At 39.9% G+C, this 72089-nt stretch overlaps 1 protein-coding gene across 1 annotated transcript; it reads right to left on the reverse strand.

The window, feature by feature from the left end:
• Positions 1–4348: 4348 nt before the first annotated feature.
• ATP10B (ATPase phospholipid transporting 10B (putative)) lies at positions 4349–53427 on the reverse strand. Its single transcript, XM_077186457.1, has 22 exons — positions 53140–53427; positions 51590–51784; positions 38680–38884; positions 36329–36414; positions 33627–33733; positions 29948–30079; positions 27415–27542; positions 26061–26313; positions 24903–25138; positions 21864–22043; positions 20724–21315; positions 20103–20209; positions 19322–19448; positions 17649–17833; positions 15241–15553; positions 14027–14103; positions 13354–13479; positions 12035–12235; positions 11365–11445; positions 11153–11257; positions 10521–10708; positions 4349–7910 (listed from the first exon to the last, which is right to left on the reverse strand). The coding sequence occupies exons 1-22, from the start codon at positions 53412–53414 to the stop codon at positions 7424–7426; spliced, it is 4386 nt and encodes a 1461-aa protein (XP_077042572.1). The 5' UTR covers positions 53415–53427; the 3' UTR covers positions 4349–7423.
• Between the last annotated feature and the right edge of the window lie 18662 nt (positions 53428–72089).

Raw genomic sequence — 72089 nt, forward strand, 5'->3', positions numbered from 1 at the left:
AGTATGAGAATCAAACAGTATTATATGTAACAAATAGAACATATTTTAGGACATACTTTCAGTGAAATAGTTTTCAGATTTTGATGTTTGTGGTCATTATCATGAAGGTTAAAAATGATAGAAATAATATCAGGCAATAGGTGCTGAAACTCCTACAATCAAAGAGCAACAAAGTGAATATGAAACTTTAATGTATTGGCATTTATATGCACCAATTATTCTAATATTTGACTAACTCTGCAAATTCCATTTTCCTTCAAGATTTCTGCATTTTTATACCAAAAGCACTGAATAGAAATCTGATGTTTTGAAAACAGACTGATGTCATATTAATTCTGCATTGTGATAAAATTTTGCCATAAGCCCCTTGACTGCTATGGAACAAATATCTTTACTTCAGATGATTAAAAAAAAAAAAAGTGTAATTTTCTATATATTGGGGTTACATAGAAATCCTGAAAATCTAGATTGTAGTTACAGTGATGAAACCACTATAATCAGACAAAAAGGTGAAGTTATCACATAGAAAACTGTCCTGATTCAGGACATGCAGGCCCTGTCTCTGTGCCATTGAAGGACCAGAGGCCTTGGCACTGGCCCCACAGTGTGGGCTCATCTCACATGGCTCACACTGAGCCTTATCTCACATTTATTTGGGGTAGAAGCTGCCATGTCCAGCACCAGCCCCTCCTTTCACTACTGGCTCTTCTACTCTGCCCTCAAGGCAGGCACACACTAATGAAATTGCTCTAATAAATCAGTAATAATTACTGATCCAAATATAAAAATGTATCTTCCCTCAGCAGAAACCGAAGATGATGAGGTTCTCCAATAAAAGATATTTTCAAATACTGGGAATAAAAAGCCAGTTTCAGAAACACATAACAAATGTAAACCAGAGAGAGGCCTTAAAATGGGCTGTAGCTGATTTCCCTATTTCCCTGTACAGCTTTTCCTGAAGTTTCACTGGTTGCTAAGATACTACCAGTATTATCTTCCACTGTGCCTTTGGTATTTGAAATTTTATATTTTTAAGCCTTGTACAAGTCTCCTTTATGCCTTTACCTGCTCCTTTTCTTTAGGAATGAGCAGGTGGGGAGTGTAGGTGAGATTCTCACACATGAAAAACCCCAGACTTCAGTTATTCTAGCAGAGCACTCCTACCTTCTAACCACTTACATTCTGCCTGGTAAATACAATTGCTTTATTTAGAAATCAACAGTTTTTAGGCTGTGTCCTGCCAGATAATGTATACTCTTTTATAAATGCAGAAAATTTCACTGCCTAGAGATGTCAGAAAATCAGAGGTCTGATTTTCTAAGTTTATTTGGAAACTATATGCTCAAATACCTGATTTCCTCAATCAAAATAATGTTTATGTCTAAATGGTTTGTATTTTAGTGCTCTGCAGGCTGAGGAAGTTTTTTTCAGGATCCTGTAAATGATTTTCATAACTGGAGGGATTGGAAGGAAACTCATTCCTTAAAGTTCATCACTCTCACCAAGCATGATTAAACACTATATAATTTAACATTATTTGCTGATAGAAAATCAAAGCACTTGCCCCCAGCATGCTGACATTTACAGCAGTGGGGAACATTTGCACATTTTATGCTTACAATAACAGATGAGGTATGAAACAGATTCTGATAATCATGGAAGTCTTCACAGCATATGAGCTTGTTCCAGATCCCTACCATTATTGTGATCTATTTCTACAAACTGGAAGTAAAGAAAAACTATTTTGATGACAGATAGTGGATAAATCTTCAAAACTCCAGTAGCAGGTTCTCCTCAAGCATGCTCCACTGCAGGGCTAATCCTCTTTCTCACAGGGTTTGAGTTTGGTTTTTTGTTAATAAAGACTTGCATAGGCATGGATTGTCTTTCTCTCCTGAGACACTGGACTTTTGTTTGATTCTGTGAAAATATATCACAAATAAGGAGTTAAGTAATCTCAAGAAACTGCAAATAATTTTAAATGTTAAAGAATGCAAGTCAAATGCAGTGCCAGAATATTCCTTTTAAATAAGCTGCCTTCAAAATCAGTATTAGGAATTAAAATGTTTATTTGGTGTGGTGCTTGGACTGCATTATTGAAGAGTGTTGGAGAGTTAGACTCCTATTGGCTCTAAATTTTAGCTTTGGGTCTTTTATGTAAGAACTAATAGCTGCAAGCACAATTCTGTCTCTTTGATGTCTGTGTGCTATATTCCTTCCCTACTGTGATATTGAAGATTATGAAATTGAGCAGAGGATCCTAAGAACAGATTCCCAGAATTTATATGTTAAAATTTTTGAGAAATCCAATTTGAGTCTTTACAGCTTTACCTCCTCTTAAAACATGATTAAAACCATGCTCATTTTAGCTCATTTACTCATTAAAATTATGCTCATTTTAGCTACTGCAAAAGAATGGCCATTCTTCACAGTCCTCTGCAGTTAACCAAGAACATGCATAAATGCACACTTCACTTGTTCTACTCATAAAGGATGTTAGATGGACACTTAAAGCCCTTAATGATGTGTGTACAGTGATGGAAAGCAGTTCCAGAATTTGTTTGGAAAGCTCCAGAAGGTCTTGGATTTGCTCATGCTCTTCCTTTATCATTACTCCTGGTCTTGATACTGATAGTTCACTCCCATTCCATGCCATGTAGACAGGAACAGGATGAAAGTCTCCTCTGCCCTTCACATCTTGACTCAGACCATGAAATCACTGGCCACAAGCTGCCCAAGCATTGTGAAAGAGGATCCATTCAGACTGAGCTTTAGTCTCTGTGAGCCAAAACTTGTCCTTCCTGGCAAAAGTCCTTGGAATTAAAGTATTAACAAAATGAGATGGGCACTAATAAAACTCCAGTGGAAGCCAGCTGATTTCAAATGCACTCAACTGACCTGCCTGCAGTCTATTGATTTCTGTTTGTCCTTTTTTGAATAAAACCAATAAATGTCTGGAAGTTCCCTAAGTGATTTGTTTGACGTTAAATAGAAAAATGTTAGCAAAATAAAGAGGAATACAAAAGGCAGGAACCATCTCTGTTTAGACTCTCCTTCCATTGTATTGTCTACTTATTGCAAATATTTTTACTGCTTCCCCTCTCAGTTCCATTAAATTTTTGTCTCAGCTTTATGGTGCTGTACAGTAATGGTTACAAGAAAGCAGCAGCATAACATGGTTTCTGTGAAGGTCAAAATTTAGTCTCTGTGAGCCAAAACTTGACCTTTTTGTCATTTATGTTGATAATTTATAGCGCTCTGCTCTCCTGCTGGAGAACACAGTAAGCACACCAGTTCTCTGGGCACCCACAGGAAAAGCATGGCTGGATGTGGAAGCCTCCTTCAGTAGCTGCACTGGGAATGTGGGGGAATAACTGTTGCCTTCTATGCCTTCAGACAACAGATCCTCAGACCTTTTTTGAAAAATAATGATTCAGGCTCTATTCAGTCTCAAACTTTTCCATGTAAATGAGCCTAAGTTGGTGTTATATTAAAGAGGCCAGACAGCGAGTTCTATTTGCAGTTGTCTCATGTACTGATAATTGCAGCAAGTTCCAGTCCCTGGCAATGTCAAAAGTACTTTATAGCTCTTCAGTATTATTGGGTCTTCTCTTTAAATCCCACCCTCTGTGATCATTATCTCCAAGAGCCTCTTGTCTCCACGTTTATATTTTTACTCATCAGTGCTGCTTACAAGTATCTAATCATGCCACATCCTGCCTGCAGTCACCTTACCCCTAAAGCTAATAGCTCTGTACTCATACCTCTAACTCCAGCCAAACAAATGAATTAAACATTTCAGCATCAGCCAACAAAGTGGGAAAGTAAATGCAATTCATCTTTGAGAGAAGTGGCTGCTCACTCTGCTTCAGCAGAGAACCCATCTCCACAGAGTATTAAAAGTGAGATATGTAAGGAGAGAGCAAGCTGGAATCCTTCCCCTCTCACATCTGAATGGTTCTGGGTTTTACACTGCACAGTTATTGCTGACTTGCAGCAGATAATCAGCAATAATGCCAGAGACCTCTCCAGCTGGCTGGATTGAGACAGACATGAACAAGGTGTGTTTGTGTTTGCATCTCGTGTTACAAGAGCCCAGAATGTGCCTGTTCTGAGAACATGAGGGATGGCTCTTCACTGACCACTGCAAGCAGCACAGGACTCCATCTATGACCTCCAACAGACCTGGCAGGCCAGTTCTGCCTCACCTCTGTGTGAGATGTCACCTCCTCTTTTTCGTTAGGTAAAGCTATGTATAGCTCACTGCTCCATATGCAGAATCATTAAAATAACATCATAGACAGGAATAAAAAGAATGCAGTCATTTCACACATCCCTCCATTAATTTAATTATTTTATTGTCCAAGCATATGAAATATTGAATATCACCAGAGGATACATTAAAAATGAGACACCTGTTCTGTCATGAAGCATTCACATTAGAATTAATGGAACATGGACCTTGACAGTATTATTAAATATGTCTTGAAATAAATAAATAAAGCTACCTTGGAAATCCAGTTAGGTCTAAATAACCCATTTAGTAAATACACTTCCCTTCTTCCAAAGAAATTCCTTAGGAGACTATCTGTCTTGCTGGAGGCTTGTTTTCACTGGAAGATGAAGTTTTTTCTCTTGATCTTACATCCCCAAAGGAAGGACAGTCTCAGCTAATTTACCTCATGATCAAAGGGAAGTAAGTGCCTGTTCAACATTTTTTTAAACATGAGATAGTTCATGGTAAGTGCATAGCCAGGAGCAGAAGGAAGATGACTCTGTTTAGCAGTTATTGTGGGTCCAAACTGAGGCAGCATCTGCTCCAGAGGATGGCTGTCACCCAGGAGGGGATGCACAGAAAGCTCTGGAGCCAGCTGCAGTGCAGAGGTGAAGCCTTGCATGGTGCTGCCTTTCTTTTCTGTTTATTTCAGTTTTCTCTCTCCTCAAGGATCGAGGAAAATGAAGGGGTAGTTTTCTTCTATGTTGCAAACTCTCCAGGTAAATTCATCCATTGGACCATTTGTGGCAATCCACCACACAATAGAATTATCAGTCTGTATGTTTAGCTACAGAATTATTTAAGGCATGCAAAATTGCACCCATGCAAAATTGGATTTGCATTGAATTATTTATTTATTTCTTTTAACCAACATAACTATTTTTGGTTACAGCTTAGAAAATACTTAGAAAATGACTCTTCTTCCACTTCTTTTATTCCCAGACACAGCAGGATACGCATCACTAAACAGCTTTTCGTGGTTATTTTGTTGGAGTTCCTAATCAATCCTGTTTTCCCTCCCCTCTATGCTATTTCTAACCCTAAGCCAGGGCAAAATCCATTGGTAGAACCATTTTGCAGAGACTGATGAGAAAACATGAGATTAATTCTTGGCTTTCAGTTCAGGAAAGGCGTACAACTGGCATTCAGTTCAGGAAGTCTTCCAGAACTGGTGAAACATCTCCTGTCTGGCCCTGTGCACGTTCAGATACATTTGTCATGCAGCTCTTCTGATAAGGGCTGCTGCTGTGCAGAGGAGCAGCCTCTGGAAACAGGAGTTTGCTGCTCAGGGGTGACAGTAGGAAAAGCATTTCTCCACCTCTGTTTTTGTCCTCTCAACAGCACAGCAAGGCATGACCTTAACACACTTATTTCTATAAAACACTTCAGATTTTTAGTACAATGTGTAAGCAATGGACATCTTCTTTAAGCTCAAAGGAAATGGACCATTTAATGTAAAAAAAGCTGTGAATGGTAAAGGATTTCTCTTTAGTCTTGCTGCCCCAGGTCTGTTCCCAGCTAGTGAGCAAACATTTGAGCAATCTCACCCTCCATTTACAATAATCTCATCTATACCTATTTTACTTCATTTTGCTCATCAAGCAAAAAAATCTTTTACTGAATTAATTGCTGACAATTAATACTCTTAACAAAAGGAGTTCTTACATATGCTCTTGCTCTGGCTACCAGAAATCCCAGTGGGGGATATGCTACTCAATTTTGCCTGAGTTGTTTTAAAGTAAGAACTTGAAGACTCTAGCTACAGTAATTATTATAACATACAGAAGTTAAATTAGCATTTGCTAAATAGGTTATTAGAAAGATCACATGTTGTCATAGGTAGTAAATAGCTAAACACAACCTGTATAAAAAAGGCTAAAAACATTTTAAATCAGAACCAGTGATAGATTCACAAAAGTACAGATGGTTTGAATTTGAAACTAGGTAAGATTTCATCCCACATTGTGAAGAAAACCTTGGGAAATGGTCTTACTAGTCAGCATTTCTATAAGAAATATCAGTCACCTTTCATTGCATTGCAATAAGTAGTTATGATGGTGACATCTTACGGTTTTCTTCTGCATCTTTTTGCCCTGAGATACCAAAAAAGGGACAACATATTATGCATATTTTGGTCATTTTACACCATGTACTTCCTACAATGTGATTGGGGACCTTCATATATGTCTTGTCAAATTCTCCATTATTGAGATCCATCAACTAATGAATGTGACCCACTGTGGGGAGGAGCATGATTCATACTTGATTGAATGTAACAGCACCACATAACAATGTAAGGAACTGAGAAACTGAATTTCTAGAAGAAAAATCAGGGACAATTTAGAATTCCAGGACATAAATCCTTGAATGTGACTTGTTATATCTGTCTACTTTTGTAGGTATGAAGAAGTAGACTCCTCTTACCACCAAGTTGTCTTGGCAGTTCCTGTAGTTCAGTATTTGTATTCTTCATCTTTATAAGCTCATTTGTCCTTTCCTTAACATTATCAGGTCAATCTGCTCTCTGCATAAAAATCTTACTCTTCAGGGAACACTTCAGGCTGTAGAGCTGATATTGTTGTATGTGTAAAGTACATATATTAAAACCTGGGACATTCTCTAATGTCTCTCCATTGGTATTATTCTGCAAGTACCTTTAGTATCTGCAGGTAGTAATTTTTCATGCACAATTATAATTTTTAAGTTAATAAGCTCCTTTTAAGACTTTGAGAGTAAAAATCTAGAGTGGGATGTGTTGCTTTAAGAGTTGATTTAATAAATAATGGATTCTCTTTCTATTAACTCAATAGCATAATAATAACAACATTGAAACTTCACAAGTATTCCCTATTCATATGATACAAAAATATTTGTTGAAAGAAAGTAATTGTGCAATTCTCAGCAACTGTGTGATGCTCATGTAATGTTCCTGTGACATGACCAAACCAGGAAAATAAAAAAGTCATGTACTGATAAACCCAGACAATGATGCATTCAGCTAAGGCTGCATATTGGAGTTGCTATTGCACTACTCCAGCTGCCTCTCTCTCCATTTCTGGTGAGAATAATGGCTAAGCAGAAACATTTTTATTTTCCCTGTTGAGTCCTTCTCCACATGGGCTGTGGGTTCCATTTCTGAAAGTTTCTTCAGAGTGTCACTGAGCTCACTGACCGCCGGTGGCTTCCGTAATTAAAGTTTTTGAGATAATCTTTATCATCCTGCCCAGGAGCTGTTTCCCTGCTGGCCACAAGGGGATGATGGCCAGAGGAAGGCCCTGCAGAAGAATCAGTAGCAGCAGATTCTTCCTCTGCCCACCTGTTAAAGAAGAAATAGCCTTCCTCAAATGTCCTTCTCCCGGGGGGATTAGAGGCAGAAACTCCCAGATTTTCTGTGTCCCTGGGAGACAAGGCTGCTGCTGGATGTAGAAATGGTGACACACATAAGTGGCTGATGCTTTGGTCAAGGTCATCATTAGATGCAGGTGAGGCCACAGGTGCACTAGAAGTAGCTTCTTTTCTTGATCTTAGTTTCTGGATTTCAAGGTCCTGTTGCTCCTTAGGAAGTTTTTCGACTTGCTGTGCTTTCAGAACAAGAGATGCTCCAAGGGTTCCTCGCAGAGCAAAAATAAAGAACCTGATGAAGGAGGAAGGGAATGGATTTTTTTATCAGTGGGCTCATTCCATAATCTACATCACATATCCCAAATACAGATACTAATTTTCCATTGCTTTACAGACATCTGGTAGACACCTTATACCTGGCAGATGAAAGTTGACTCCTGGATCTTAACACAACATGTTACTACATATTTAGCTTAACCTGTATAGAGTCAACTACATGTATAGATTATAATTTTTTTAGTATTTATAACTACTTGTTTGCTGAACAGTGAAGAAAAATAGAAAAAAATCTCAAGAGATGCAATATTTGAAAACATGGAAGTTGCATTTATACTGCTAAAATAGGCTAAAGAAGAGATCTTAATTTGTTAGATAAGAGAAAATCAGAAGTTAAAAACCTCACCTTTTGGATTTTTTTCAGAAAGCAGCAACAGAAATGTCCTCTCTGCCCTTTGCAGGACAGAGAACTTAGTAACTAAATATTGTGTGTTGTGAGACTGCATACACCCTCTCTCCATGTCATGTCAGCTTTGTGTGAAAATCAAAGTCTCTTTCAAAGCATCTTTTTATTAGGATTTGACCTTTACATAGGTGGCTTCAACATGTATTTTATAACAAACATGGGTACTCTGTGAAATGGCATTTCGAAAGGTGCTATCCTCACATCCTGCTGCTCAATGTATCTATAAACCAGATTTACAAGACTAAAAAGGCTGACAAGGTACAGAAAGGGCTTTTAAGGCAATGGATTTCTTGGGCTTGCACAAGCAGGAGTGGATGAAGTTTATTTGCAGTGCCTGTGCTCAGGCTGGTGAATCCCAACAGAATCTTGGATCTGCTCAGGAAGTGAAGAGCATGGGAGAGCCCAAGACTTTCTTTGTAGATTTGCTGTGGATCACAATGTCCTGTGTCTTTCCCCTCAGCTCGTTTGCTGTATCCTTTGTGCAAGTTCCAGGTAAATCAGACAGGATGACAGAGAAGGAGTGGGAACTGTGTCTCCCATCCTGTAAACTGCTCTCAGTTGCTCCTGCCCTCCCACAGCCCTGGCAGGGCACAGGCCAAGCCTCCCCCTGAGTGCTGCAGCTCAGACAAAAGGCAGCATGGAGGGGAAGAACCCAGGAGGGCAATTATTTTAAAAAAACCTGTTAGAAGGAACCCAGAACCTCCAGACACCGAGTGAGGAGACAAGGAGCAGGCAGAACAGTGCAATGGACCATGGAATGGAATGGAAGTTAAAATTTAGTGCATTTCAGCAAAGGGTGGTTTCACCACTGCTGAGATCTGGTGGCACAGCTCAGTTGGAGTAGAAACAGGGCCTGGATATTCTGCAGGTGAAGGAGTGTGCAGAAAATAATCTGGGGTACCAATGTGAAGGAACAGCAGTTGAGGATATGAATATACAACCCTTAACCTCAGTAACCTGCTGAGGCAGCAAGGATCTTAAGTGTGCTGAATTCCCAAGATGGAGACACGAGCTCTCTAACCACGTGCTTGATGCAGCTCTCAGCAGAAAGCTCAGGGTCAAAAATGTCACTGTGAATGAGGGCTGATAGGAAAACAAAAGTCATGCAGGAGCAAAGCAGACTGGAAAAGGATGCCCTGCCTAGAAGACATAAGACCTTACTGAATTGTGTTGTTTATTCTGATCTGAACTTATATTATATAACATAAAAATCACAAGAGCATCTCAACTCAAATGGGAAAATAATAATAGTTTGAAGAAAAACACCATCTATTGTTGAAAAGTTCCTTTTCTGTCAGAGTTAAGGCTCAGATTCTAATCCCTTAAAGCACTTACAAAATCAGATACTAAAAATATTGTCCTGAATTTTGTAATACCAGCATGCTGCATTACTTCATGGGAATTAGGATGAGAAGGAAACTAGCAAGATAGTCAAACCAACCCATTTTTTTCAATGTCCAAGCAAATAACAAATAAATATTTGAAACAAATGGTGTAACTCAAAACATACCTGCTTTAAGAATTATTGAACACCAAAAGTAGTAATGTTCCCATATGTATATGGGAACAGAATAATTCTGTTTTTTAAACCATTTTTTCAGCAACACATCTCAATAACTATCCCTCTCCAAATATTATCCAGTCTCATTTAAAGTTATCTTTAACATATCTGTTTTTTTGAAATACAAAGTTAAACTAAAATTTTGGATGCAAGGAATATTTGTCATATAGAAATGCTCCTAAATTCAGCTTAGTAATGCATCATAATGTACTTAAAACCAAGAATATATTTAGTAACTCTCAAACATACAGGAATAATTCAAAGATTTGTTTATAATCTTGATCTGCTCAACAACATTGTGGTCATGATAGTGAATAATTAGGTAGCAGATCTGTACTGGTAAATTTTGATGCACCCCAAGAAGAAAGGTTTTCCTGATGGCAAAAGTAGAAAATATATAGTGACTGACCTAGGGTTATATAACTGAATAAATGAATGGTTCATGAACTGGAAGGTTGAACTCAGGCATCTGAACTTCCACTGTGATCAGTTATCCTGTGCAGCACGTGTCTGACACATCACATATCTGTACACATCCCTGTCGCTTCTTCACTCCCATGTCTGCAAACCCACAAAAGGAAAGAGGAGAGCGTTCAAACCTTGGTAAGAGCGCGATGACGGGGGTGATGAGGCACAGCAAATAGAAGGTGGGGTCCTGCAGCTGCCTCTCCATGATCCAGTAGGGGTTGGTGGGGGGGCTGCAGAGCAGGCAGGCAGCGTTGTAGATGACGGAGAAGATGAGGTACAAAGCCACACTGCAGATCATTGTCACCAGCTGCAGCACGGTCTGCAAGCACAAGGGATGCCAGTGAGACCCTGACTGGGTGTGAGACATGAGGGGACAAAGGCAGCTGCAAAGAGTGCATCTAACAGTGCATTTTACTGAAATCTGCAGTAGGAGAAATAGCCAGAAAGTAATTTAGAAAACAGCAGTGAATATAGTTCTCCAAGTAACACTTCCTCATATACTGAGGTATGCAAATATTTGGTACTCTCCTGTCCAAAGGCATGATAGAAACAAATTCTGTCATTGTGCACATGAGAGTATTAACCTGGGGCTACTAAAAAATTCTGGCACTTTGTGAAATCTTAGTGTACCTGTTACTTACCTTTTGTGACCCAGAATTCAGGTAAATGACTCTGAAAGAGAATTCTATGCCTATACAAGATGCAACATTCACCAAAATACCCCCAAATCCAGTGCTTTGAACAGGACAGGTCAAATACATACCCATGTTTTCATTTCTAGAGCCTGGTGCAAGAGAATGGTCAGGAGGGAGATGGTGTTGATGGGGTTTCCAAAGGAAAACACATCTATGTCAGAGTCTTTGTACGTCTACAAAACAGGCAGAGAGACTGTGGTGAGCCCTGACTATTCAGAACTGAATTTACTGCTTCTAAGGAGGACAGGAGAGTGAGAATATTAATAAGCCTGTTACTTACCAAATAGGGGACAAAGAAGCAAATGAGGCTTTGATAGAAGGCATCCAACATTGTAATAATAAAAGCTGACAAGTTGTATATCTGCAGGAGTTTACAGATAACAGGCATTATGATGGGATATACGTCTCTAGCCTGTCCTGCAAACATAATTGCTGTTTGTCTTCCATTCACACTACTAATTATTGCTAACTGGTTTCTTTCTATGAATAAATACCTCCTGAGCAGCTGATTAAACCAAAGGCTTATCTCTAAACAGGCATTTTATCTGTGTTAAGTAAAGACAGACCTTAGGAATATTACCAAGTCTATCAAGAGTATTAAAAGCCAAATTTTGCCAATGTCAAATCTCTTCACAAGGGATGTTATTCCTCAAATTCTTTATCCAAGCTCGTTCTAGAGTTATAAAATTTGTCAAAAATCCTTTCTTCTAATGCAACACTTATTTTGTGTCATTTTAATTTGACTATTTGCCATATTTAAATGTATCTAGTGACCGATGGTGTCACAGCTCCCATGGAGTGGAATGCATTACTGGAGAGACAGAATACTGGGCCCCTGTTTCAACATTCCAAGTACGTCTAAACTCTTTTCTTCCTTCCCTTATTCCTGAACAAAAACCCCCTGTGGTCCTTTGGGTTATCAAGCAGTTATTTCAGCAGTCATGACATACCTCTGAATTTTGTCCATTCTTGTACAGCTCAGGCAGACGTAGGAGCGTTTCTGCAGAAACATCTTTGTCAAGGGCTCCAAAGAGAAGAGGGGGCACCGAGGTGAAGAAGAGGTTGAAGAAAATCATCTGCCAGTAATCTAGCATGGTGCTGCCTGAGAAGCCACAGAAGAACTGGTACCAGAAGAGCAGGTTGACGTAGCACTGGGAGAGGCACAGACAAACAGACAGAGTAGTTACACCTGTGGTATTTATTGAGACACTGGTTATCAACGGGGCCTCCTCTGAGGACAGGATTTTGGTTAAAGGCACTGCACTTCATTCCATAGAGCAGTATACCCTAAGGGACTGTTTCACAGTGATCCACTGTGACACAGCTTTTTAAAAGCCATTATGGTTCTTTGAGAACATATCAAAGAATAATTAAGTGAACTGTTCACAGCCCTGAGCACCGGATTTCAGAATCCTTTTGGAATCTCGTTGTCCATGTGGAATCAAAGGCCTGCTGCTCCCTAATGCTATGGGGGAGATTAAAGAACAGCAGCATCCTAGTCTGGAGAACGATTTCATATTGCAAATAAATAGCCTTTGAACTCTAAAAGGATGTCCAGTCAAAAAAAGCAAAGTGTTCATTTCCACTACAAATTTTAACAGTAATAAGAAGCAATCCTTATTGAAAATTATTAAAAACTTCACAAAAAAACCAGATACCTTGAATTCTAGGTAAAACGCCTTTCATGCTCAGAGCGTATTTCATGTCAAATGGACTTGTTTTCCCAGTCTTGTAGAAACTGAATTACTTCATTTTTTCCACTTTATATCAGACTTCAATGCATAGATCATTTGCATATACATTAAATTTTTAATAAAAATGACAGATATGAATGCATCATTACTTGCAAGTGGTTCCTATAAAAATTCAGAGGTTTCAAGGCAGGCAGTTCTTAGTACACACTCATCTGCATTCGAGTGCTAAGAATCTGATCTCCCTCATGCAAATTTTATTTTGAGGCTCATGGGTATTATTAATAAAGTTTCTTCTGCTGCCATATAAAATTACTAAGCCTTGAGTCCTTTTTCCCTCTGGAATAATGCTATTTCAAAATATATTTAGAGCCTGTATGTTTCTCAATGCTTTATGCAGCACCTTGCTAAGAAGGAAGGGGCATACTATAAACTTGCAAAGTGAAGAAACACGAACTGTAGCTTCATAAAAAGTAAGAGTATAACCTGCAAAAACCAAAACCAAACAACCAAGAAAGCCCTCAGACCTGGAATTAACCTTTGCTAGGATGAACACTTAAGAATCTTAATCATCTTACCACATTTTTGTAGAAAAAGTAAATCACCATCTTTGCCAGGCGAGCATAGCACCAATGTCCATGGACAAGAAGGAGCTTTTTGAGATGCTTAAATCGGGATATTGCAAAGTCACTGGCCATCACAGCCTTGGGGAAAAGGAATAGAAGGTCATTTACAATACATCCTTTTTACATGCTGTGTAATGAAATTTGAACATACACATTGAAGTAATTTCCTACTATTGAATATTGTAGAAGAAACAAACCAGCAGACCTCAAGAACATAGTTGGAACTTTCTATCTCTGCAGAGCTCTCCATTTAAGGAGAATAAGGAAGGGGGATGTGTGGGAAAGGATACAGGGCAGAAGCCTGTGGAAGGGAATCCACAAAACCTGGAAACCTGGAAACGCAGCAGCTGAGAAGATTCAGAAACCAGATGCTCACCTAACACTGGGCAGACATCTGCTAATTTTCCAGTCTCATGAGCAAACACAGGTTTGTCCTCACATGATAATTTTTTGGCTCAAAATGCTCTTTTTCTTTTTGCTGCTGGACCCTTAATTACAAACTGCATATTAATTTATGATGGCAACTTGCATTTTTAAGATGACACTTGAGAGTGTAGGGCTGCTATGAAACTTATTAAGCCTTAAGGGACTACCTGACAAAAGAGGAAAGAAACTGAGAGGATACCTGCATGCCTTCCTGGCCAGATATTCCAATTCCAACATCAGCTGCTTGAATCATACTCACATCGTTTGCACCATCCCCTAGAGTGGGAAGACAGGAGGGAACAATAACAATGCAAGAAAGGCTGTCTCCACCAGAAGAAGGAAATAATCTCAGCAAGGCTGATTATTTCAAATATTCTGTACTACCATGCAGCTTGATCAGAACTGATGCGTGGCATCAAGCATGACATCAAGGCTCTGGTCTTGGTCTCCCTCCTTCCCTGGCTCCACCAGAGCACAATGCAGCACTGGGACAAGCTGGGTGGTGACACAGCAACCCCAACACCCTTTACGTCAACATCATTTTGTGTTTCTGCTTGGCCAAATCCATATGCTCAGGAACATGTTTTGCAACACCCTATTTCACTGAATTCTCTGAATCTATGACAAATTTGATTGCAGATGACAATGTAACAAGCCAGTTTCAAGAATTATTTTGCTCATTTCAACTCACAGCAATATGTTAAGTATGTAACCAAATTTCCAGGGAAAGAACAGCCATGCTTATTGCTTGCAATATGGAGATGGCAAATTAGGTTAGTTGATAAAGTAAATGAAGCAGAAGGCTGAAAGCTTATGGTTTGAACTGTAAGGCAAAGTAATATTTCAAAAATACAATAGACTTTTCTGTTTTGTCCACAGAGGTGTATTTGTTTAGTTTGGAGTCATCTAAATCAATTCATCAAGGATTTTGGTGGCATCACTTACCAAGTGTGGAAGGAAACTCAAAGCATTTCACAATATTTGGAGGTAAAAGGCAAATGAGTCAGTGCTTAATACCACTCTGATAATTCTGTTTTCACCAGGGAAAATCCTTCAGGAAAAGGGCTTTATGAAAAGATAAAATAGTGACTAATGATGAGTGATTTCCAGGCCCAAAACAAGGACGTTTTGGAGGCAATATGTGCATGTGTTTGTACTGATGTGCATGAAAGGGACTGCTGGGAGATTCTGAATTTGTAGTGCCTTCAGCCTGTTTAAAGGGGAGTGGATTTGCTTCGTGAAAGCTGAAGCAGGACTTTTATATGGTCTTTGATCAGGACAGATTAATCACTGCTGTTTCCTCACTGCATCTACCTGAGGCACAAAAATCTGCCCTGTACAATACACGCCCCACATTTCTCTCCAGGAAAGAGCCTGCTTCCCCTGTCTGTGTGAGGTGCAGCGTGGAGGTACCTATGGAGAGGGTCATGGCTCTCAGCTGCCTGCGGACCAGCTTGACCACCATGCTCTTCTGCAGGGGCGTGGAGCGGCAGCAGAGCACGGAGCGGCAGTGCTGCGCCAGCTCCAGCAGCTTCTCCTCCAAACCTCCCTGGAAGATGACGCTCAGCGTCCTCCCATCCAGCACCAGCCCAAACTCGGGGCTGGCCACCTCAGGGGCTGGCAAAGGTGTTGGGATGATGCCAAAAAACTTCCTCCGGGGTTTGCTGCACTCGTAGTTCTTCTTCACCTCTTCCAGGGTTAAATTCAAGAGAGATTCGCAGGTTTCCTGTGAGAAAACAGAAGTGGTTCTAGAAATAGTTATCTCCATCTACAGCACAGCACCTTGCCAAATGTGTGTTTGTATAATCATGCCAGTGGGTTTAAGCCTATCAGATAAACATGAGGGGAAATTTACTGAGAAATTTACTGAGAAAATGCACTGATTCATCTGATTGGAGATTATTTCAATAGGATACCATCCAATGCCTCAGTGAAAACACTGCACATTTTATCAGCCAGTTAACTGAGGTAAGGAATTATTGTAAAAGAAAATATAATAATCTTTACATCAGGAAGGCATGTGTGCATTTATGCTGAGAGTTCAGAAATTAAAAAAAAATATTTTCTTTTAAGGAGATTGAAAAATCTAATTCTGATATGAATGATGTGAGATATTGCAGCATTGGCTTCCACAAAAAATAAACTGTGGTAAGAGAAACAAGAGGTCCACATTTTCAAAATTATCCAAAACTTTCAGAGCTAGGCCTTTTCTAAGTCACATATCAGGTGTGTGTCATAATTAGAAACAGAAACAGAACTTCATATTTTCAAGCACTGTGCCTCAAACACAAAGTCCTTCTGTCTTAGCAAATCTGCTTCATGTTGGATCAAGTCCCCTTTTAGATGCCAACAACTGGAATTGACTTATTACTAGATGGAAACAGATTCAAGGGGAGAACTCTCACCTCTCCCATCCAGATCTCCTGAACTGGCACATCACTATCAGAGAAAATCCAAAATGATATCAAAGTTATTTTGCTCCCTCTTAGTACTCAAAGTCCTCCTTCAGTGGCCCTGAATATCTGAGGAGCTAATCACTCCTCTTTCTGCCTTTTCTGTCAGCTTTATTGAGTGATGATTCAGTTCTATAATGTTATTTTCACTTTATGTAGCATAAAGTACATGTGTAGGATGTTTGCAAGATTTAAATTACACTTAAGTGGGAGGTTCTGGAATCAAATGTACCTCTGACATCTAATAAAAACCTGCATCTAGCATGAACACCTAAAACCCCTAAAAATATTGAAGAAACGTCATCTTTCTGTGAACAAACCAAAAACAGTAGTGGAAATTCCTGGTTTGCCTGGACTTGCCTTTTGGAACAAATCTGCCAAGCTACCTAATTATGTTGCATCTTCTTGGAAGATATCTCATTTTCAGTGTTGGAATAATCTGCTGGGCTCAGGGGTAAGGAGAGGCCCTTCCCACTGACACCACTTCAAGACCTAACTCTGACAAAAGGAACAGGTTAAATGCTTTGTATATATTACTTGTGTCCCTTGCTGCTGCTATTGGGAGCCTCTTTCAGAAGTTTGTCTTTGGTTTAATTTTGAAAGTGGGGGAACTAAATCTTATTGTGGAGAAACTCCAGTGTCCCCTGAACCAAGGGGATTCCCCATGTGTATGCAGGTTGTTTCTGAGCCTGGAACCAGGGCACAGAGGCTGCTGTGAGTAAATGCCCATGCTGGCATTTCTGGGAGCCAGGGTGGTCCTGCCTGTAGCATCTCTGCTCTGGCACCACCCCTGTCTAATTTCCATCTCTAATGTATTCATTCTGCTTCCTGTAAAAGCAGATATGTGTTTCAAATGGAATTACACCTTGGAATATTTTCTGTGCCAGATTCCACATCATCTTTGCCTGTTTCTCTATTTCCATGACATTGAAAGAGACAGATATTTGCACAGGGTTTTTTCTCGTTTGGAGAGGTACTAGCTGCAGACAAAAGCAGTTAGAAACCATCTCACTGCTCCATGCAACTGCCTAAACCAGTCAGTATTTTAATAGTGTTTACTTAATCCTCACAATAGCTTTATTGAGAAAAGCAAGCTTGTCTTGGGAACACTGGTTCTCTGGGGAGAAAAGCGGAGGCAACCCAGGTGGGTAACTTGTCTGGTCACACAGGGAAGCCCTGCCTGCCCTCCACAGCCTCGTGCCAGCCCTTGGGAGAGCTGAGCTCACTGTGCCTCTTGCTCCTAATGCTATTTGGGGCTTTTTGACTGTTCTCTGTTAAGTGAGGTCTAAAGCAACGGAATGCCAAACTGCAAGGCACAAAGAAAAGGTAAGATAGGAAATTCTCTGCATTTTGTCTTTCTTTACTCACCTTATTTTCAGTGTTAATGGTGAAGACAGTGTCCCTTTGGTTCAGAAGCTTACAGGAGTATGCAATGTTAACTGCTGTCTCCTGTTTGTCTCCTGTCAACACCCAAATTTTAATCCCAGCTTCTCGGAGGGACACAATAGTGTCAGGTACTCCATCTTGCAGGCGATCTTCAATCCCTGTTGCTCCTGGGCAAACAGGAAAAGAAGAGAAATAATTATCTTTTTATTGAAAATCAAGTTGCTATTTTCTTGTTTAAAAAAAGCTCTTTGCTTTCCAATCACGCTGCTGAACTTATTGAGAATTGAACCAAGGTTTTTTCCAACAAACAAACATGCAGGCACATGATCTGCATTTGGATTAAGGTCTGAATGTGTCAACAATCAAGTTCTGTCTCTTCATTTTGCTTATTGCAAGAACAATGCATTTCATTTCTTCCTAATAATCCAAAATGACAATGTGCTGGCAGAGGAATCACAGCATATGAATTTTAAAAATGCTGCATTAAGTCCCATCAAAGCAACCAGAAAAGATGAACTTTGACTGTTTAAATGGATGCTGTCCCTGTTGTCAAGTCAGATGCTTCAGCCATCAAAGGCAGAAGAAACAGAACAGTACATTTTCTTTTTGAACATGCACAAACTTAGAAGCAGATGCCAACATTCATCCTGATGATGTTGGGAAATGACCATCTGAATGTTACAATACTCCTTATCCCCTCCACTAGAGGTCAGTTTGAAGATGCTGTAACTGTGCTACATTAAAGATAGATATTGATTTAGGCTAAGGGAACACTTTTTGCAAATTAAAGTGTGAAAGCACATAGAGCCTTAGTAATTGACAAAGGTAACAGACTCTGACAAAATCTACATTACCTCTTATGTGGTCTGCTTATGGCATTTAGCATTATTACTCTAATTTTTTAAATCACTGCAGAGATTATGAGAAGCCATAATATAAGCTATTACTTGCAATCACAGAAATTTAACAAAATATGGGCACAAATTGCAGTCAAAGAAAAATGACAACTCCAAAAATCAAAGTCATAAAGAACAAAATGTTTGCAAACAAAATAGAACAGAAAGCACTGAAGTGCTCCATAATTTAACAGAATGATGTTGTTAGATATGAGATGAACAATGCAGAAATGTCAATCAATGTAAGTTTTAATGCTAAACATCCTTTTACAAAGTGCACAAAGCAAGCACAACAATGCAACAACAGTAGGAACTCAGCAGCAAGACACCTACATGTTCAAGTTACTGGATTTTATAATGCAGTTCAACTACCAAAATTCCCTCAGAATTGATGCCCAAAACTGAAGTTAATTTCTGGTATTTTATAGGTTTATCTAAGGATATGTATGCATGATTGAATTGTGGGAACTTCATTCTCTACTGTGTCAGCTGAGCCACAGTAACAGCTGATGTGCATGTTCTTTGCTCAGGGCACACAATAGCTTCAAGTAACTTTTTCAAAGTTACTGCTGCCCCAAATGCACAAGAACTTGTACAGACACTGTCATTGGATTTTATCTCCCTAGCCTGGAGATTTCCAAACCACAGAGGAAGTATTTTAGATATAAATTAGTATAAGCTCTTGTCTGCCATACTGCCAGGACTATCACAGGAGAGCAAGTGATACTTCATGCAATGACAATTCTTATTTTTAGCTACCCAGCAGGGTGAGTTTGGTCTCCAGATGCTGTGCTGTCTCTATTAACAGCTCCTCTCTGTTGTCAATTGCAGCTTCTGCCTCCTGACGAAAGTTGGCCCATTTTTGAAAGTCATCTTCATTCAAGACCTGCATAACACAATTTAAACAGTGTTTATTTGAAATTTAAATAAGAGAGGAATGCCAACATTCTGGATCACAGAGACTTAACTTGTATCCAAACTGGTAAAGTACTGTGTCATCTTTAAAATAACTCAGACTTTTCCAAGAGAAAACTGCAAGAACAAGTAGTTTGTACAAATGACCTACAGCTGAGACTCAAAAATATGACATAGAGAAACTCCTGCTCACACAACTCTTGCTTAGCTGGGAGCACACAGTTTCTGAGGGCTGATCTACATTTCTCCAGAGCTTGAATATGATCTATTTGTTGCACATTGACAACATGACACTAAAATTTAGTAATTCAGGCTGAGAGCAAGATTTTTGAAAGTTGAATGCCAAGCAAAAGAGAAGAAGGTTGGCTGCTCAGCAGACTCTGTTTCTTGCTTGGAAGCACTGTTGAGTAGGTCAGCTGAGTACTATAGGAGAAACAGAAATAAATTATTTGAGACTGACTAAAAATCCCTCATTGGGTCACACTGAGGAAAAAAAGACTCCAGACAAGGCAAATAGATGGACAAAGAGATGGGCTATATCTGGCTGGTTGTCTGAAGGAGAACTATAACCACTGTATTTTTCTAGCAATTCTATTGCCATGTACAGAACCTGGTGCTCTCCCACCTTCTTAGCTATGCACAGGGTTCTCAGTCCATCATGGGCATAGTAGTCCAGATGCTTCTGTGTTCTTTCTTTTATTCTTTTCAGTCTCTTGTCTGAGCTAATGTCACCTGTGAAACACAAGGAAAAGATTCCATATTTTAAGTACAGATAATTTTCAATCTAATGGCCCAAGATTAAAAAAGAGTGGGCATTGGAGAAAAGTGGATTCCATTACAATACCAAGTTCTTGAAAAGCTCAAAAGTATTGGCTGTGCAGAAGCTGAAATCTTGCTAAAAATTCCTGTTTCCTTTAAAATAACATTACTTGTGGTTTTTTTAATTAACATTGCAGCACTCTTGCTGACAACCTGAAAAGCAATGGTCGGGGCCTTATGACAGTATTATTGCAGAGTACACAATCCCCATGGGTTAGCATTATCAGTGAATTTTAATTATCCCATTCCATATTCTAAGCCCTTCTGAAGTTGAATAAATATCTCAGTTCTGATCTGCAAGGATAATACTAGACAAAGCTTATTCTTTCTTTATACTCCTAATATCTAGATGTAATATGTCATGCAGAAAAGACCAGAGCACACTTCTTGTTAGGAGACACAACAGAAAACCTCCCTGGCTCATTACCTGTGGTGGAGTTGTCCAGCAGGTCCATTATTACAGAGTCAGCGCCTTTTGTGTAGACCACAATCTCCTTGGTGAGAGGGTGTCTCACCACTACAGACATCCTTTTCCTGACTGAGTCAAACCCCAGGGTGTAGAGGATATCAAAGGTCAGGAGTGTGCCCTGGGGCAGCTGCACCGTGACCTGCTCGGGCGTGCGCGACACCAGCATGAAGCCGTAGGCCTGGGCAGCATAGACCAGAGCTGCCTCGTCCGGGCTCTCGGCCTCGTAACAAAAGTCTGCTGGCAGAGAAATGTTGGTTGCAGACCTAAAAACTTCATCCAAGGAAGCAGCACCGATCTCTGTGCTGCCCTTGTCCTGGAGTTCCTGGCCCCCACTGCTGGCAGAGCCGTCGTTGTCGTTGTCATTGTCACAGCTCTCCAGCACAGCAAGAGGCTCCTCGGTGTTCTTTGCACTGAAGCTGGCACCAAGCTGTGAGCTAGACTGAGATGATGAAAAAGATTGACTAAGGCTTGCTAATTTTAGCCTTTGAAATATCTGATGAATCTTCTCCAGGGTGATTCCTGAAGGTTTTATTGGTGGTGGGATTGTGACCTAGAAATAGGAGAAAAACGAAGGTTAAAAATAAATAAATGTGAACTTCCAGAGCCTTCTCAAAACCTCTCTCTACTTTTCTGCACCTAAATGACAATAACTGCAAATTTCCATTTTTCCCTCTCCTTCCATTTAACTGTGGTGGAAGGATTTAATAGAGAAGTCATATGAGAGATGCCATCCAAATTTGATGGTGATTTGTATTTCTGCTTCTGAAGCAAAGATGTAATGAAGCTCTTGTAGTTCTGTCAATTGCCTGGCAGATCAGAGAAAACCCAGTGTGTTCAACAAACTTCTTACAGCATATATAATACAAAATCTAAAAGAAAAAGTGCAGATCCTGGGGTAGCCTTAACTATCATCAAACATTATAAGACAAGCTAGGAAGAGATACACAGGCATGGAAGCGGTAGACATTACAGAAAATGTAAAGAAACTAGAGGACAACAATCAAACAAAGCATTTTTCACCACTTCAGTTTTCACTTGACACTGCGTTGTTAAATGGAAGCATGACCCATTTTCCTCGTGTATTTAAAGTTAGATTACCCTTTGTCTTGGCTTAGTAGCTGTGGAGACCAGAACCGTGTTGCAAATGGCAAGAGCAAGAAAAAAATCAGTAAAGGATGTGGAAGTCTTCGTGTGTATAAAAGGAGAGAAGCTCTCAGTCTGGAGGGCAGCTTCTCGCACTCGCCGCAGCAGCCTGCTATCAGGAGTCACGTCCTTTTCCTGGAAGAGAAATTACTCAGGATTATTTTCATTCACTCTTGTCCTCAAGGAAGAACTGGCAACTTCATAGACTTCTTGAATTTAGACCTAGAAAAATGCCTTTTGTACTTAACATCTATGGAAAGATGGTGTCTTTCAAAAAGCTGCATCACTAGATAATTAGAAGGAAATGCATCTTCAAAACGAAGATGATCTCAGAATTTTATTTCTTTTGAGATCTACTAAAAATCAGAAAATTCACTACTGTGCACTTCACTTCAGCAGCAACTTTCTGAACTCAAAAGTTTCCTCTGGAAAAATTGAAAATTGACAGGCTAATTGTGGCATCGGAGACAGGTTTTAAAAACAAAACAATAAAAAAAATCAATATTTATCACAACAATTTTTCTCATCTTTTTCACATTAAGTGAAAACAGCGCTGACCTGAATTTTCAGCCTGAACATATATTAAAAACCCTAACTAAGCTAAAAAGAAAACTGAATAAAACAGCACTAATGATGATAATCATTTAAATTTGCCACCTTTTCAATGTTAACAATTTTGTTAGTGAAAATGCCAATAAAAAATGGCTAGTGCCATTCAGTTTTTAGGTTTCCTCATTAACTTGATAGCATTTCTTCTACTTGATGGCATGAAAACCTGATGACCATGGGACAATGAAAATTTTTGTTAAATGTTTCTAATAGCAAGGCACTACTTATTGGAACTATTAAATCGAGAAGGAAATGTACTGTCCCTTAATTCATAAGAACTCCTAAAGGTAGAGAGTAAATGTTAATTTTCTATCGTGTTCCAGTTCTGAAAAATGGATTTTTCTTACAAACTTCTCTCTCTTGACATACACACAAGTCTACAAACACACTCTGTATACCAGGAGTACTCAGGATGCTGCAGATTTGTAGCAGAGTAAAAATGCATCAGATGAGGTGATGCAAGTTCCAAAGGGCAGGAACTATAGAGACACCAAAAATTTATTATTCCCATTTAATTAATAGGGAATTGGCTCAGGTGGCAAAGGATAGTACTAGGTCTCATTTAAAGATCATACAGGGCAGGCTCTGTGCAATATCTAAATGTTTCTATTTTCACAATTGTCATAGGACATTAAAACAATTTATCCAGTTAGAGTGACACCTTTGAGCAGCTAAGGCTGGTTATTTCCATAAGAGCAGCTTAATGGTTTTCTACAAAAGAGGCATTTGATACTAGTTCCTCAGATACTGGTTCCCAGTGAATTAAAAAAAAATGTTTATTTCTAGAAGAAACAGAAAAGGCCTGGCAGTAAAAAATGTAATTGGAAAATATACTGGCAAGAAATTTCTTTATCATCCTTCAATAGTCATGACCTATAAGAAATTCTCAGAAGTCATGGCTCCTGGGTTCTCAAGAATCCATGGAGATGTTCTCATCAACTCACGAGGTTTGGGCTGGAAAATACTGGGATAACAACTTAGAGAACTCTCTTATTCCAAGAACAGTAGGAGTTCTGAGTGGAACTTACTACATGACAGCAGAACTGAATGAGGTAAGTAGGATCTTATAACAACTGCAGCAGAGTTCTGAGAATTCTGCATTTATCAGACTATTTTTTTTTAATAAAAAGATTTGGATGGCTTTTCCAGGCCTTTAACTTTAATTGGAATTCTAATTTTGAAAGTGTATGACCTTTTAGTGTTCACAAAAGCCTTGTCTGAAACGTCTGTTAAAAAACTTTCAAGAAGAGCAGAACAGTCTGACTTTAATTAGGCTGTGGGTGAATTTGGGAAGCTTCAGACCTAAATTGCAACAGATCCTGCTCCCCCCAGACTGCAGCCTGCACGCTCCAATTGAGGACTCTGATTCTTTGTCTCCCCCTTCCCTCTCTTAGCTCCAGCAAGGCTTGGATTTCTCCTCTCTACCTGTGGCTGTTATCACATTAATTGAAGGGACAGGACCACAATTAGACTAAGAATGATTTATTGCTTAGATAACATCAGTCTCAAAGGCCATGAGATTTATAAGACAGCAAGCAGTCAGTCTAAGATGGTCACAAGTTCTTTGTTGCAGACAGTATATAACTTTCTAATCCAATGGACAGTTGCCACAGAGTGTTTTGCTTTTCTAACCTGTCCCCTTGACTTCTTTCTGCTGCAATGTGGACAGTTTTGTCCAATAAGGTCTTACATGTACACATATATGTCTCTATTACAACATCTAGCTGTCTTCTAACTCTTAGCTTATTCTATTCAAACCACAATACTGAGACACTGAAATTTTCCAGAGCAGAAATCCAGTTTGATTTAGGTGAAATGTACATCTTTGAATTAAGTCTGTAGCTTGCAAACATAGCTGTTTGGTCTGACTCCTGACCCAGAGATTCTTTCGGATAAAAAAAATTAGCGGCAAATGTCACTTGAAATCAGTAGAATGAATATGTATGGACCTATTGTGAAATTCCATGCATATGTATTTGAGAGGGAGATAAAAAAGAATCTGGAGTTCCCAGAGGCACACATGTCATTTTAGGGGAACAATTCCCACATGCATCCAGCGCTGTAATAAACATACTGGCTTTACAACTTTCACAAAAGTTGTGGAGTTTGTTTGTTCCACAAATCAATACTACACTATACAACCCTTCATCATCTTATCTAATACAGTTTCTTACTCAAGACATATTCTATAGAAACATAAGCTTATGATTTCTCTGTTCAATGTCTGTGTACCTTCCTTTCACACCAATCTAGACATCTCTAAGGCTGTGAATCAAACCCTCTTGAGTCGGTGAAGATTTATCTTTCGGATTCCCGCAGCTTTCCATCCCAAAAGCAGCAGGTGGGGTAAGTTAGAAGGTGCTGGCCCAGGCTGCTGGTACTCACGATGGGGCTGCTGAAGGCCACCTGGGACTGGCTGCTGTCCCGCCGACCCATGGACCTGCTCCTGGTGTGGCCCTTGGAATGCGCCCGGTCGCTCTGGCACCGCCTCAAAGGCCTCACCGTGCTGGGCTTGTAGGTGGCTGGTCTCTCCAGGTTCATGGGAGGAAGAGTGAAGTGCTGAAGCTTTGCAAAATCCACATTGTCTAAATCCAGCTCTCTCTGTGTTTTCAGTCGCCTGTCTGTAAAAGAAAAATGAAACCTGACTTCTGATTCTTCACTGATTTTTTTTTTTCATTGTTTGAGAGGAATTCCTTGATCAGTTAAAAAACCTGAAACAAACTAAACCAAAGCCAAAACATTTCAAAAGCCATCACCAGAAAAATTTCACTGCCCGCTATCCAGCAGTTTCTGGCAATTGCCACTGTCATTATTGCAAGAAAATAAAAATGTGTTTTCAAAGTGATCAGTCACTTTTATGGGCTTCTCTTAATGTTTTGTCTCTTCAGCTGCTTTTTGCAGTTGGAACAGGAGAGTGAAATATGGTAATTCACAAATCTGCTAATGTTTTCAGTCACAGAACACACACATCTTTTTGGCAGCTGCTTGCCAGCTGAACAGGATCCTTTCCACTACACAGAGCATGAAAGTAATGACGAAGAAGGAGCCTGAGTCAACACCATGAATTCAGAGCACGAGTGCCAGGATCCTCCAGACCCGGACTGCAGCCAGGATCCACTCCAGGAAATGAGTACCTGGATTTTTCATATCACACAGAAGTGTACGTTTACACAGTCACAGAAATAATTACTTTTGGACCCACTGAGTTTAAATATTAACTAGCATCAGTTTGTGAGCTTATAAAAAAGGTTGTCCGGTGCTCATTTAGAAATGAAAGAGAAAGTGTGTTCTCTTTGAATGCAGGGCAGATCCTGGAGGTGCCTGCAGAGGGATCTGGAAAACCTTTCCCATCTGCCTTCTGAATCATTTAAAACACCTTCACTTTTGTGAATCTCTGTAACAGCAGTCTCTCACAAAAAAGTGACTATTCCACAAAACTCTACATTCGATCAGAGGGCTCAGTATGTTTAGGTATTAATACTTAAATTAATGACATTTAATTGTTCAGACAAAAAAAATCAAGTATAAAAAACTGTCTCTCACCATTTTCCTGATGGGAAAACTCAATTCCATCAATAGTACAGCGTCGAAATACCATTTTATTTTCTGTTAGTGTCCCAGTTTTGTCTGAGAAGATGTACTGGATCTGTCCAAGGTCTTCAGTAATGGTGAGGGCACGGCACTGGATGGGCAAATCTGCTTCTTCATCATACAGGTCAATGTCATTGTGAATTAAGAAGACTTGGCCCAGTTTGACCAATTCAATTGACACATAAAGAGATATGGGGATTAAAATCTGAAAGAGAGTTTAAATTCTCAGTGAGGGGTGAAATAAATTTCACTGCTTTCTACCAGCAATTAGTCCTGGCACAGGTTGAATGGTTTCCAAAGAAACAGCTCTTCCTAGAGACATATTTTAGGACTGATGAATTCAGGGGTGAAAAAAATTCCTGCACACAATTGTGATGGAGAAACAGGGATAAGTGGCAAACACAAGACTCAATTCCTAGAGTACTAAATTCAATGGTGGGTCCTTCATAGGATGCCCTTACAAAACACATTTTCTGGACATAGGATCATTCTCCCTCTTACCCTTCTGAAACTCTGAAAGGATGGACTAGCACAGACTCTTAGTGCAGAAAAGTTTCACAAACCATTACTTTGCACACAACACTTCCCACCCACAAGCTTCCTTGCCCTCAAAGAATAATGAATTCTTAAGATGCACAAATATTCTGTTTCAGTAATGAAGAATAATCCCCCAAGGAATCTCTGAGCAGCTCTGAAAGTTATATTCAAATTTTGTTAATATTAAAGAAATTCTGTCCACTTAAATCTCAGTGCTGACATCAAGAAATCTGAAAAGCAAATGTAATTTTTTCCCTCACCCAATAAAATATTCCTTCCCAATTAGGCTTAATCACACTCAGATATACAAGTATCCTACTTCTAATTTAGCTTCTTTCCTAGACCAGATGAACCATACCTAGTTATTATTCCCCACTGGCAAATGGCAATTTTTGTTTCACTGTTTTTCTGAGCTGCTAAGTGGCCTTCTTATTTTGGAATTCTGGATATAGGCAGAAAAAAAAAAAAAAAAGCTGGCATTTAGATGTAAATATCTTTTTTGCATTTGCTAGATATTCTGAGTTAAAGATATTGTACATGTATATCCTTGTGGGGTTTCAATAGCAAGAAAATATGAAGTTAGAAAGAAAAAAAAAGAAAAAAGAAGCATTATTTCACACTTGGCTGGTTTGAAACACTCCTAGCAATATTTTCAAGTAGGATTAAGAAGGCACTGCACTGCTATTAATTGATATTAATTGTTCATTAGCGATGATACTCAATTTTGTGTAGCTTCTGTGGAGGTAACAGAGAGGTTTTTGTCTTTTACCTGCAACAGGATTATCATTGTCAGGAACATGTAGAAACCAGCAAGAACTGGAGCCACAAAATTGCCATTCTGGTCTGGGACATCGTAAGGTGGATGCTCCCAAAACTTTCCTGTCCAGATGCCATGCCCTGTAGGAATGAGGTACAAGGCTGAAATGGGCTGGGCAGTGGAGTGAGGGACAAAGCTTCTGAAACGTGCAGATATGGACTGCTCTAACAAAGCAGAGAGAGCATTTCCAAAACAATGCTCCCCAAGCAATGCTGCAAATCTTTTGGAGAATGCAGAGCACCTGCAGAGCTCTGCAGCACATGCACATGATTGATATGTAAGTGACAAATGAGTATTCAGGGATATTTTCATTCACCTCTGCTTCATCAGGTGTTTCCCACAGCTCTTAGCTCTGCACAGATCTTTTCTCACTCAGTGTTTCCCTGCTGGAAGACTCCATCCCTATCACCTATCCATAAAAATCCTCAGAGCTGAAGACTCTTTTTCCTCTCACAGAAGTAAACCTTAGAATCTCTGTATATAGACAAACTAAAATATTTCTTATCCTCCCTGACCATTCTTGATTTCAATCTGTCTTTGCTAAGAGTTGACAAATGCCCTAAATTCAGTCTGGGCCACTCATCTTTACATTCCTTCAATTAAATCATATCTCAAACTGCTTCTCCCTCTGTGTTTTAAATACCAGCAGTAGATATCATTGCACTGCTACAACAAAGCCTCTGTTCCAGGACTTAACAACATCCCATCACAATTGTTTTACCACTTTCCATACTTTCCTTATTGAAATAAACTTTTGTAAAGGAGGGTACTAAATTTACAGCATCAGAAGCTTCCCACAGAGCTAAGGCAAACAACTTGGTTTCCCTCATTGCATAATTTGTCCAGATGCCAAAACCTCTATCAGTCCAGCTCAAATCAAACTTCCATTAACAGCAGTTAACCAAGCAGTTGTTTTGCAGCATCTGCCTACTGAATTGCTGCCAAAAATATTCAAATTATTTCAGCAATGCTCTTTGGCTGCTTCAGACCACAGTCACATCTGAACAAGGAGAACTCTGCTCTACAAGCCACTTCTTACCCCAATTTATCACTGTGTGCAAGAACAATTCTGATAACTGATCCATCAGTGATACTTTTTCCTAGAACCCTAAATTCAGACAAGGCTGCAAAGCAACAACTCATGGCAGAGTCTCTGGACATTTGGGATGGCTGAAAGGTAATGGACTTTTTATGCTTTTACATGTTTAACTTAGATGAAGAATATTTTGTTTTAACCTGACTAGATAAATTATTTTTCAAATGCTGATTTTTTTCATCTCAGACTTCTTTTAACCTTAAATTGAAGGACTTTATTACTCAAGAGCCCCTACACACCAGACAAGGCAAGTCTCTAAATTCACATGACAGCAGCCAGGGAACAAGGAAAATAAAATCTCTCGTTCACACAGATCTCAGTTGTGAAACTGAAATCCCATTTTGGTGCCAAAAGTCCCACTGCAACATGAAGCAGTAATGCTAAAGCAGTCATCAAGCCTGTTCAGTTGTTCATCTGTTTTGGATGGTCCTTACTTCCCATGGCATCACACCTGATGACTGACTGGTGCCACATGACATTCCTCCAGGGCAGGCACAGGAAAACTTGATTTGGCTGTTGCTAAATCAGAGCAGTAGCACTGAGTAAGCTGGCACTGAAACAAGATCCATTAAAAGGAAAAGGGGCTCATGGGAGCCCCTGTCATCTCCTTAAAGCATTGCCCTATTCAAAAGTCAGTACACTTAAAATTTGGTCCTTTGCTCTGAATGATGAGATCCTGTTAATTCTGGCCTGCCTGGGACAGATTGCCATCAGAGCTGCAAGGCAAGCAGGTGCTTGCACACAGTGAAGATGATCTTTGTGAGATTACCAGTCCAGTAAACTCCAGTCAGTTACCAAACACCAGTTAATAAATTCACACGTGGTCACCAGCAAGGACCCCAGAAAAATGCAGGATATTCCAACACAAACAATTAATCCGTTTCACAGCCTGATGTAAAGGGGCTTTTGAGAAGGAAGCAAGCTGTGGAGGATGTAAACTGAATGAATTAGTTACGAGCAGCTCATGGGTTCTAAATTGTGTGTCTCTGTTTAATACCACTCCCAAACATATCAGAGGAAGACACTACTGAAATGAAAGTAAAGCAAAATCATTTTACTTTTGCTGCTATGCACAAGGAACAAACACCCCCTCAGGAGGGAAGGAAAATCTCAGCTGACAAATATCCATTCCTACAATGATTCCTACAAGTCCTACAGGATGGCTTTCTCTTGCTTTACATGTTTGATACCGTGGTGGGGATGAATCTTATCTGAAACATTTATAGCCACATTTTCTTCACCTGAATTGCTCAGATTTGCCATTTTAACTCATTGGAAAGACCAAGGAGCCTAAAGACCCCAAGAGCATTCAGCTGTAGATCTCACTCATGTCTGTAACATCCATTTTAATCACCATTTGGGAAATAGATTTTTGTCAGTGGTTCATACCTACAGCTCCAACAAGGCACATCACAAGCAGGAGTCCCACACATGAGAAGATGTCCCTGTTCATCCTCTGCTCGATCCTGCTGCGCTTGTAGCGAGGGCCGCTGTTGTTCAGCATGGCCTTTGTCTCATGACCTTCCAAACACAAATGAATATTATCATGCTTATGTAATAGTTTGCATTTTGGTCTGGTTTTTAAAAAAGTATTCTCCCCCCAGCTGAGGGCGGGCTGACTAATGTTGACATTCAGAACTTTCCTTGTCCATCTTCCTATTTGACAGAGTCTAAATATTGCAGTTTACCAAAAACCTCCATTATATCACAGGTTTCAGCTGTCATATACATTTTTCTGTCCCAATGATAGCAGATTAAGTAGGATCATAAGGTTTATATAAAATATCAAAGCCAAATATCCACAAGAAGAACAAGAAAATGAACGATAGTATTATATTCTGGCATTTTATGAACAAATTGTTTAGGTGCTATACAGATTCCTGAAACCTAGATTTGAATATTTTTCAGCAGCAATTCAAAAGGCACTAGATACATTTTGTATATTAAATAAAATTCAACAAGTCAGTGAAAAACAGTAATATTTAGCTTTTTATTATTTGATTGTAAAGTGCTGACAAAACAGTCATATGAGAAATAAAAAAATCCCCAATCCTTAAACTTAGTGAGATAGAGATGAGCAGCTATAATAATAATAATGAAAAAAAAAAGGAGTGCTGCAAGAAGTCAAGAAGCAGAAATTACTTTTTCAGTTCTATTAATGTTATCTAAATTGTGGCTCCACAACTGGGATATCTGGACACCATCTGTTGTTATATCGACTTGTATATTTTATGTTTATTTCTGCAGTCCTTTTCCCTGAAAACACAGACCCTGCAGGCTTGTATTTAGTTTTCATTTGTATGTGCATGATGTGTGTGACAAGGACTGTTTTCCAAACTGCCTTTTAGGTTTCTCTAGGGAAGTGTTTTAACTCAAGATCTGGAAGTTAGGCGCAGTTCAATCACACCTGCTGGATTCATTCCAGGTTTACATCAGTGGTTATTAATTAAGAAGAGAGCTAGAGAGAAAATTAGTCTCCAGCCTTATGTTCAGGACATTCACTCAAGAGCTGGGGATCCTGGCTTAATATTCCAATGGATATGTAATTATTTACAAAACCTGGAGCTGTGTCAGTGGGACCAGTTTATGCTACCAGTGCTTCTGTCCTTCCAACTCACACATAAGCACAAACCCTCTTGTTCCCCTTAGGCAGCTATTCAGTGTACAGGCAGGAGATTTGTGCTCCTCCCATACAGGCAGAACTCAGAACAAACCCTAAGCCTTCCCTTTGGTGAGCAAAATCTCTTAACCACAGAGCTTCACTGAAGGGGACAGCACTGCTGCTGCATTTCTGTTCCTCCAGCAGCTGTGTGAATCTTATTCCTCACTTTTCTTTTATGTCAGGCGTAATGGAATGCTTTGTATTGAAATCAAAACAAGCCAAAGCCCTCTAATCCCTCCCAGAAAGCCCTCAAAGAAGTGTTGATGAATTTATTTCAGGAAGAAATCGTGATGAGCTTATTTCCAAATATCAGTTCTACCATTCCTTTCCACTTCAGGTGATCATCAGGAAAAGAACAGTTCTGTAACAGTTATCACCTTCTAAGGACCAGAAAATCAGAAATATAGGAAATAAACAGCTTTGTTCTCCTCTAATCCTCACCCTTTCCTGTGCTGTAAAGCACAGCACCTCACCTACCCCCCTATTGGTACCTTGTCTCTATTTCTAGGTGCTGATGGGCTCATCTAAAATTTTCTGGTACTTTAGTATATGAAAAGCATATAATTCTTGCTGCTGTCCTAATCAGAATGAGAAAACTACATTGGCTGTCACTCTGTAATGAGGTTTTTGTGTTTTATGCTATTGCTTTGTGTAGAACAATTTGGGTAGCCATGAAAAGTAGAACTGTCCCCGGGTCAGATGGGAACTGCACAGACCAAGCAATTGCACTAAGTGATGGCTGCACTCCTCACAAAGGCTCCCATTAGAAAGAAAGTTTGAGGAGTAATAGAGTCATAAAAATGGAAAGTGTGCCATCTTATTATGTGACTGATCTTGATTGTTCAGAAAAGGTCACAGACCATGATTAAAAGCCAGAGTATAATCAATGTCAAAGAACCCTAGAAATGAGGCTGATACTGACTGAACCCAACCTAATTTTAGGGAAAAAAAAAAAACCCAAAACTTTTATGCTGACATTAACAATAAGAACTCAGTTGGAAATTGATTTGAAGACCTACTCCTATGAAAACCACCATGTCTTGGGTAAAACTTTAAAACTCCAACCTTTTCTACTGGCAGCTTAAATAACATAAATGGAGACCCACATTAGGATCTGTGCTGCTGATGAAGGGAACATACTGGGAAATCTGAGCTAAACAGGAGAAAATGAGGAACTGCAACAGGAGAAGGGAAGATAAATTACCCCAATTATATCAGGAATGATCCCCACTGAGATTTTTATACAGTAGCTGCTTTAAAAAAAAAAAGGATTACAGAGTTTGGCTCTGGCTCTCCTCCTCTGCCCAGTGGGCACCACCCTTGCATGTGGTGTTCACAGTGAGAGACCTGCAAAGGCAAAGCTGCCTTGGAAACATTTGGGAGCTGCAGACATTCAGAGTCCAGTTGTGGAGCAGTGAAATTTTCCTGTTGTCAGGAAAATTGTGCCAGGCTCTGGAGATTAATCTAAGCTAAATGACTCTCATAAAGGCATAACTTCTCTTTTCTCTTAGGTGGCTCAACCCTGAACCCCTTGCTGCTGATTAGGCATAAAACAGTTAATATAACTCTACTGGAAAGATAATAATAACTAATGGGATTAATTGTTGTGCTTGAATTGACTTTTATTTAATCTGCAAAGAAGAGGGAAGCTGATACACTCTGTCTGATGCAGAAGAGGACACAGCTGGCAAAGCCAATGATAAATCATGCTCACTGAGCAAAAGCAGTGGTAACACTCCAAAGGTAAAAGATGCTGAGGAACAGATGAAGTGACCCACTGCTGAACCTGCCACTGCTGCATTTGATCTGGGCACCAACACTGCCTCTCTTTGTCCATGTCTCCTGCACGAAGTTCATGGTTGCACAGACACACTCTGTCTGTGTCAGCACAAACCTGAGCTGCTGCTGCCTTTTCTGTCACCTCCAGCTGCTGCCTCACTGCCTCCTGCGTGCTGGCACTGGCACAGATTGAATGGATGAATGAAATTCACAGATGACTTTTTTTTTTTTCCTAATTAGCTCTTTAGCTGCTCCAGTTTCTACCCTGAGGAGCCAGTGAGACCTCCCTTAGGGCAGCTGTGTAGATTTTATGACAGATGGAATTAGTGATATAGCAAGAGCTGAGGGTTAAATACACCTGAGCAATTTTTTACTTGTCTGGATATTTTTACAAGATATTTGACATGCACAAGGACACTGTCACTTGCCAAAGACCCAGTGCAAGACTTGCTGGCTTTGGAGATGGATGAGTAGTACCTTAAAAAAAAAGTTATATACTTTTTCTGTGCACTACCAGTTTTTAAAACAAAATGTCTAATTAGGTTGCAATATTAGACTATATAGTTATTTTTTTAAGGATATTTACAGGGAAGTTCTCAGTTTACCTAAATAAAAAGTCCATCTTACCTGCATATATAACGATTCCTGCTGCAGCCTCAGTATTTCTGATTGTACAGCCACGAAGCAAGAGGTTTTCAATGTTGAGACCTACCTGTTCATGGTTTGGCTGCTCCCTAGAAGAAATATAATCAAATAAAGCAATTAATTCTTCTCTTCTAATGGAGTGTTAAAGAAAATTTTCACGTGCATGTCTGTTTCAAGCTGAAATAAAGTAATTTTGTAGGCCCCTTTTTGCTTTTATTTCCCTCAGCTCCAAGGAAACTTTTCCAGCAAAATGTTACAGAGAAGTCCAAGTCTTTCTTTTAAAGACCACTTGCACAATGTGTGTCATGATGCCAATACAAAGCAAGTTTGGCTTTCACTTGGAAATTTATCTGGCAGATTCAATATCTTATGAAAGAAAACAAGAGTCACTTTGCAACTTCTTACAGCCAAATTTATTTTAGAAAGATGAGCAGAGGTTCAGATGAATACATCTTCACCCTGCAAGAGCCTCTGTGGCTCCATCAGCCACCAACAGTCTTTGTGAATCTCCCTTCACTGAAGCAGCCTTTGGGCTGAGGAGCTCTTCCTCGTTCTCATCCTGGACACAAGACTTTTCATCCTGGCCAGAGGTGCCCCATCACTCACCAGATCCTTCTGCTTGCATACAAACTGGTGAAAACCAAAATGTCAGTGCCCGTCAGGCAGGAAATTTGTTGCTTGCCTCTGAAAATTGATGGCACACACCTGCCCCTACCCACAGCTTTCATTTTACACTGGTAGGTTCTTCCTGAGATCTTTACCAAAGCTGAGAGCTTCTATTTCAGATGCTCTGTCTTGTTCTGTTATATAAAGGTCAGGGTGGGAAAAGACCTTCTTTTTCCTAGAATAATCATTTCTCTCTACTTTCTGTTTGGTATTTTGTGTTTCATTTACCAGCAAATAGTCTCATCTCTCAAATGAGGGGCAAGGCTGGGTGTTATATTAGAGCTAAGTGAAGTCCAATGTCTAAGTGCAGCTGCACATGATTACACAACTTAAACTTGCCAAGGGAAAAGGTGTAGGTGTCAACAACCTACAGCTGGTGGAATTGTAAAAACATAATGCCAGAAATCTATTTTTCTTGGAATCTAAATTCAGCCTTGGGGAACTCATTTAATAGAAGCCTTCTTGCATCCCCTTGAACAGAATTTTCTGTGATTGGACATGTCAGATGGATGTCACTAAGTTATTTCTTACCATTTTTATCAGAGACTGCTCCTGCTATTTATAGAAAGGCAGTAGAGCCTCAATAATTTATTAAGGGTTCATGGACAAGAAGGTAGCCTGCTCCAAATAATTTGTGTTTACAAAATAGCTCAAATCTCAGCAGACCCAAGACAGAAACTTCACTAACTCTCAGCAAGGAATTTTCCCCACCAAATCCTTTCTTCTATTCCTGAAGAGGGGAGAGAAAGGCAGCTAATTCCATGTTCCATCAAGCAAGTGAGATAATAGGCATTCACCAAGGAGATTTCTGTCACAGACTTTCAGCTGAGAGTTGAATATTTTGAAGCCAGTCCTGAGTGCTAAGGGTGTGTATTTGTGTGTGTGTTTCCTTGTGTCATATCTCCTACTTTTCTATAATCTAAGTGCTCTTTGCTAATTGGAGGGATTGCTTCAATTTAGATTGTACCCAGTGTGCCCTGAAGCCAACAACCACAGCCAGCAATCAATACAAACTCGACCTCTTTTTCCCTTGTAAGAAATTGCAGCAGAGGAGAATTGGCATTGCTGTTAGAGGCACCATTCTTACAGGGCACAGCCTCAAAACCAGGTTGGGTATGGTCAGTGCTAATGGAGATAACTCCCTGGTTTGCTCTGTCAGAGAGCCAGCCATCTGCAGCTCCTCCAGGTGCAACACTCTCACTGCTTCTTGCAGAGCCATTAATTCCTAGTTTAGCTTTTGGTAAATTTAGCAAAGCTGGGGCATGGGTGAGGATGCTGGCATATTCATGCAGTTCAATTATTTGCATGACAATGGGGCAGGCATTTGGTCTGGGGCAGTAGGAACTTTGGACAACTCTCTGCTGTGGTGTGGGAATAACCTGCTCTGTGTTGGAGGGTAAGAGAATGTTAAGACATGAGACATGACACAGAAATTTGCCTTATAATTCATAAATGGGGTTAAATCTGCTGAATTTGCTGTTATGCCTGTACCAGAATTATTTAATGAAGAAAGACAAAAAAGAAAGCTACCCTACTTTTTTATACTAGTCTAGTGCATCAGTTCAATAGCATTTTGCATGCATGTTTGACTTTTCTACCTTTCTAATAAGAAGAAACTCTGGATTATTAGGTCTCAGACACCTTTTCCCTGTGGCTGTAAAGGTGAAGAAACCAGAGCCATGCAGATGGATACCTGAAACAACTGGAAGGATTTATCTAAACCTAGTTTAGTCCAATCATCAGGTCAAATGTACATGAGCTTATGTCTAAGTTTTGAAGAGAGCTGAATCTCTGTGAAAATAATTTGTAGGAAACAACCGTAAATGCAATGCCAAGCCTTGGTTCTACCTTGCCACAAAACAGAGTCCAAGTCTACATTTTATATTGACTTCTGGATCTGGGAATAGATAATAGTGACAACCACCAATTTCCTCAAAATATGTTCCTTCCATCCAATTCCTCCAAGAGGACTATCAAAGTACAGATCAAAAATGTATTTATGGATAACAAATACTTACATGTAACCTTTGAATTTATTGAGATCATTGTTTGGCATTTCACAGACGATGGTGTTTTGGAAAAATTCCGGTTCAAACACAGTATCCTACAAGAGAAAACACACTGAGTGTCAGATCCAATGAGTATTTGAAATGCTAAACACCAAAAAAAGCTTAATTTAGACCACCAGGGCTGGAACACTTGCCCTAGCAGGAGATACAAGACATTTTAACTCATTCAGCCTGAAGAAGAGCTTCAGAAGGGCTGAGTATTTCCTCCTCTTGGAATAACAACTGGTTAAATTAAGTGAAGAAAATGCTGTGTACTGAACAAGACATCACAGATGCCAATTAGTGGAAACACCTGTCTTCATTTTAAGTGCATATAACAAAGATAGGCGATTTAGATTAAAGATTAGGATGAAATGCTTCCCTGTGAGGGTGGTGAGGCCCTGGCACAGCTGCCCAGAGCTGTGGGTGCCCCATCCCTGGGAGTGTCCAAGGCCAGGTTGGATGGGGCTCTGAGCAAGGACTCATGGCAGGGACACCTTCCACTAGGCCAGGCTGATTCAGAGCCCAGCTTAACCTGGCCTTGGACACTTCCAGGGACAGGGCACCCAAAAGTTCTCTGGACAACCTGTGCCAGGGCTTCACCCCCTGAAAGGGAAGAATTTATTCCTAACATTTCATCTAAACCTACTCTCTGTCAGTTTTAAGCCATTACCCTTGTCCTGTCCCTCCATGCTCTTGTCAATAGTCTCTCTCCACCTTTCTTGCATCCTAAACTGAAGAACTAAGCCCAGTTAGTTCTAACCCAACTGAAGAACTAACTAATATGTATTTACTTCCTCCCTGTTTAAAGAGTCACTTTATAGGCAGAATTACATCTGAGGGGGTTTCAGGCAGTTCATAAATCACAGGACCAAGCAAAGCTCAAAGAACAAGGAAGAAGCTGGCACACTAAAACCTGCAGTGTGATACCACATCCACTGTTTTTTTATCCAGCACACTGTTCACACAAGCACACCACAAGAGCAGGGTGATCCAGGAAGTTTTGTCAGCTCTGACCTCCTGAGCACTGGCTGCCACCAGGGCCAGAATTGCATTCCACCCTGTTCATGTAACAGGAGTTCTTAAGTATAGACATTCCTGGGCATACAGTTTATCTCAATAATAACTCAAAGTCTAAAGAAAATCACCATGAATAGGCAGTCAGGCAGGCATAATTTAGCACAGGGGTATTTTCTGATATAGTGGAAGACTTCCACACATTATGAACAACTGGGGCAAAAGTTTGCATTTTGTGTAATGGTAGAGCACCCTGTTCTTGTCTAAAAGGAAAAATAGGTAGAAAATCTAACATATAAATTAGAACTATGTGACAAAAATGCAACATTTTAAAAATGTTAGGTAGCCAGATTACTGTTTTTCTGCTCAATCTTTACATATTAAAATTTAGAGTGTGTCTCAGGAACAAAACCTCTCCCTAATCATCACTGGAAGGCACTGGAAAAGGCCTGTGCTATGCCACAATATGAGACAGCCCTTAATTGTCTTTGAAAAGTGATTTCCATTTGAACAACAAGCGAATAACACGAGTACACCCCTGATCTCAACTGGCCATGGAAATGGTGTGCTTTGTTTAATGTCTGGTTGCTCCATGGCAGCTGTGTCCCACACACCAGTAATCCCAAAAGATCTTCCAGTGGCACTGGTAATAATTGCTGAATAAATTAATGTAATTCCTAGAATTATCTGAGAGGTTTTATTTCCTGTCTGCTGGACTGATTCCAATGGAACAAAGTTTTCCTCCTCGTGTGCTACCACTCCTTAAACTTGTTCTGGGTTATTTGAAAAACTGCCCTGCTGTGTGTTTAAAGATACTTGAAAATGTAACAACAATATGTAAGTCATATTTTCTAGTTTACTTCAGGTTTTTCCAACATGAGCCACATGAGTAAAGTAAAGGAAAGGAAAGTAAAGGGAAAAGGTAAAAAGGAAATGATACTGCCTATGAAAAATAAATGGTGATTTTAAGAATTCCAACTGAATCACAAACTGATGTCAAACATTTAACTTTAAAAAAAAAACCAACTAATTTACTTTGGGTTCCTATGTAACTGCCAGCCCATAGTGCCTTAGAGCAGCTCCAGCTGAGCTCCCACACCTCCACCTGCCTACGCAGTGAGTTTGGTGTGTCAGGACACCAGAGACACAGAATCCATAAGGAAACCCACGGATGCTGTGGCAGGGGACCACGAGCTTTCTTCCAGCTGCCATGCAGAAATGAACCCCTGTGTGCAGTGGCTGGAGACAGATGTGCCCATTTTGTGGGTGGCACAGCCATTTGTGGGCTGCCCTGCCGCACTGACCTGGCTGCTGAAGCCCATCACCACGCGGCGCTGCTTGAGGTTGGTCTCCCCGTCCAGGTTGGCGGTCTCCAGGTGGCAGACCCCGTTCTGGTCAGAGGAGTGGAGCAGCAGGATGTCTGCTGGGACAATCTCGTTGCACTGCAGCTGCACAAAGTCCCCCACTCTGACGTCTTTCCAGCATTTCTCCACGTAAGCGTGTTCCTCCCTGTGGCATTGAAAGAACAACGTGGGTGATGAGGGGCATTAGGAAGGCAGGACTGCTGGGTTGGGGGGCTTCAAAAACAGAAAATAGGGCATAGGGATACACCATTTTTAAAGAAGCTTTTTTAAAGAACACAGAACAGAAGCTAGAAATTAAGGATTCAGACACTTCCACAGCACAACTTCATCATTTGTCATATTCAAACTAAAGCTTTACATGGAATAAAACATTTTCAGCAGTTCTCTTTCATTCTAGCACTAGTCCTATAATCTGCACAACAAAATATTGCAGGCAGTTCAGACTAACAGAGGTATTTTTGAGTATCTTACTGAAGAAATTCAGATTATTGTTTTTGACTGTGACTGTTTCCTAGACACTTTCCAACATCAGCATATAGCTCCTGAAAGAAGTAAACTGATACTTCAGCTGCACTTGCTTCAGGTCTTTCCAGTTTGTAACTCTCAAGAGGTAGTTACAAATTTTTAGCTTAGTGCAGAGAAACAACTTCAAAAGGTGGAAGAGCTGACAAATGGTCCCTTAGTATTAAGCAAAAAAAAAAATACAACCAGAGCCCAAATTTAATGGAAAAGTTAAAGTAAGAAACAAAGAGCTTATAAATTAACAAAAAATTAAAAAAAAAAAAGAGCTTATGGGGTTCAAAGAAAAGAAATTACTATTTCATCAATGAACTTAGCTCAGCAAATAGCAGACATTTTTTGACATTGTATTTTCAGTAATTAATCCTTCAACTGCTCTTAACCATCTAAGCAGACCAGAAACAACACAATAAGCTTTAAAATTAGTTAATGGGAAAAAAAAGCACTGCAACAATGGCTTGGTTCCTCTAACTCCTTGAGAGAAATTTATTTTTTCAGGATGAATAACTGAATCATCTTATGCCTTGCTCTGTGAGAGGGAAAATGCTCATGATACTTTACCAGACAGACAATTAAAGGCTTTTTGTAATGACTCAGAGTTTCATTTTTGGTTAAGTTTTTAATCATCCTCATCTATTGGATGGAGAATACTATCTTCCATCGAAGTGTCTGTGTCAGAGAAGGGGAGCAGTGATGGGAGAGATAAAGAGTTTTGCTGCAGTTCAAAGCACACGTCCAAGCGCTGCCTCCCTGCCAGGCCAGGGGCTGCTCCCTGCTCACCCACTTTGCTGGGCTGGTGCAGAGCCAGCCTTGGCACTGCCAGGCAAACCCTCTCACTGGGCTTGCACCCTCAGCCACAAAACAGCAACAAGCAGGCACCTGTGCAGCTCATGCAAGAAAGTAAATTCTGTCCATTTCCCAGTAGTTCTGAATTTTCATTAAAAAATCAGAACCCTCCAGACTGATGGTTTGAATCCCTTTACTGCTGCTTTTGAAGCACTTACTAAACAATGAGGTTGTAGCAATATTTTTTCATCTTACATTGATTTTTCTTTCTTGAATTTTTAATTCTTCTCATTTTGTCTGATTCTGCTTACCTGCATGTCCTTTTTCTTTTGTGCAACAACAGACATAAAAGACCACACAGAAGAACAGAGGTTTTTGTAAGTTAATTAGGTGCTGCTATGCATTTTAAAAAAATCAAATTAAATTTCTATTTGAAAAGTATTTTAGCAAGTGTATGCTGAGTATTTAATCCTCTACAAAGCAGATACTAAGTTAATATAACAAATCAGCTATGTAAGCACCAATCCTTTCCATGCCAAACAACTTCTGAATAGGACTTCTTAATTTGTTTGCCTAAAACATGAAAGAAAGAATACAAGATCAGTTTAGAGGAAGCAGATGTCTCGTCTTGCCATCCTAGACATTTGGATGCCATTTATAGTTTGCATATAATGTTTACTGTGGCTTCTCCATGGTAATCCTACCTCTCTGTACGTCAATTCTTGCACAAGTAAGAAGTTTACAGAACATATTTCTGATTTTGTCCACTCATAAAATGCTATAGAAGGGCCTTGTCTAGCTGTCTGTGTTCCACATCAGCTGAAAGAAATCAGATTAGCCCAAATAATCCACAGAAATAATGGATTTGTAATTTTTTTTTCCAATAGCTCGCTACGAAACCTACATTACGTGTAAAGCTTCAGGCTTCTAGCCAGCCACTAATTAGAGAGAAGACAGTGAGTCAGAAAAGCCAAATGACCTCTTTCAGATCAGAGGAAAAGCCTTCCTAGGCACAGGGACTGCAGCTCAGGGGTTGCTGGAATCCCAAACCTGCATTCAGGGGAACTGTCACTCTATCCCAATGAGTATTCAAAGAATTTCCTGCTCCTGAAGAAAACTTCATCTGAACCTGTAAGATTAAAATTTTGATTATATTATATGATTAATAATTAAAAATGCTAAAAATAGTACAAAGCTTTTCTACAACTTTGTAGGGAATTGCCAGTGGATGAAAGGAAGAAAGCACTTCATGATGAAACTGGTGCACCCCACGGCAGCTCTGTCCTAGTTGTCTAACAAGATTTTTCAGATGAAGCAGTTTCCTTTCAGCAATCCCTGTAACTGGGAACACTGCCCATTTTCTGTTCACTGATGAAAGTTAACAGCACAAGCTCTGGTTGCTAAATAAACAGAGGAGCTTAATAAACCCAAGATGGTCTGATGAGAAACACACAAAAAGGGCAAAGCTATTGAACCAATAAAATAAAAACCACCAGATGTGGGGATTTTCCATAGGTGGGATCTGGACCCTTGATTCGTACAGCGTGTGGTGTCAGGGCTGTGGCACACTGAAGACAAGAGCTAAGATGAAAGTTCCTCAGTTCCTGCTCTCTTTTACCAGGCAATTGATCAAAAGCACATTCAAAAAGTGGTCCCTTGCTCATAGATATCATGATGATGCCCATCAGAGGATACTGCCAATGAAAAGAGGCCTTGAACAGTCAAAATGATGTCTGCCAGAACTGTTATTGAACTCATCAAATCTGAACAGAAGGCCTGAACTAAACAGATTTTATGAAGTAATTTCTGGGAAAAAAAAAGGATCATAAAAAAATCCTGCTGCAGTTGGAGATTGTGGGGGAACTTGAATAAATTATTGACTTTGTGTCAACAATTTGATTTCACTTTCTTGGATTCAATAAAGATAAATTTCAGAGAAAAACTGGATCAAAATGCATGGTGAATGGAGGGAAATAAAAGTTATTGTTCTGCTATACAGAAAAGATTAAATAAAAGTAATTTTTCACATGTACTGCACAGTATGTGTGTCTGCTAGATTGTCTTAAAAAAGATCTTCAGAAATCTTTGTCATATAGAAACATTTTATCAGACAATTAGTCCAGTGAACTTATTCCCTAGAATTACTGCAAGCTCTATATCAAGATCCTTTGCAGTTCAAAATAAAGATATTGTTTGCTCTGCACTATATCCCCCCAAATTGTCACCAGGTCATGGCACATAGAAAAATATATCAGTGTTGTCAATAGAGAAATCTACATATTTATATTTTGTTGTATGTAAATTTGCTAGAATGCTGTATTTGAAAATGGCCTCCTTCAAGCACCACCTATTTTATAAAAAAACAATATCCTGGGATCCTGGGTCTACATGGCAACAGGCTGAATCACACAGCTGCTTACTCTTTACAGTCTATTTTTGCAAATAAAAATCTTGCCCAGTTTTATGCTATCAAAGATTATATAGCTTTTATATGCAAACCCCTCACAAAATATTTTCAAAGATCACTTCATGTCCATGACCTCACCATCAAGAGCTACCGCCACAAAGCAAAAAAACCTGACAGCAAAGGAGCAGATTTAGGACTCAAGGAAGTCACTAGGTCAGACAGGAACTGATTCTGGAAACTGTCCATAGGTCAGAGTACAGCACAATTGGCTGATGATGTTCCTGATCTGCACACGCTGCCTGGGCATGGGAGGGTGCCAGGGTGTGTGTGTGGGTTTGTCACTGCTCCTGCCACCATGCCATGCCATGCCATGCCATGCCATGCCACCCCATCCCATCCCACCCCATGCCATCCCATGCCATGCCATGCCATGCCATCCCACCCCATCCCATCCCATCCATCCCATCCCACCCCACCCCATCCCATCCCATCCCATCCCATCCATCCCATCCCACCCCACCCCATCCCATCCCACCCCATCCCATCCCACCCCACCCCACCCCACCCCACCCCACCCCATCCCATCCCACCCCATCCCATCCCATCCCATCCATCCCATCCCATCCCATCCCATCCCATCCCATCCCATCCCATCCCACCCCATCCCAGTTTTTGTTCCAGCACACCAGCCCAGCAGCACCAGTGGTTCCATTTATCAGTGCCCAGTCCTGTACCCAGCCCCAGCCTTTCCTCACAGCACCAAACTCTCAGGATTTGAACACTATGTTAAGACAGCAAAATTATATTTTAAAAATAACTGAAATGGAATATTTCTAAAGTCTAATAAAGTACATACACTTGTATCATACTGGCATTCCAAATTCCTCAATGCTAATAACAGATCCTATCTTCCCATATGCTTAAACTGCCTATAGCATCATAACAAGCAACTTACTGTCTCAATGCTACAAGCCTATGCTCAACTTCCATAAAAAACTGAACCTTATGTAAACTTTAAGTAAGTACCAGATCTTTATAAATGCATTATTTGTTCATATAAATGGTTTTTGATTTATTTTAACTCATCTTTGAAGAAATAAAATAAAACAGATGTAAACAGCATGTTACTTAGACCTTACTAGGTTATTTTTGTAAATTGTAGATTTTTGTATTTAGGAAAATGTTTTTGTTTTTTTTTTACTGCCTTGAAAAAAATACTATTGTTACAATTATTCCTGGCACCAGCTGGAAGGAACAGATAATTTCAAGGTGACTCAGTTGATGTCTCCTAATCATTAGCATTAGTTTCTATGGACTCTAATTAACTGGTAAAGTTTCTGGAAAGCACAGCCTACATCAGCTTTTTGATAGTCATATCTTTATATGACCATGTAGCTCTTGAGGTCACATGGTAGAAACCCTCCACTCTCCAGGTTTAGTGGTATTTTAAAAGTTCAGACAGTTAGGTTGAATCTTAATGCCATGAGGCCATGATTTTGCAGGTCTCTGAGCCAAAGCCAGAGATTCTTATTTATTTGGTCTTAAAGTTTAGTCATTAGCTCCTGCTGCTAAGCCATTGCACCTTTTCTGTGAAGCAGCTTTAATTGTCTTGGCAGGTAATAGATCTTGAAGAAAGCTCTGATCAAGCAATACACGAAGCAGTGGTAGCTTTAGTAATGCATTTTATGGATTTTGTTCCACAGAGATTGAGGATCCTCCTGTAGCAATACACCCTGACTGACAATATTGCAGCTCACTGCTCTTCCACCTTCAGGTGCTGCTGCCTGGACCAGCTGAGAGCTCTTTGCATTTATTCAGTTCAGCTTGTCCATAATTCTTCACAATGCAATCATCATATCCCACACAAGGTGTTTTAATTTCTTCATGATTTTAGTAGCACTGGTTTCAAGCAGTGCCATGGTGACACAACACACCTGAGTGTTCTGTTGGGTAAGGACATTTTCTCTCTCTCACTGCAAGGCTGAAGAATTCCTCAAGCAGAAAGCACTGTTTGTGTCAAACTCACTGCTAATTCAGGCATCCACAGCTAAATTAGGGACAAAATTTCCACAGCACATGAAGAGCAGACAAAAATGCCAGGGATGGCAGAGCAGGGGATGCCCATTACCAGAGAACAACACTCATGTTTAACATTAGGCAGTAGTAACTTGCAGCTAGTCCAAGTGCCTGCTTTGTGGCTGTCACAGGAATTCACCTGTTCAGGAGGTCTTCAGCCTCCAGCTGGTGAGATTCCTACGCTGTTCAGGGAAGGTACCACTGAAGCCTTGATATTGCTATGCCCAAGAAAACTGCTTGCAATTTTACCTGTGGTGAGGTTTTAAGTGGGACACAGACTTTAGCCCTTTTTTTGTGTGTGTAAAATGAACCCACTAAGGCCTCCAGCAGGCTCCTAGTCTTTAAAGTTATGCTTTGTCAGAAAACAAAAATAACAAAGCAGAAAGAAAAGGCTCTTTAACAAGAGAAAACTCAGTGCTGCTGACCAACACTTTTAATTAAGTGTTGGCAAGAAATCTTTCAGTTCTTATGCCCTTGTCAGAATGGGAATTTTCTCTCATCCTGCTTTCTACTTTACAAACTTTCAGTTCACCTTGGGTTGAATGAGTTGCTTATGATATTTCTGAGTCCAGAGAAAAATTGTTTTTCTTTAAACTCTGAGTTTTGACAGTAGGTCAATCCCTGCTTTCAAGCATGTTCCCCTTTCTCTGCTCTTTTCCAGATGCCCCATACCTCTGTTGGTCACTGCATCCCTGGCCAGTCCCAGGCACTATCCCAGACAGGGGGGGCACCCACAGGAGATAAAATCTCTCCTCTGTTCAGAAATCCAGTTACACAGAGCAGGTGAAGGAGGTTCAAACAGAAGGGCAGCCTTTGCTGCCCAGCTTCCCATAAAGTATGGATGGTCACCTGCAGGCAAGCAAATCTCCATTGCTGCCAGAGAGAAAATTGCAGCACAGACTCACAGTACTTCAGCTGACTGAAAAACTTTAATTCTCTTTCAAAACAGTGGGTCCAGATTAAGCCACTTTCAGTTTTTCTGCTGTTGGCAGTTCTCATTTCATGCACCACAATAATGAGCGCTTTATTTTTTCCTTCTTTCTATACCTCTGCTCCAGGGCTAACCCAGAGTTAGTGCTGATGCAAAAATCTTTAAATGTTTTAAAACCTTACACTAAGTAGACAAAGAGTCAGAGTGAAGGCCAGCCTAAACTTTTTGTGCCACAGGCATCAGTGGACCGAGAGAGGAGGAGGAGGAGATTGATGCTTGTAGGAACTACCTGAAAATGACAAGGTCTGAAAGTATTTCAGAGGAACTTTCTATGGAAAGAGTAATCAGGCCACCTCATTTAGGATGCCTGTTGGCTTACCTGCTTCTCCAAAAGGGCCACAGGATGATTCAAGGCACATAAACAAGGTTTCCCTGAGTCACTGTCTCAGATACCTGGATTTAGGTTCTTACAATTAAGAAATATGAATTGCTTAAATAATGTTAATGTTTTTGTGACTGCTGCTGTGCCATAATGAACTGTGCATAGCCTTTGCATTTGTATCTTTATGTCTACTAAAACACTGAGGAAAAAATAGGTTTAATCTTCTAAAAATGTGCAATTGATGCAAAAACCTGTCTGAATGCTATGGAGTGTTTACAGAGCTTGATATAACCCTTGGGGTACATCACAGCCAAGCTACATAATAGTTACACAACAATTAGTTCCTTGAACATTATAGAACTTCAAGAAAATTGAATATATATGATAGCTTATAGCAACTATTGCACTGGCATTCACTTTCAGGTTTGTGTACCACATTCAGTGCTGGCCCCTGTTAATAAGTTAATGACAAACTGATGAGAGAGTTTAGAGAAAAATAACCATGGGAGCTTTGGAGGGTCTGACTGACTAGAAGGAGGAAGAGAGCAATGTGTGCCAGTCTTGACTAAAATGTCTCTGGGTGTTGCATATAGGTACAGCCTTGTGAAACAAGGGCCTTGTTACCCCTGTAAACCATGGCTCAGGCCTGCTACTGTGGCTAAGTAGAAAAGGACTGTGGGGAAGGGACTCAGCTGAATTAGGGGTATGAAAACGAGTTATAAACCATTGTGTGTTCACATTGTGGTGTATGGTGGTTGGTTGAATTGTGTTTGTTATGCTTTAAAACTATGTAACTGATACTGGGCAAACTCCTTAAAAAGGCCTGGTTTTTGCAATAAAGCAGCTCTCCTTTGCACCTGCCTGGGGACTCTGTGTCACTATGGACCCTCACCCACATCTGGGTGCAACAAAATGAATATGATAAAAATCACACATATTTGGAGATTATAATTGACTGTTATGGATGGAGTCTAACTAATTAGGGTTCCATGAAACCAGGCGACTTGAGAAATGTAAATGCAATTAAAGAGGCATAATAAAGTATAGCATCATAGAAAATGCTTTGGTGTTTTGTAGTAATGGAAGTCTGCCTTGCTTGGAAAATGATAAAGCAGACAAAGTGTATTTCAAAGAACACCATGAGAAAGCAGGCATTTAAACATAGGTCTGAACCATCTGCAATTCAGATTTCTGTTCTTTCCTTTTTGTGTGTGATTCATTCCAACAGCACAGCAGATTGTCTACAGAGTATGATTTCAAAAGTTTTGGTTCCAAAAGTACAAACTCCTCCATCAAACATCTGGGTTATTGCATCTCCCCAGGACACTTTAATGCCTATTAATTGTTTCTCATTTTTTCAATTAAACATTCTTTAAATACACTACTGGAAGTGTCTTTTCTTTCATTTGACCAGCAGACCAGATTTCCCATTTCAGCTGATCTCTGTGAAAAGAAAATTAGAATAAATATGTTTACAGGCCAGCCTATTTAATTTTAATTTCCCTTGCTCTCTGTTGAAAGAAGGCAATTTACTGCATTTCCCCTGGTCCTCAAGAAAGTTTTGGAGAACATTCAGTATCTGGAAAAGTTTGGTTTGCCTTTGTATTTCTTTTGGAACAGGTGCCAGAGTCCTTATTAAAACATGAAATAAAGACGACATACACTCCAAGATAATCTCTTAAAATCTAAGTAATATTTCATCTAGGATGGGAGATCAGTTGTTCTATTAGAAATAACTTTTTGCTGCCACAATATTAACAAAATTTGCAGTGTCCCAAAAAGACTTTCACCTATGCTAAAACAATTACTTATTTTCATGATTCATATGGAATAAAATTAGAAGACATCATGCCCTTCCATGACTTTGCAGCTTCCCAAAGCACCAGAGAAGCCTGATTGAAATTATTCATAATATATTAAGCTGTAGTGACTGATCTGATGGCAAATGTTATTACCCACAATTTTTCCAGAGAGGATGAATGCTGTAGTCTGAAACCCTTCACATTTTCCTTTCCCTTACACCACCTTTTTGGGCCATAAAACTTTGGTGAAAGACAAGATCTTAGACAAGACTGATTCATAGATCAAAATCTTTTATATGGGATGGAATAACCAATTTTAAGGCAGGCCTGACTCATGTTTCTGCATAACAATCTTGAATCTGGAGTGGAATATAAGTTATAATTCCATGGTGGATATTTTTCCCTTATACAAAACAAGTTCTATTGTATTCTATTGTTCTACTTCTCATGTTCCCATGGTAAAAGGCTTTCAGATTTAATCTGGCATGGTTTCTGTGTGTAAAGAGGAAATAAATAAGATCCCTCTGCAGATTTATTCATTAGCACCTACTGCCCCACTTATGCTGTCTCATGCTGGTTTTAACAAGTATTAACAGATAATCCATTGCCTCATAGGCTAATGCAACACTGAAAAGCTGGAATATTCAGCCAGATTGAAATTTCAAAGACAGACAGAAGAGGCAGTTTGCCATCCTACCCAAAGAGCTACAATTATTGACATTCTTCACCACGTATGAGACCTTAAATCCTCAATATTTAGAAACTTGTGAAATTCCAGCTTTTTATTAAAAGTTGGCAAGGAGAGGAGTGCAGTTTTTTTTAATGACAAATCATTATCTAAATGTGGGCCTAAGTTTAGTCCCTGTACAAGCAAACCTATTACTCTCCTGTTTAACCTGCAGCACATAAAAATAAAAATCTGCCCAACACATGCAGGAGAAACAAACAGAAATGACAGTCCCATGTGATAAAAGCCACAGCTCTGCAGGATCTTGCCCATGAAAGCACATGCCAAATAAAGCACTGTTGGTTATTTTGAGGGATGACAGGTACATTCATGGAGATGGAAAGTTTTGCACTTCTGACTTTATCAGGGAGAAGTCATTTGCTACTTTGCTGAGAGAACAGTTTTGATACAATAAAACATAATTTTCAATCTTCTGAATCTCCTAAAAGTAAGAACTCATGAAGCACTTTGAGGAAGCGAGCACAGGCACACGTAGTTAATTCATTTAGAGGTGACTAAACAGAGGCATAAATTACTATCTTTCCTTTCTAGACTGTGTTTTTACAGGTTCCTTTTACATACTGCCTAAGAAAGAAAAAATAACTGAAAGCTAGATAACAACATAGAGTACAAAATAAAATGTAGTTCAAAGAGCCAGGTTTTTCAGTGATTTCTTGGCATCTAAGAATGCAAACAAGTCCCATGACAGATCTTGTTCTGTGCTACCTTAGGTCAGTAGAATTAAACCCTCTTGAAAATGTCTCAGAAATTCAGCTGCTGGTAGCTCTTTAGGCACCTGTTTGTCTAAGAGGCTGGTAGACACACCAATACAATGAAACTCAAACTTAACTTTCCAGTCAAATAATACTTTAAAAAAAAAAACAAACAAAACAACTTAAATAATACAATAATACTTAAAAAAAAATTCCCTGTATGAGAACAAATACCAGGTGATATATAGTGCCCATGACTTTTCCCTATTTCACCTAATGACTGTGATTTTTCAGCAGTTATTTGTTAATTTTTTTAAAGAAAAAGCCTCACCATTGATCAAAGATCTTGACCCAATATTTTTGGCAATAAAAGCTATACAAAACTTACCTGCTGTAAATGTAGCATCCCATGTGATTGATTTCTTTGTCCAGTTTATACCTCCTGAAGTCCTCCCAAGCATCTTTAATGGCTGTGATGGCCATTATGCCACAAATTGGGATCACAGACACCTCTGGTTGGAAAGCATTCACCACTGGCACAAAATTCAGCAGTGCAATGAACACAAAATAAATATTGGCAAAGCGGTGAAACTGCTCATAGATATTTTTAGGGAGGAAAGTTATGATGGTATATTTTGTGGTCTTAATTTCATTGGTGTCATAGTATCTGTTTGGATTTTCCTTCCACTTCTTGCTTCCAAAGGGCAAATTGGAGATGACAACACGTTTATTTTCATTTTTCTTCTTTCTTTTCCTTACTTTTCCTCTCTTCTCCAGCTCCTCATTTTGGATTTCCGTGTCTGAAGCACCACACTGGCAGCAGGTTTCCTTGAAAAAATGTTTTTTCCATGCCATTGTAGAGAAGCAGCCTGGAGCAATTTTCCTTGACATCTTGTTTTTCTTTCAAAAAGTAGCTCCAAGTTGAAAACCAGTGAAGTCAGAAGAGTTCAGCAGTCCAAATGAACTCCCAAATGGTGAAGAGAAGAGTTGAGATGTCTGAATCCCAGGGCTGCCTCCTCCCCTCCAACCTCCACGTAGCCAGGGCCAGGGATCATCCTGACTCAGCTGCACCAGGTCCTAGATCCTGCTGGGGCAGCTGCACCTCACGTCTGCCAAAAGCATCCTGAATGTTTTGTTCTTCCTGCCAGCAGATGCCTGGAGGCCCTGCTCAGACCATTTCCCTCCCCTGCTCGTGTGAAGTGTCTCTGCTTTACCGCAGAGCTGTGGCAAAGCTGGGAACACACACACACACTCGATGTTCACAGGTCACTCCAGCAGTTTCAGGATCACTTTATAGCCCTGGGAGTTGCCAGGAAGCTCAAAGGTAATGGGCAGAGCTCTGTGTCCCAGATGTCAACAAAGGATTGCTACCAGCCTCAGAACAGACAGTATTTCTCTTTTATTTCCTCTATCTATTGTTTGTTTTCATGGCCATAAGATCGATTATTATTAAACAAACAACCAACCCCATTCCCCCAAGCTAAGTAAACCTCTGGTTTTGTAGCCAGAGGAATCAGACACAGACAGAAACAAGGGAAGTACAATGTACCTGGATTGCCCCTCAGCCTGATCCTTCTCCCAGGCCTTCCTTTCTCTACCTGGACACCCCTTCCCCTTTGAGCCTTCTTCCTCTGACACAGAAATATGTCAGCACAGATGAGGGCTCATTTCCACAAGAGCTAATGACATGTATGTAAACCATAGCAATCTTTTTCTCTGTGGCTTGGGCTTAAGAGCAGGTGAAAAAAGGAAAGCACGCAAATATTTAAGCTTATTTTAAATGAAAACTCCTGTTTGCTTCACGATGCAGTGACAAGGTAAGCAGTCTCAAGTTAGTACTTGGACAAGAAACTCTGATGAAATCGAAATGTTGCAACAAGAATTGCAGTGAAATGATTTCTTCCTTCTGAGTCAGTCCTGAGCAAACAGCTTCCCACAGGTATTGCACCAGCTCCAAAGCCAAGCTGGCTTATATCGATCTCTCTGCTTACTGGAAGTCCTAAAACTTTTTCATCTCCTGATTATTATATGATTTTGAATCCTGCTTTTTCATCTCCTGATTATTATTATATGATTCACCTGGAATGTAGTTGATCATTAATTTCTGTATTACTGGCTTTATTGTGAGACATTTGAAAGACTTTGTTCCAGTTTCTGTACAGCCCCAGTTTTCTGTTCCAGGCTTGAGTAAGTTCCATTTATCCTCCAGATCCTTCTGCTATGAGGAGAGGATGTTGTGTGTGTTGACAAGCTGCTCTGAAAACTTGAAATGAAAACCTGTATGTGTCAGCACACGCTGTTGTGATATGAAACAAAGCCTCAGTGATATCGAGATGATTTAAGTAAGATAAATAAGGCATTTTTAAAGATAGAAAAAAATATTTTGTAATGGTTCTTCCAAACTTAGAGTATTCTGAAAGGTTAGTGAGGGAGTTCCTGTAAAATCAGATGAGCAGTTTCTATGACAACAGAAGCAAGGAAACAAATAATAGATTTAGTTTACTTACCTGTCATATACCCTGGTTTTAGTGAAGTTTATTGTCTTATCATACTGGTATTTTCTGTAGTCTTCAAGAGCATCCTTAATCATGCTGAAAAGCAGCACCATGACCAGAGGCAGCATGGTAATCTCCCTGTGGAAGACTTCCACTTGTGGGAACCAGTTCAGAACCACCATAAAGAAAAAGTAAAGATTACCCAACCTGAAAAGGTATAAAATAAATTAAAAGTAGTCAGAAATTAGAATGTATCCTTTTCTTAATGAACAACCCCCATTCTGTGTCAAAGGAACATTAATAATTTCACTCTTCTACCCTGTTTTTCCTTTCTCCAGAACAAATTAATCAGCTGCTTAACCCAGATGCAAATTTTTTCTTCAGAAGAGCTTGTGACATAAATTTTCATACTATTATAGCTAGCTCCAGTTTTCTCACATGTTGGAAACAATATCTGTCTGTGGGATCTCCAAGGTCTTTAATGGCCCCTCAGTCTTGAAAATAAGCACAAAATTAAACAAAAGCCAAACAAACCTCAAAAAACTAACCAATGAATTTATAGAAATCTACCCATCAGGAATCCATGAAGGATTCTGCAAATGGCAGGTCAAATTATGAATGGGCCAAACTAGTATACAGAATTAAAATTTCAAAGCTAGAGATGAATCTACAACTTCCATTTCTCTTTATTGTGATGATGGTTCCCTGGAATCCAGTCCTCTTTGACTTGATTCTGTATGCTGGGGGTGGAGGGGTTTACATAATTTTAAACCAGACCTTGGAAAGAAACCTGACCTTGCACTTGCACATACATATATACTATTTCTACATTGGTAGACAGTCACTTTGTAACATTAAAAATATATCAAAATTGAGCTGCTGAAATCTACAAAATTTCAGAGGTGGTCTCAACACATTCAATGAATTCCTTTTGTGCTCTAAAACCCAGATGTTTATACAACACAAAACCAGAAGGATTTTTAAATAAAAATTTGATTTTTTTACAAGGAGAACTCTTGCAGCATTCAATTAAGAAAGCTGGTCACAGCAGTGGTTAAGCAGTCCCTTGCTTGCTTTAATCCACCATTTCAGTGTCAACTGAGTGCCATTTTGTTAAAAATTACCATCACCTGAATTTTAGTGCAGTTACAACTACGAAAGCAGCCCTTCTCCATCACACTCAAGTATCGCAGTTTCAGAGAGAGTTCTTGAATCTCAAGGACCATTGAATTGTTGCAGTCGAGACAGCCACGATACACAAAGTATCACCACACAATTTCAGAAAGCTTCAACCCATACAGAGCACCATCCCATCACTTCAGAAGGCTGCAAGCATCTGCCCTTCTTGCTCTTCAGCCCAACCTTTTATCCCCTGGTGCTAAAGCCCTGCCCTGTGTGCCCTCTGCTCCCTTTGGTGGTTGCTCAGTGCCCCTGGGCACTCCATGGCTCATTGCTGGCAGTGCTGCTCACCTGCTGCTCACAGCTGTGCCCATGGGATGGGCTGGGCCAGCCCCACTCCAATCACCACAGACTGGGTGCCTACACTGAATGAATTTTTTTACCTGTGGAACTGTCTCAAAAGATTTCGGGGCAAAAAAGTGAGCCATGTGTACTTCGTGGTCCGTATCCTGTTTCTAGAATAAACTGTAGAAGCTTGTTTCCAGTCCTTCCAGTGTCTCCCATTGTCAGGCAGCACAATCCTCCATGTGTTTAGACAGAGTTTTGGTTTGGCACTGGCAGAAAGCAGCAGAGGTGTTGATTCTGACAGAGCCCGGGAGGGACCGCGAGCTCCCCGTCGCTGCCAGCGGTACCGAGCCGAGTCCACGGACAAAGCCATTCTCAGCAGGGAGGGCAGCCTGAAAGACAAAGGCACGGCAAGGGCTGAAATCCAATTCCACTCTGGTAGCAAACTCCCTTCGTGTTTTGCAAGCTGAGGTTTAACACAAAGACAATTCTCCTGCTCAGTGCAGTGCATGTTCTTCGATCTCAGAACTTCTGTAGAGAATGCAGAGAATAAAAGACAAAACAAAATCTTCAATATGAGAAAATCTATTTCTATCTCTGGGGACGGAAAAAATATCTAAAATCTATTTTCTGTGTCTTAGAACAGCAAATTGACAGAGATAAAGCCAATTTAACAGTGGTGAACATCGACTTTTCCATCATGAATCCTGTATCCTATTTTTCAAATTGCAAAGTGCCACCAAATCTATTCAGGCATTTTTCTTAAAATGTCTGACTTCCTTACAATACTTTTCTTGTTCATTCTTACTTATAGCAGGACTGGTTCAGGTTTTGAATCTTAATAGCTCAGATAATAAAGAGCTGCAGCATCAGCTTAATCACATTCACACACAGGTAACAGTTTTCCAAATTTCTTCAAGGAAATCTGATTCGAAAGAAAAACCCCAGCCAGCATTAAAACAATGGATGTTTTATGGGTTGGAGAGATAAAGGAATTAAATCTCCCAATGTTAATCCTATTATCACTGAAAATTTGTCTCCTGGTTTGCTCACACATTCACAGCTGCAGGTGTGATGCTTGGGCTCCAGCCACACAAGAGTAGCTGCTGTAATGCTCAATCTGAACACAGCAAAATCTCACTCAAACAGCGTGAGTTTGAGAACAGAAAACTGCCATACAGTCACAAGGCACTAAATGTGCAAAAGCAAACCAAAAAATAAAAGGTACTGGCCTTGTGCAGCTTCAAGGTTCCACTGAACAAAACGTGAACTGAATCCACCTAATTTAGACTGGGAGAAATACAGAGTATGTGGCTTTCTTTAGGAAAAAACCAAATCCTTAATCATATTCAAAATTATGTGTACATTTGAGTCTTGGAAGAAGAGAAAACTACTCTGCCAGTGGGCAAATTAATGAGTATTTGACTGAAATCAAAGTTATATTCAACATATACTACCTTAGAGCCATGTCCTTACAGTGTAATCCTTAAACTGTGGTGCTGAAGGATTTCATAATGAAAAGGCAGAAATTCCATTGTTGGTGGTTACCAAAACCACACAGTGAGTACTCAGTGAAAACACTGTAGGGAAATGATGCAGCTTAGATTTTCCAAGTTAAAGGCTGGACACCTGGAAAATTCTGCCACCTTGCTCTTGTTCTGAGCAATTAACTCCCCAGCTGATTTCAGCTTAAATTAAGGTCTGAACAGTGGATGGAAAAGTGGCCCAGATACAGATTGTACTACATACATTTTTAACCACATTGTACATATACATATCTCCTCATATAAGCTGCAGGTGACAGAGTTATTCACTACCTATCAGAGCAGCTCATTCTGTGTCTGAGATACATCAAGGTAGGTTGAAATTCCTTAGAATTTATAAATGAAAAAAGCAATAATTTCAGGCATATTGCTAAAAATAAAAGCAGACAAGATTAATTACGGCAGCTTTACACATAATAGAACCATGTCTTCCACAACTTCCCCTGGGAAACTTTTTCTAAAGCTTCACAAATCACAATTAGGAAAGCCTGCTTGACATTCAAGAGAGGGTCTCTCTGCTCTCCATCTTAACAAATTTCTTACTGTACAAATGAATTAATGGAATGACTTAGTTTTATTCAGTTTGGAACTCAGCCCTCCTCCCAAGTGTCTTTGAAAAGCAGTGGTCAAACAGTGCCATATCCACGGGGAGAGGCCAATTGCTGCCATCAGGCAACTGAATGTGTTGCAGGAAATGCAGAGATTCCTCATAAAGCACACAGAACTAAAGTGCTCTGTGGGGGGAATTACACAACCGCATAATGAAAACAGCAAGATAATGGCTTTCCTGACTGTGAACTTCAGTGCTGAGAGTGAAAAAGTAGCAGAAGCAAACAAAAATTTTAATTTCAGATCACTAAAAACATAAAGGATACTAAATGTGCCATCAGTGTTAGCAAATCACCTAACAGGAAAGAAGAAAGAACCCAAAGATACATCCTTCTGTCAAATGACAGTTTTCTATAATTCAGACAATTCACAAGAATATTCCAGCTTGCTGGAAGTTTGTTGTGTTATACCATCTTCTGTATGGCAGGAAATCTACAAAACATGTTGCTCTCCTTTGGCAATGTATTTAATGTGTTTGTCCCAACTCTTTCTGAAAAAGCATTTTAAAATCCATTTTCTGCAATTCTGGAATATTTTACACACTTGTTTGATTTATACTTTCACAGAGATAGCATTGAAAGAACCCATGAAGTGTGGATTTTTTCAACATACTTTTACAAAAGTCACTGGCTTGCTTTCATCTGGTTAGTGAAGCTTCAGCACCACAATCCATATCCTGAAAGAGAAACATCAAGGGGATGCAGACTTTTCCAACACCATCTTGTTTGGGATTTGCCACCTATTCCACTTCAGCATAGTGGTCACAACAGGTGATTTTTCCAGTGCTGGCACATTTAGAGCTATCTCAGCCTTGCCTGAGCTCCCCTTTGACAGCCACTTCTGAAATATTGCCTTCAAAAGGAGCCAGGAAGCTCCTGCTTGATTTCTGACTGGGACTTTGAGACTTTCCATGGGACAAGGCCAGACACAGCAGGCAGGGCTGCAGAAAGTGGCATTGTACTGTCACCCTGTCCCTGAGAAATACATGGACAAGCCATGGCTGGGCTGCAGCTCAGCACTGCCAGACTTGACAAAAGGGAGGACAAAAAGAAGTCATCTATGCTCTTAAAGAACTAATAAGTAGGAGGCAGCCACTGCAGGTAAGCCAAGCAGAGGAATATCAATGACAATTCCCCCTCTATTGCTATATAATCATATAGCAGAAGCTTTTAGTGTCTCATTGTTCAGTCTTTTGTAAACTTTCAGTCAATTAATGCTGTTATCATCATTCCCTAATTGAAAACCTAAAAAAGTTTCAGTTTCAAGAAACTATTTACTCTTTCTTTCTATTCTATTACTGATGGGTGCATTGTGGGCAGTTTTCAACAGGGCAGATACAGTTTTCCCTTCTGTAATTCCCACATGGTTTTCTAGTGCAGTCTAGCCTAGGACATGCCCCCTACCCCCTTGTGTAGAGGCCCCTCAGAATTTCTGAACCCACAGAGATATATTCATTATATAAAATTATAACAGATCATCACCTCTTTTATTCTTCCTTTTAGGAAAAGCACTCCTCCCCACAGTCCAATTTTTTGTCACTCCTCTGTGCTTCCCGTGGAGGTACTACAGTCCCAAGAGAAGGGCAAAAATCTAAAACGTATCTAGGTGTCTCAATTCCTAAACTTCTGCATCTGGAATGAACCAGACCAGCAACATAGAAGTGATTAAACTACTATCTAATTATAGCAAAGGTGACTTCCCTACAGAAATATGTCAGCTAGACACTCAGTTACACTAAGATGTGAGATGATAAATGTGCAAGATGGTGTCAGTGCAGGAGGGCAGATGCAGTACTCACATTATTTCACAAGCTGCATCAAAATGTCTGAAATATGAAGCAGTAACAAAAGTGTGAAAACCTTTACACCTCTCCCAAAAAGCTGTGGAAGAAAGGGTGTCCCAGAAAGTTTTCAGATTTCTGATATTTGATGGAAGAATGAAGTGAATGATACGCTGTGAATTAAAATGGTATCATTCACAATGTCATCAGGCAGCTATTGAAAAAAGAGAATTTCTTTGCAACAAAAGGAGCACTGGCACACTCTTTCTGTAGATTCTGGAGTGCCATTTGGTAACTTGTGTCATCAGCCAGTTCAGAGGAACAGTGTGAGAAAACAATTTTTCTTTGTCATTTGCATGTGGATTAAAATATCCATCTTCTATTAACTAAAATAGTGCATGTACTATTCCTGGAAGGGACACTTTTTGCCTAACAGTTTTGTAATGGTGCCCTGAAAAATTCCTGTTTGTGAAAAGCTATTGACAAGCCTTTCTCCTAAGGGGGATTTTGCATATCACAAAAGTAAAATGTTCACTGCAATAAGCAGCTGTTAATTCTACCTTATAAAACCAAGGCCACCATTCATGTTTTGAAAGCCTCTTTTATTTTCTTCTTCCTGTGTTTAATCAGTGAATGAAACTTTCCTCATTGGCAGGATTGTGCTACATTTCTGTCCTAAACATCTGTGAAGTCACTGTGATTTATCCTGCACTGTGATAAACTTTCACAGATAGCCTGTGCCTGTATTTATCACATAATGCATCCAGGGCACATGAACACATTTGAAAAAAGAGAGGAACAGGATAAGTATTTATTCCTTTTGTTGGGAGAGCTGAAAGGCACACTGGGTTGGCAGAGACAAAGGGAATCACCAGGGCAAGTTGTTTCCAAGTGTGGATTGTAACATGTACAGACAGGTCTGCCCATCACAGATGAATTACCTTGTACTTACCTGTCTCCAGCCTTCTCAGGCAGACTGTTGTTTATTTTAAAATTATTTTATATATTTCATATGATAATGGGAAACTGTAGGCATTTTTTATGCAACTTGTGAACTTTCTTTTTAAGAACTTAACAAGAAAGAAACCAGAGGGAAGATAGCACTGTACACCCTAGCATGCAGTGGACACAATTGGCATTTTCATCCCCAAACGCTTTGTCTTCTAGTTGTGAGTACTGCAATTGTAAGCCAGCAAAAAGTATTCAGGAAATACTTCCCTTTATTGGAAAAGGGATGCTGCAACAGAGCACTGAGGGTGTTTTCCTTTTGCACCCTTGTGCAGACACTGAAAAAGCCCTTCTCAATTTTTCATAGCTAGCCTATGTAATTAACATTCTCCCTTGGATTGCTTCATCTCACCCAATACTAGAGAGAACTTCTCTTATGTGACAGAAACAGACTGCATTAGAGAGCTATGCTGATACTATTAGCAGGGAAGGACACGTTGTGACAGATAATTTAGGAGCATTTTTTCAAATGCTATCTCTCTTTTGAAGACCCTTGTATGGAAAAAAAAGTATTGTTAACTGTAGGAGAAAGCTCATCCGAAAGTCAGCAATAAGAAAACAATTTTCTCTCTTTTGAGGTTGCCTCATTTCTTCCAAATAACAGACTCAGCTGCAGATCTCTGCATCCCAGACTTAAAAGGCTGGAGAAAGGAGTCCTGCCTCTCCTGCATATGCAAAACAAGTTTTACACAATCATGCCTTGTGCTGTTTATTAAAGGGATCCACATTAAATGAAAAACAACCCTGCTCACAGGCATATGTAAAAACAAATGCAGAAGGTAGAGATACAAAACAGTCATTTTCAGAGCCATCAAAGAAAGACAGGATCTGCATCTTGTTTTAAAAAGCTAGTTTTTGGAACTTCAGGGCAAAATTTCAGACATGGTGGAGCTTATTTTTGAAAATCAGTGAGAAAGTGCAGTGGTAGGATTTGCTTTCAGGAGTGTGCATTATCAAGAATTATAAATAAGTAAATGATTCCACGTTTTGACCTGATATTTTCACTTCTGCCTTACCTGTAAATCAAGAAAGTCTCAAATAACACAGGTTCTCTCTAAGGCTTTATTCCATTATTCCAAAATTTTAATTTTATTTCCTAATTGAAAGCAGCAAGCAACTGTTCTTCTTGTTGCACCCTATGGATGATGCAGCATCCATTCAAAAGAGCCATTCTGGGGAAGGATTGACCAGGGAGATAAACATTACCAAGTGAACTGAGTATTATAGAAATTTCAGCCACAAGCTTCTTTATCTGCTTTGCAATTATCTGCTAGAAAGCTCTTTCATTTTTGGTGATACTGTATAGAAATTCTTCCTCGGTCACAGTTCAGAGACAGAATCAAGTAGTTAAGACTAATGGGAAAAGGAGATTGGGAAGAAGAGATTGGGAAGAATGAAGAATGCAGTTGTATTGATTAGCAGGATACAGACCACAGCCTAAAATGATCCTGTAGCATTTTATAGTAGAGCTATAATACTTGCAGAATTAAAGAAAATTGTTCGAATGAAAAAAGAGCTCCAAAAAACGACTTCATTCAAAAATCTTAGTCAGTGCAGACTGTTGTCATTCAACTGACAAGAGAAATGTATTATGGATTAACAATTATATAATGGTTTTCAGTCCAAGGTTGTGTTTGTGGGGGATAAATAGAAAAGAGCTTTTCATAAATCTAATACGTCAGAGCACAGAGCTTCACTGCTCTGTTGCTGTATTAGACTGACACATTTTTCATGTCTTAGATGCTCTTTCCTTGGGGAATAAACCCCAAAACCTTGCAATACTAGGTTAATTAAAAGGCTCTTTTCTGAGCCCAGAGTTCAGTGCTGGATGCAGAACTTTGCTGTAGCTGAGCAGTGCAAGGCATGTTCAGGCAGCTCTCCCTTCTGCAGGGCTGCAGCTGTGTTATTGAGGCTGGTTTCAAAATGGATGTGCTCTCAGCATATGCTGACATACAGGTCATGCAGACAAGGATGATTATCAAATATTATTCAAGAGGGAAGTTTCCAGCTTGCAAACAGTAATGCTGGATGCTGTGTTAACTTCATTCTGTGAATAAGGAGCTTGCTCAGGTCTCCCACATGATGTGCTCATTTAAATAGAGAGTTAGACTAAAATTATCTGGGGCTTGCTGCAAGGAATATCACTGCTGCCAGCACGCCCAAGAACTACAGTGGGCTATTATTACATTTGGGCCCACTGTACTTTTCACAAGTGTAGGCAGAGGCAGCTTCTGCCACCTTTCAAAGCAGGGATTGCATTTGCCCAGCTCACATTTTCAGCTGAGGAGACACTGGAAAAAGACACTTGCACAGAGCCCTTACAAAGCCCAAAATGGCAAGGTGTTACTTGGAGACATCAGATGGAAACAGCAGCCAAGGCTGTGGCTGTCATGACTTTTCCTCTGGCTTTTCTTACTGCCAGGCTTTGGCAGTGGATTCCTAAAAATATTTTATGTGCATATATATTTTTAAATAAGTAAACATAGTTGCAGAAAGAAGACTGCAGGCTCAGGCCAATGCAGAAGTGAGACTGAGAAGTGAGGCCATTTTAAGAAATAGTCAGAACTACACATCTTGGCATGGATATTGTTTTGAGGATGCACATGAAGGTACTGTCCTAAATACAGATGTTTTCTGAAACCAGGCCTTTATTACTCTTGTCCAAAAAATGTAAGAGACATAATACAGAATCTCTTATGGTTCACTTTAAATATTATAAAGAAAAAATTTTTGCCACATGAACATAAATTGGCCCACACAAAACTGTATATATAGCCTATACCACTGACCATTGGAAACAGCCTTCATATGAGGTCTAAAATAGAGGCAAACATACAATACTTTCTTTGCAGAAAGTAAAGGGTAATTCACAGAGAAAAAGTATAGAAGAAAGGGTAATTCATAGAGAAAAAGTAAAAATATTCAAGACCTAACTGCTTCCTGAGCTCTAGAAAACTTCATCTCCATTCTTTCCATAACCTGGTTATCAGAAAAAACCCCCAGATAAGGAAATGAAAAGATGGGTGTGCTGCAGAGCATCTCACTCATTCAGCTCACAGGACACAAATCTGCAGCTCACCACTGCTCTTTTGAATGGATGCTGCACCATCCATATGGGGCAACACGAAGAAAAGTTGCTGCTGCTTTCAGTTAGAAAATAAATTAAGAATTTTGGAATAATGGAATAAAGCCTTAGAGGAGAGTTGTGTTATTTGAGGCCTTTTTGATTTAGATGTAATGTAGAAGTGAAAATATCTTGATAGTGTTCTGTATCTGGGGAACCTGCTTTATCTATAAAAACACTTCAGACACCCCTAATCAGAGAAAACAGCAGCAACCAGCACCATCAGTGTTCTACAATTCTTACCATCTCTCCATGGCTGAGAAAAGTCCATTTTTAGGGATTTAAAAGCATTAAGGAATTTTGGGCCCAGCACATTCTGGGAGTAGAGGAGTGACAGACTGCAAAAAGCCGTCCCAAGCATCAGCTGAGCGTGACTGCAGCAACTGAGCCGGAGCAGAGTCACCCCTGGGGAGACAATCCTGGCCACCAGCAGCACTGGGAGAAGCCACCTCCACCCAGCTCCTGGGAAAAGCAAGCACAGAGACACACTGGGGAGGCAAGGCAAGGTTTTGGTAGGGCAAAGTGAGGCAACTTTAGACCCACGGTACTGGAAGCCCATTTATTCAGAAAAGGTTTACTCAGTAAACTGCAAATAAATGCTTCCTGCCCAATATCTATGTCTGGGTAGGGCTTTTTGCACAGCTGTCTCTTGTTTTTCTAAATAAATCACACGAGCAGCATTTTCTGGGACTGGGAAATGTTCCCTGTGGTCTCATCTGCCTATTTAGAAGTCCTTTTAGTTTGGTATTAGAAAGGAAACCAATACCTGGTATCCAATGTATGCCTCTGCCTCCAGCTGAGTGATCCTGCACACTACTTAATTAGAAGACCCTGTATTTCAAACTCCAGCAACAGCAGAATTTAGTTGCATTTTAGCCCAGAAACGAGGACACCAAAATTAGAGCAATTGTCTGAATAATAATTTTTTTTGTTTGTTCCACTTAATATTCAAAATCAAAGTGAAGTGGCCTCTAAAAGACAATCTAATATTTATAGTGTGTATGATTATAAAGCACTTAGGCTGAAAATTATGTTGCAGATGTTCATGTGGGAACTCAGCAATGCTGAAAAATTCCAAAAGGAAGCAGAAAAAAATGAAAATAAACTGGAAACTGACCAGAAGATCCTTTATATGTAAAAACCTTTTATGCATCTATGTTTTTGTCAGAATGTGCTGACTCTAATTTCAGTTCTCCAAATCTGAATATTAAAGTGCCTCAAAGAGAATGGTTACTTATTTATATGAAATGGAAAGAATAACCAGAAAAGCTAAAAAGACTGCCAATTCACTAGGGCACAGTTGCATGTCAATCAAAGACCAAGGGAAGGCTTAGTCAGGACCTAATCACAGAGCATTGTTGGAGGAATGTCCAGTGACACCTGGGCTGGTGGCACAGGTGTGCACAATGTGTACCCAGCATAAACTTGCTCTGGTTCCCTCTGGAACAATTATTTTCAGGCATTTTTGAAAGAATGGCATGAAAGCCATGTCAGTCCAGAAGAGCCCTGCTGCAGTCCTGCACCACACAGAGAACACCTGGAGACCTGAGAGGGCCACGTCAGCCACTGCAGGAGGGACACAGGTTAAACTGGACACAGGAGACTGACCTCCCCTTCTTGCTCACAGGTTTCCTTGGCCTTGAAGACTACCACAAATTTCTGTATAAGATTCTGGGAATAAAATGCATAATAGTATGTACTAGTAAAATGCTCCTTGGAAGCATCCATTCCCTTTTAATAACATTAGTAAAATTCCTTTCAGTCCTATCTCTCCTTCTGTACTGCCATCCTCTCCAAGGCTAGGTTAACTACAATACACATTTTTGCATTTAAATAAACTAGATAGATAAAACAGGATAATATGACAGAAATAATTTTGTAAGACCACAAAAGAGTATAAAACAAAAATTCACTTGTTGGCAGGGTGTTTCTCCCCAAACCCCTATTCATAAAATCGAAAAGGCTAAAATTTACAGCATGCCCAGTCAAGGCTGGTTTTCCTACAAAAACCAGCTTATCCTACCCATAACTCTGATCTTCCTTGCTCCTCCATCTGTCAGGTCACAGAGTTGCAACATTAACCTTAGGAAATGTCGCCTTATTCCAGAGCCAATGAGTCACTTGACAGGCAGCCAGCTCAGGCAGCTCCAGTGGGGGAGTGGGAGAGGACAGGGGTAGGGGGCAAACACTGATGCACTCACACTGCAAACTACTGCCGGTGCCTAAAACTAGTCCAGCTCTTCTGGCTCTTTCTAAAGCAAGAAAGCAGGGAGAAGTGGCCTACAGGCAATGTTCCATGGAGACAAAAAGAGCTTATGTTTGTACTGCAAGGTGACTCAAGCCAGACCTTTTGCAAGGAAACAGGGATTATTAAGTAATTTTGGCAAACATCACGTCTCATCCCCATAGAAAAACACATAACTGAAGCAAGAGAAATTAACCCTGTCATGTCAGAAGCTACATCTTTGCAGAATATCAGATGTGCTGCAGTGAGGCAGCATAGGCAGAGACCCAAAAGCACATTAAAAATTTGAGATTTAGAAAAATTTCAGAAAAATTATTTTGTTCGATTCACGCAGGCTGCATTTAGAGAACATAGTGATGATATGTAAATAGCAGAATTAGGAAACAGAACTGGGTCAGACCTGATGAAGCACCTCTTTGTTATTCAGCAGTGCAGTTATTTTATAAAATTAGGCAAGGCGAAGAAAAATGGGTGGAAGGAAGCAAATGCTCCATGCCATAAGTACTTGAGGCCTAACAGAGTTATCCCAACAGAGCTGGGCACAGATACTGCCTTGTCACAATCTCTGGCAAATTCAAACTTCCTCTCCCAATCCATGTTCAAACTCTGTGTTTCAAGTAAAGTTTATCACAAGATCTCCGATAAGGAAATGAAGAGCAAACATTGGCAGATTTTTATTTCTGGTCTGAAATCTCACATGAAACCTCAAGGTAAAAAGCAAATACCTGCCTCTGTCCTTCTGAAGGTTCCCTAGGCTTACTGTTTTGTTGCTTTGCAACAAATGAATTGTGCAATCATTTATGTGAATGCAAAATAATCATGACAATGAGCAAACAGTTGATTGATCCCAGAAATGAGAGGCAGAGGGGAATCCAAGTGATACCAGAACAGCAACTGTTAAGGCTGAGCCCAAAATGAACTTAATACATCTAATTCCAAACCTGATCTTCACTTACTTCTGGTTGCAACATCTGAGACAATATTATCATTATATTTGTTGTTAATTACTACTTAAACAATGGAAATGAAGAAATTAGAGTTTTGCTTAAGATTGCTCAAGTCTGAAATATGTTCTTAAAGCAGAATGATAAGTATCAGACTGAGAAAACATTCTGAAAATTTGCATTAAATGACAAAAACCCAAACAAGCCAATCCAAACATCTTTTCTGCTATTCTCTTAATTCTAAATTTTAAGACTTTAAATTCTAACTCGTGAAAACCTGTTTTGTTCTTCTGTTCTGCAAGATACTTGTTTGGTTGTAGAACTTTATCCTATCATAAACACTAGCAAAAAATTCAGGTTTTAATTAGTATGTATTTAAAGAGCAGAACATGAAGCATACAGTCACTCTGATGATTTGTAGCCAGGGTTTGTTCGAATAAAAACAGCAAATATTTTTTGTTTGCCTTTAAAGTCTGAGGTTGGCTAATTTCTGTTACAAACTAAAAGACTGGTTATTCAAAGTACTCAATTTATTTAATTATAATCAAAACCAGATGACATTCAAAGTCAAACACAACCAAAAGCATTAGTAAGGTAAATGCTCTTTGAGTCTGATGTATAAATGACTTCACTTCCAGGCTGACTTTTTACATACAGTAATTTTACTGAAATCACATTAGGTCATGAGTCTGTTCTTGATTCAAAGGAAAAAAGTTCTTATCATCCTCTTCTTGCTTATACTGCTGACACAAGAGAGACTTTCAGCCAAGTCTTCCTCACAAATTCTGAAGTGTTACAACTGGTCCCAGAGCGTGTGAAAGAGCTTCTGTGCCACTGCCAAAGGTTGTGTTTTTGCCAGAGCAGTCTCCTTGTGCATTACCACAGTGATTTCAAACTGACTTTTCTTGCTTTTAAAAGCACTGGATTGCAATTTACATCTTGACACTGAAGCTGATTACAGCCTGCTGTTACACGTGGCACTTGACTCAGTCATCTCCAGCTATTAAGGGAGCTGGGTTTAGCTACAACCCAGAAGTGCATGGTGGAAACCATAATTTTTTTACAGCTTTGCTTAGAGTAGGGAGTGCTATGAGCTTGTCAGTCTAACTTCCTGGAATTTTACTCATTTGTTATCTTATGTAAGCCCAGGTGACCTGCTGCAAACAGTGGAACCTCTAAATTCAGAGACAGATTTAACAACTTCACAAATTTCAACAAACTGTGTTTTTTCTTCTCTTCTATTCCTTAATTATTTTCTCTAACTTGAGTGTTGATCTCTGTGTCCTTTCTCATTACAGAAGCATATACTGCAGTTATAAATACCATGGGGTGCTGGGAGTTCCATTACCTGCAATAAGAGGTGAGACCTTTGCAAGTCCTCCCAAGAGCAATAACTGTGATCACTGCTCGAGTGGGTGATGGCTATAAGATAACCACAGCAATCTGTAGTTACTATTACACCAGTCTAAACTGGAAGGTACTTCACAATGGTTTTGTTGCTTTTCTTAGCAGTTAGAAGACAAAGTTTCTTGGCAAAATCATCTATTTCTGTGCCCACTGCACCATCTTTTCATTCATCAGTGCACTGCAGTGCCTCAAGTTATGGTTTGTTACTGTACCATGTGAACTCTACAAAAGAAATTATTTTCAGCAGTAAGTTCCCCTTGGACAAAACCCACAGGTCACAGTGGTCACCCTTGCCATTACACAACAGTCTGGCACATCTGTAATGTCCCAGCAACTTCTTCATGGAACACTGGCACAAAAGGCAATAAATGCACTTTAGGAACTTTGTTCACAAGGGATAATTGTTACCAAGGAGGTGTGCTCTCACTGGTAAGAGAAATTGGGCTGTTTTTAAAAATGGACTCTCAATGTTCCTGCTTTTGTAGCTGTCTGAGGCATGAGATTGCATAGCCTGATTTCCTGTGAACACTCATTAACACTTTCCCATTGCCACACTTGCCAGTACTTTTATCAAATTGTTCCTATATTAAGTATGCACTTGATGGAATTCTTGATTTGACACCAGTAAGAAATGAAGCAGAGATCTCTCCTAAAACAAGTTTTCCTTAATCACATAAAATACAAGTTTATACAGACACAGCAGGGTGATTTCCTACAGAAATTTCAAAGGAACAAAAACAATTTCAAGACTATTGTGTAGCAAGTTCCACTTTTTGCTGACATTTCCAAGGGGTGATGATGGTTCTTGGGATCAGTGGTACTACATGAGGCAGTTCTCCTAGAGGTCACACAGTGTGCTGCAGGTTGGTTACCTAAAGAATAGCAACACAGATGCTAAGGTCACAAAAAGAAATGCCTTTGAGAGATGTTTTCAATACAGAGGCAAGACAGGGAGGTTGCACAACCCAGTACACAAGTGAACTGTGACAGCATGAGGAAACAGGCAGAGAGGTCAAACATTAAATGGTGCCATATCAAATGATTCTCGCTCTAATCACTATAAGAGGAGGATAAAAAAGAATTTACCAGTTGTTTTAAAGCCCTCTGTCTGTTTTGTAATCATTAACCAGGTAGTCATTGAATAGAGCTGGTGATGTAAATGAACCACCCATTTTGCAAATAGAAATATGACTGTTACTGTCAAAGGCAAGGACAAAAATTCAGAAACAACTGTCCCAGTTTTACACTCATCCCAAGAGGATTTCACATCAAACTATTGCTTGTAAAGATGTAGAACTGTGAAGAATATGTTGGGTTATCCCACATCAGCTGAGTATTTTACAAGTCTCTGAGGCTGACAAATTCACAGCTATAATTTTAACAGCACAATATTTAAAGGCAAACAGCAGGGCAGACAATGTGGATTCAGGGCTCTATTTCCAATTTTTTCCCCCTGTGTTTACATGTTTTAGCTTTGCAGGACACTCCCATATTTAGAGAAAGATTAACACATTATTTTTCCCCAATTACGCATGTACCAGCACTAAAGTAGGTCAGTGCCATTTATTAGAAATGAGTGTTTTAGTGAAAACAATATATTTATCTTGTTGCCCTTAGAGGAAAAATATCTACAGATTTTAGTGGAAAAATGGACACTTTTCTACTAGATTAGATTTTGAACATAAATTTATTAAAAACTTTAATGAATTCCTTAATGAACTTAATGAACTCATTCCTTAATGAACTTAATGTCCTTCTCGAACCATAGAAACTAAACAAACTTCCTCTCTGAGCTATGTGGCATTAAGAAACAAACTAAAAATAGTAACAATCTTTCCTTCTATACAGTGTGCAAGGAATAAGTAGAATTAGATATGTGATTTTACAAGTTGATGAATTGTTCCCAGCACAGACTGAGGGTTTTTTTCCCTGTGCAGCACAGCAGAAATCACCAGGACAAGCACAGGGCAGTAGCTGACTGCCAGGGCACACTGGAGATGAGCCCAAGACTCAGAGATATTTCTACTGAAAACATTTCCACTCAGCCCGTATTGGGCAGCAAGTGAGGTACAAACAGAGCAGAGACAACTCTTTAAGTAGCCATGCACTTGTTTTACAGCCTGCCCAGCCTGGCTGCTGCCTCCATCAGAGCACTTTGCTGTGCTCCAGGAGCTCTCCTGAAGGCAGTGCCATTTATGAACTGTTTGCTCTCTGCTCGCCTCGCAGCCAGCACGGCACAACCATCACTCACTGCAAGGGAGAGGGAGCGTGGGGAAGAAAAACAGCTCTCCCCAAATGCCCTCATAAATTCACAGGGAGAAATAACTGTGCAGCACTACCCAAACCCTTTAGTTTTATTAATGGCAGGAAGGCAGTATTTCTTTCCAATAAATCTCCTCAGCTTCACCTACTGGTTGAAATGGAAGATGCTCCATGTTGGACAGTCCTACTTGCATCGTTATTACAACTCCTGCAAAATATTAAATCATGTAATCTGCTTCACAGGACTGCCTGTGGCAGAAATACACTCTAGGAGAACAAGTAAACAATGTGGGAGTTTGAGCACCAGCGATTTCCCCTGAAAGAAGAGCCACAATGCAAGTGTAGCTGTGATACTCTGCAGTGGCTGACACTCCTGCCCTAAACCAGGCTTTAGAACTTGCACTGCTGGAGCAATTGTTTGTTTTGTTGTTTTTTTCAAAGCCTCAGGGCATAAAGAGCTTACTGAAACGTGGAACATGGTGTTATTAGCAAGAACACCACAGATTCATTTTTTTTACAGCAGATCTCTAAGTGGGAGGTTCCTTGTGATGTTTTTTGAAAAGTCTGAGAACAAGTTTGCAACTCTCCAATGTGCTGCACATGTGTTGTCCATGTATGTCCCCAGTGTGGAACATATTCTCCTAAAACAAGTCTGCATTTTTTTTTTTCCTTTTTAGGGGAGGCTGCAGGAGACAAGATGGAAATGACATCAAAACACATGTGAAGTCCAGCCTGCACAGCTTAACATTTTTAATCACTCCCAAGCAGATACCCTATGTGAGAAACAGAGCTAAAATGATGTGTTTATTGAATGGTGGCAAGCCTAAAAAGCACAAACCAGATGAACTCAAGTATCTGCTTCATTCCAGTTAAATATAGGAGAACTTGTATAATTTCAGCCTTCAATACCCACACCTGGCACTACCCACTTCTGAGCTTTGTGTGGTAAGCACTCCAAGATCAGCTTTCAGAGGGCCCTGGAAATGGGAAAATGGAATTCATGGACCCTGTGGATGGACCAGTCCCTGGGATGACAACATCTCCTACAGTAGTGATGGTGCTGATATTGATCCACCTACTTTTGTACTACTTCATCATATCTGATTGAATGGTATGACTCAACATGATGGCCAGATTCATGGGAGCTTCTGCAGGGGGTGTCCACGTCTGGAATTATCTCTTTCTCATCACTGAATTTCAGGTCACTTTAATACAAAAGGTACAGGACAGTGATTTTTTTTTTTGCACATGATGAAAAAATTATAAAAACCAAGAAAAGGTAGCAAAGACTTATGGCAAAACCAGCAGAAAGTAACTGTATGATAGAAGAACTTTGAAAAAGTAATTTTTAGGTAAACTAGAGGCAACTACTTTACAAGTACATAGTAAAAGAAATGTATCATTGGGGAGACAGCAGCTGGGATGAAGCATGCAGGAAAAAGTTCAATTTTTTTTCCATGGATTTGCAATTGATGATGGGGACACTACAATGCATACAAGGTCACCTCACTTGTCACTGAAATGGAGTTGCCTGTAGAGTGGAAGGTAGTTACTGATTAAGAGCAGATAGCAACATTATAAAAAACAACTCTGAGCAGTGGATTTCAAAAAGCTGTACGGGGGAATTTTAGGCAGGCAGAATGTAATTATCCATTTGGAGCTCAGCCAGATACACATAACTCTGAACTCTGTGTTTGCTGCCAATCTAAACAGCACCACATCCCCCCATTTGCAGTGGCAGCACTGCTAGCTAGGCAGCTCCCAGATTAAGCACCAGGAGCCTCGTGATGTGTGTGCAGGATGGCTGTAGCAAACCCTGCTGTCTGGGAAGCAAAAAGCCAGCAAAAAAGCCAGAAAAGTATCAGACAGCGTGACAAACACTCTGTTACTTTGAAGTCAAGGGCTGATCCCTTTTCACACATTACAGATGTAAAAAGTTATTTGGCAGATCAACCTTCTTGCAAGCAACTGCAGCCATCTGGCTTTCCTTCCAAGCTCCCAGCCAGGCAGCTCCTGTGTGTGGACAGCCCCTGGGGAGCCTCACTCGCTGCTGACAGCTCCAGCAGATGGGTGCTCTCTCCTCCCTGCTCCTATCTGCCCAAATCCCTGCTTTGACTCACAGCAGCTTTCTGTTTCCAGACATGCTGCTGAAGCAGGAAACAAGTGCCAAGTGAATCAGATCTTTTCAACAAGACACACTCCAAACGATGTTCTCAGCACTTAACAGGCCATCTTACAATCCTCTTGGCACATGCTCTCAGTCTGGTTTCCTGCAGCTGCTGGATTCTCCGCACCGTGCCGCTCATCGGAAGAGACAGGCGCATTATCCATGTCAGCCACACGGGCTGGAAAGCTGCCCTCAGAGCCCGTCCAGATCACTTCAGTGCAGCATCCAGGATGCTCTGTTCATCCAGCATATTCAAGCACCATTGCAGAGAGCAACACAGTAGACTTAGAGCAAGTAAAACACTCCCCAGATCCTGAACTGTTTTTCCTCCTGACTTACTAGACAGAGCATAAATGATTTTTGCTGGATTCTGAGCACTTTGTCTTTCAAGGAATGGCTAGAGCTTGAAGAACATTAGTAAACCCCAGAAATTCATAAGGGAAAATACATGATACACTGGGAGCATGTTTCTTGCTATCCAAATTAGAATTATAGTTGTATCATTTATAAACATATAAGATTTATGTATTCTCCTTCATTTCCTGCTTCAGGGGATGAACCTGTTCTCAATTGAGAGCTTGAAAGGAAACTCTTGCAAGGCTATGCCCTGAGCTGTTGAATTTAGTGGCACAGAATAATTTACACCAGCCAGGACCCCTGGAGATGCAATGTCCCACACAAGAGCAGGACAAACTTCAGAGGCAGATCAGGCTGCTCTGGGCCTTGTCTGCTCAAGTTCTGCATATTGCCAAGGACAGAGGCTCCACAGATACCTCTTAAAGAAATTCAGAGACACACAGACCAGAGGTCTCATGAGGGTCTCACCAATTCTGCTGTGTGATGGCAATAGCTCTAGGGAGATACTGCCAAAATATTCATATTCTTACCCTAATCTTCCTCCAGGTAAAAGGAAAGGTGAGAGACTTGCAAAGGATGATTTGAGAGAATCTGAGATAATACAAGGAACCTGTCTCTTGTAATTAGGTAAACTATCTAGGGAAATAAGTGTACAAGCTCAATGCTTTAAATTAAGTATCTACCCCTAGAAGACACAAATATCCAAAAAAGGGTAAACAACAATTTCTAAAAATCCAGAAAACCTTGGAAAAATAGCACTATCCACTATTACTGTAGCACTATGGATGTCCAGAGTTTAAACTGCTGAACATATTTAGAAATCTCCCCAGTTTCTGACTGCCCTCCTTGTTCCACACAACTGAGCCAGTCAGACACAATATAAAATGAAAGTGTTTTAGAAGAGGTGGGCATGACCTGAAAACTACAGCCTTTTATTCAAGTAACTTTTTTTTTTTTTTAAGAGGCACTTGAAATTGTACTAGATAGTAGAAACAGGATAGGGGAAGGAATAATGTACTCTTTCTTCTCTCTGCATTGTAAAATCCACTCATGCTCCAGAGAGGTGCAAAATAAAGGGCAAACTTTTCTGCAGCCAGATATGTCTCTAGTTTGCTGTGGGTAGTGTGGCCTAATTTTTAATTACAGTGTAATACATGTTTAGGGCTGTTAACCTAATTAGCTACTGCATCAGAAGTGGGACACCTACATTATTTCCAACACAAAGTAGTTAAGCTATAGTAGAATGATTCAGAGAAGTTTTGTTGGAGTCAAGGATTTAATCAAAATTAATATTCAGGAAAACATGACACCTGTTTTCATTCAGAATTTAGCTGCAATGCCTTTAACACAGCTCCTTTGACAACTTTTTCATTTAACTAAACCCAGCCTTTTGAAATTGACTGCTAAATTTTTAAATGTGAGTTTAATTGGAAGCTCAGTTAATGGACACAACCAATCAGGAATCATATATTCAGATCAGGATATGACCAAAGAAAAGTGGTCAGCAAAATCAAAGCGATGAATTTTTCATTAAAACCTTGGCAGATATATGAAAACTCTGTGTGATGTCTTTGAGGTGGATCCATCTCCTATTGCAACTT

The sequence above is a fragment of the Agelaius phoeniceus genome, chromosome 15 (assembly GCF_051311805.1).
Source record: "Agelaius phoeniceus isolate bAgePho1 chromosome 15, bAgePho1.hap1, whole genome shotgun sequence".
In the NCBI taxonomy this organism is placed as follows: Eukaryota; Metazoa; Chordata; class Aves; order Passeriformes; family Icteridae; genus Agelaius; species Agelaius phoeniceus.

Coding starts and splice junctions, on each gene's coding strand:
- ATP10B (XM_077186457.1), bottom strand. CDS start 53,414: ATGGCTTTGTCCGTGGACTCGGCTCGGTACCGCTGGCAGCGACGGGGA. Junction 20,210..20,723: donor GCTGGACAACTCCACCACAG/GTAATGAGCCAG, acceptor TGTGTTTCACAG/GTGACATTAGCTCAGACAAG. Junction 13,480..14,026: donor CTGGCCAGGAAGGCATGCAG/GTATCCTCTCAG, acceptor CTTTTCCCCAAG/GCTGTGATGGCCAGTGACTT.